Source organism: Astyanax mexicanus, chromosome 3 (genome assembly GCF_023375975.1).
Source record: "Astyanax mexicanus isolate ESR-SI-001 chromosome 3, AstMex3_surface, whole genome shotgun sequence".
NCBI lineage: Eukaryota > Metazoa > Chordata > Actinopteri > Characiformes > Acestrorhamphidae > Astyanax > Astyanax mexicanus.
The window spans coordinates 33278780-33331938 of NC_064410.1; the positions used below are offsets into that span (position 1 = coordinate 33278780).

Consider the following 53159-nt stretch of genomic DNA (forward strand, 5'->3'; position numbering starts at 1 on the left):
ATTGTGACTGTGATTGTGAATGTGATTGAGAATTTGACTGAAATTGTGACTGTGATTGTGAATGTGAATGTGATTGAGATTGTGACTGTGATTGTAATGGGAATGTACTTGAGAATTTGACTGAAATTGTGACTGTGATTGTGATGTGAATGTGATTGAGAATTTGACTTTAATTGGGACCATGATTGTAATGTAAATGTGATTGAGAATTTTATTGAAATTGTGACCATGATTGTGATGGGAATGTGATTGAGATTGTAACTTGTGTAACTTGTGATTGAGATTGTAAGTTGTGATTATGACTGTTATGTGAATGTGATTGAGAATTTGACTGAAATTGTGACCATGATTTTGATGTGAATGTGATTGAGAATTCAACTGAAATTGTGACTGTGATTGTGACTGTAATGTGAATGTGATTGAGATTCTGACTGTACTTCTGACTTTGTGATGTGAATGTGATGCGAATGTGATACATATTTTGACTGAATTCTGACAGTGATTTGAATGTGATTGTGATTGCATCTAAGTGATTGTGGCTGTTCAGTGATGTGATTGTGAGGGTCATTGTGAATGTGATTGTGTGACTGTTGATTGACTGTATTTGTTAACTGAAATTTGCGTATCTATGCATTTCTACATATATTTAATTTAAAGAGTTATCAAAACACCAACTCTACAGGCTTCATATCGATCTGACTCTAGTTTTAAACTGCTTTTTCCTCTTTGATGCTTTCCCCCTGTAATCTAGGCTTCCTGGGTCAACACATCCAGACACACACCCACACACCCACACACACACATACACACACATTAAGGAATGTTACTCATTACCTGCATCTGGCATAAACTGAGAGGGAGAAGGTAAAGAAGATTGTGTTGTAGCTTCTATAGAGAGACCCTGATCGTGCTGTTTGTTCAGACAGGGACAGAGTGAGTGGGGGAATGGGTGCAGTCAGCTGAGATCAGGTCACAGTGTGTTCTGCTGTGTCTGAGGAGCGTCTCTGGGTGTGTACTTCTGTCTGCCTGAAACATCTGCGCAACATACTCACTGTAAAAGGATTGTCATTGTTAATTAGTTTGATCTAAGCCTGTCAATGTATCAAATATTCTTAAGTGATTTTAATCCAGTATGAATATTCTATATTTGTAATGTTTCTTTTTTGACCGTAGTAATTCAAAGAATAAAAGATGAATCCTCAATTAATCTTCAGCATATGCAGTGGCAGTAATAATTATAAATTATTTTAATACAGTATGAATCTGCACTGTGTAGTTCGTACAGTCTGGTAGTAATATTTGTTCAGGGTTTTTAATCCAGTATGAACCTGCAATGTGTGTAGCTTTATAGTCTGTCAGTAATAATTGGTGTTTGGGTTTAATCCAGTATGAATCTGCAGTGTTAGTGTAGGTTTTCAGTGTTTACCTTTTGACAGTATAGTAAATGTGGAGGGATTTTAATCCAGTTTGAATATGCATCATATACAGTTTATGCAGCGACACTGAATTATTTTAATCCATTATGAATCATCAGTGTGTGAAGTTCTTACAGACTGACAGTAATCAATGTTTAATTAAATCAATTTGAATCCAGTATGAATATGCAGTTTATATAGCTTTATAAGCTGTTAGTAATAATTTAGGAGTGTATTTTTTAAAGCATTCATCTGCTTTGTGTGTGTCTAGGATTTGCAGCCTGACAATAATTCTTGTAAATTATTTTTTTCCAGTATGAATCTGCCGTGTGTGCAGTTTCTATAGTCTTAGAGTATAGAGTATTTTTAAAGATTGACAGCAATATAGTTGTTGAATATTGTTATTCAGTATGAATCTGTTCTCTGTATGTATTTTTTACAGTCTGATAGTCAAAGCTATGGAGTGAGTTTAATCCAGTAAGAATCTGCTTTTTTATAGGTTTGTGTAGGATTTGCAGCCTGACAGTTATACTATAGGAATTTATTTTTCCCAGTATGAATCTGCCATGTGTGGAGTTTGTATAGTCTGACAGTAATAACTGAAGAGTGGGTTTTATTCAGTATGAATCTGCCATGTTTGTAGTTTGTATAATCTGTCAGTAATAATTGAGTATTGGGTTTTATCCAGTATGAATCTGCCATGTGTGTAGTTTGTATAGATTGGTAGTAATAACTGAAGAGTGGGTTTAATCCAGTATGAATCTACCTTATGCTTTAGTTTGTGTATTCTGACAGTAATTGTAACTGAGAAGCGGGTTTAATCCAGTATGTGTGAAGCTTTTACAGTCTTGATATTAACAATTGAAAAGTAATTTAAATGGAAGTTATAATGAATATACATTGTATGTAGTTCTTGGAGTCTGAAAGGAATAATAACTCTGGAGTGAATATACTCCAGTATGAATCTGCAGTGTGTGTAGTAGTTATAGTATGACTGAAGTAATTGTGGAATGTTTTTTTGAATCCAGTATGAATGTTGTGTATATGTAGTTTCTTTACAATTAGACATTAATAATTATGGAGTTTTCCCTTTTAAAAAACATCTATGGAAACTTATCCGATGCTGTAATTGCCATATCACTATAAACAACATGCCCATTATGCCAATTATGATCTATTTTTTACAAATGATTGTCTGTTAACAAGCACTGCATTATGCAGCCCTGCAGTCATGTCTAGAGATGTTTCTGGAGCTCATGTTTACACATTCAGTCTGTTCCTGAAGTGTTTCACACCATAAATTGCTTCCCTCTGTCTCTCTTCCGTCTGTGTGCTTGTGTGTGTGTGTGTGTGTGTGTGGTGAAGACCCCCCCATCGTCTCTCTCCTCTAAGCAGCAGTGTGTGTTGAGAGAGATGAACTGAGACACTGCAGCAGACTCCCTCCATTCTGCCTGACTGCACCATCTGAACAATAATGATAATAATATATTTTGTGTTTTAATGCCTCCTTAAAAGTTACTATAAATAAAATGTACATTTATTAAACTATATTTAAACTCTAAAAGTCTAAATAATATATATATATATATACGTATATATATATATATACGTATATATATATATATATATATATATATATATATATATATATATATATATATACGTATATATATATACGTATATATATATATATATATATATATATATATATATATATATATATATATATATATATATACGTATATATATATACGTATATATATATATATATATATATATAAATAAAACGAAGTTACAATGATTTTGTGGCTTACTTCTGTATATTATCACAAAACATCTCTATCTATCGTGGAGTAATGGGAAAAACTTACCTCAGCACAGTATGGTGGTTTCTGAGTAATAGCAAAAGAAAACGGGGCGTTTTGTGGATAATTGTGTAGATTTAGGTTTAGATTAAATGTTTAAATTAGCTGTATCCATTCTATTTTACTAATAAAACCATTTTTAAAAAATAGTGATGCTGTAAATTGTAGATACATTTGCACTATAAGGCGCACTTAAAATCCTTTAATTTTCCCCAAAATTGTCAGTGTGCCTTATAATTCAGTGCGCCTTGTCTATGAATTCTACCAGTTAGGTATTAAAGAGCAGTAAAACCGCTCTGCTGAAGTACAGCTTAAAACTGGAGTTTCAGTTTAGTTCTGCAGCACCGAGAATAGAGCAGTATTAGCATTAGCTGCTAACCACACTAAGCACTAGCTCTTTCACTGTTTAGAGGTGAGTATTAGTGGACTGTGTCCTGCTGCTTACCCTGGCTGGCACTGCTTTATTAGTATTAGCATTAGCCACTAACCTCACTAAGCACTAGCTCTTTCACCGTTCAAACGTGGGCATATCGGCCTGCAGTCTGCGTGTTTGCTGTGTTAAAACAAGCTATGGGGGAGGAAATGCTAGCTAATATCACCATGCCTTACCAAACCTCTCAGGGTTGCTCAGTTTAACTCTGTCAGTTAGCCGTTAATGCTAATGCTTCTGCACCCAGCCTTAGTGAAAAAAACTGGAAATCTAAGCTTGCTGTAAATAAACAGGATTGCTTTACTCACCCACATAAATGCTTTTCAGAAGAGAAATTTGAAATATATATTTTTTTTGTTTTGTTTACTGAGACGCTTCACCCAGCGGTGAAACCTGCTGAATTAGCAGAGAAACATGGCGACACCCCTGTTTTTTGTGTTGACACGTGGCTTTGTCTTTGCATGATATAGCTTGTAACTTGTATTTGTGGATTGTATGGGTGAACTGTGTTCACAGACAGTTGTTACTGGAACTGTTTCTATGCCCATACAGTGGGGATTTTCAGTACAGAATTATGCCTGTTTATATTGCAGTGCCTCCTGAGGACCTGAAGATCACCAGCATCTATTTTAGGCAGTTGACCTTGTCCCTAGCAAACAGGGATATTCCATATTCTCCATATTCTCTGAATCATAATGCTAATATTATGTGCTATATACTAAGATGGCCAAAGTCATCACAACTTTATGTTAAGAAACATTTTTCTTAAAGTTTTTACAGATTGGTAAACTTCTTCCCATCTTTGATTCTGAGAGACTTTCTAAAGTGTTTTTTTTATATCCAGTCATGTGATTTAGTTGCAAATTTCTGTTTTGTATTGCTAAGTTCTAGTAGTTCTAAATGAGTGAATGTTTTTTTTAATGGAATGTTAAAATATATCACATTTTATTCTAAATAAAACATAGTTCTGTGAGATTTGCACCTTTTACATAGTATAGGGTTGTACATCAGTTAATTGAACTTGTTTACATAGCTTTGGTTAATTTCTGAAGCCACAGTAATTGAGATTTTGTTTAGCCTTGCTACTGTGGTTTGTCAACCACAGCCGATAATGTATGATGATGCAGTTTTTTTACACTGATTCTATTAATAAAATAAATTCATTGTGTCATATAAATTGAATCAAAGGAAATTTCATTCAGTAAAAAACAAGACAAAGAGCTGAAAGCAGACGTTTTGTTTTTGTGGTGTTTACAATGATGCAGCTTCCGAGAATCTGACGGGCGTTCGAGGCTGTGGAAGGCTGAGCGAGACAGTCAGTAAGGACAGACCTGAGTGTGTTCCCCTGTGGACTGTGTGTGTGGTTGTTTATGAGCAGTTTTGCTTACCACATGCGTCCTGGCAGGAAATGGCTCAGGCCCGACCTAGACTCTGTCTGTGTCTCTGAGTGTATGTGTGTGTGTGTGTGTGTTGCATTTCTACAGACCTCAGTCATGCCAGTAACCAAATGAATTGTCTGTAAATATATGTGTCTGTGTGTGTGTGCTTGCCTTAGGTGCTTTGTGAGGAGCAAATGGACTTCAAAATTATAGGAATTTTGCCAAAATAAGGATTATTTGTCTGTTCCTCACGCTTTTTTTTTTTACTACAGAAGCAATGGGATGCTAATTTAACAAGTTAATTTAGCTAACATAGTTCATGTGTGGTATTTCTCAGTTACAGTAATATAGTAAAACTGAAATCAGCTTTTGTGTGTGTGCAGATTGAAATTTTGAAAATTATAATTTATAATGATAAGGACACATTTTACAACATGCTTTTGTCTCTAATAGGTTTGAGTAAACAAAGAAGGTGTTAAAAAAACAGAATGGGTTTTATATTTTCGATTCTTCAAAGTAGCACCGATTGCTTAGATGTCAGCTTTGAACATCTTGGTTGGATTTTCTCAGTCAGTTTTACGAGTCCCCTGGAATGGCTTTCAGTTAACAGCTGTGCTGAACTTGTCAAGAGTTAATTAATTGAATTCCTTATCTCTTAATGTGTTTGAGAGCATCAGTTGTAAAGAGGTAAAGTTGTTCTAAAATGAATAGCCCTATTTGAGTAATGTTCTAATCCATATTATGGCAAGAACTACCTAACTAAGGAAGGAAAAAGTTACTTTAAGAAATAAAGGTCAGTCAATACAAAACAGTCTCCAAGAAAAAAGGAATATTAAGAGTTACCTTTGTTGCACAGGATAAGTTCATCAGAGTTACCTGCCTCAAGTTTATTGCATGATTTTTTATGTGTTTCTTCATAGTCTGGATGACTTCAGTATTCATTTACAGTGTAGGAAGAAAACTACTGCACACTACTTGACCTGCATTAAGTGTGCCACACCTTTCGTTTTTGTCAGTGTTTGTTTGTTGGTCTACTTTTCTTGGCTGTGCTGTTTCAGGATGCTACATTAGCATTGTAGCTCCATTATTACAACTAAAGATACAAGATACAGACAAAGACATGATGCGGCTGACCGACTGTGTATTAGGGTTTACTCAAGCTTAAATGTAGGCACTGAATTTAGTGTATTAGTGAGAAAAGACCGATAGACCTGTGGTATTGTAGCCCTCCAGGCCCTGAGACTGTCCCTGGCACTAGACTCACAGCTTGCATTTGGGCAGCTAGAGGTGGTGATAGGAGGACCGTGTCTGAAATGAGCCATTGCAGTGGTGTAGTTATCCCAGGCTCCACAAGGTGGCACCTGAAGGGCGGCACCGGCTTAAAGGCCAGTCAAAACAAGGCGTGTTGACCAGTTAGTTTTTCCTGTGTAGCAGAGCCTGCTTTTAGTATACACTACAATAAATCAGATTTATGTTCACATACATATAAATAAATAAATAATAAATTAATAATAATTAAAATGTGGTGCAACGTAAATGTACATTTACCAACATAGAGTTCATAAATACACATTTGTGTACTCAGAGATCAGTGCATTATTATTTATCATTTTATTTCCCGTTTTTAATCGTTATCTAATGATGTAAAATGGCTTGAATACTGACTCCACGGTTGTGTATCAGTGCTTGTCTGAAAACTGCACTTGGCAGAGTGGGGGGAGTGTGTTGTAGTGTGTTTGGTATTCAGTGGATGATGTTTTCTCTCTGCTGTCTGCTGTCTCGCGCATGTCTGCGTGTGCGTGAGAGTGTGTGTGTGTGTGTGGAGGGGGGTGGATGGGAATGCTCTCTACGTGTCTAAAAATTGCAGCTTGTCTCGCACCAAGTGGGCAGACTGCACTGATTTAAGCGCATTGTAATCTCTATATGTGCATAGACTTAATACATATACAAATGTACAAACTATTAAAATATATTTGAATGTATAAACTCTATGAATTTGTGCATTTTATTAATATTTAGGTGTGTAGATTCCATAAATGTAGATGTTTGAATTCTTAAATATGTACATTTTTATCATTCCTAAATATGAACATGTTTAAATTATTAAATATGTACATGTTAAAACAATTAATAAATAAAATGTATTTATTCTATAAATATTAAGGTTGTACAAATGAATTGCACACATTATATATGTAATATTATTATTTTTAATTAATTAAACTTTGTAAATGTTTATGTATAGATTATATAAAAGTACAAATTATAAAAATAGTTAAATGTGCAAATGCTATATCTGGAAACTATATGCTATAATGGTACAAACAAACTATAAATGTGTAAATGTAAAAACAATACATTATTTAAATGTAAAGATATACAAACTCTGTATGAACTGTAAAAATCAGTGTCAGAAGGTATACACAGACAAATACATACATATGCAAAAATGTGTTTGGAGAAAAAAAACAGAATGCATTAAAACCAACTGTTGTCTGTTGCCAGTGAAGTTGGAGAACGTTTTACTGGTAGTAGGAAGCATAGCTTCACTTAAATACCAGTAAAATCTAGAAGATAGCATTACACTCAGTAAAATAAAGCTGAAATAAACAGAGGATGGCACACCTAAACACACCAAAAAATCCCTGTATAAATACAATGTAGGAAGTTTTAGAAATGTAATTTGCTTCAACTTTTTTTACTTTTGTCACATGTTATTCTGTCTTTATGTACTTCTTTAATTTACTTCTGTCACATACTTTCAGCTGCTTCTTCTAATTTTAAGCATTCAGACGGATACACCACCTCCAATTCAAATGCACACACACACACACACACAAGTACATAAACACACACATTCACACGCACCCCCAAAGTGCTGTGGTTATTTATAGACAGCAGACAGTTTGGGACAGGGCTGTCAGTGTGTGTGTGTTTGTGTGTGTGTGTGTGTGTGTGTGTGTGTGTGTGTTGGGAGAGAGGGAGGGGGTGTCTGACACATCTGCTGAATTTCTGCTAGACTGTGGGGTCAGCCCAAGGTCAGCCTCCTCAATGGCTGCCTCCATTGGTACTGGCTGGTGCTAATGAGAGTGTGTGTGTGTGTGTGTGTGTGTGTGTGTGTGTGTGTGTGTGTGTGTGTGTGTGTGTGTGTGTGTGTGTGTGTGTGTGTGTGTGTTTGTGGGTAACTCTAACTGCCTGCACTCCCACCGGCTAGACCAACCCCTCCCTCTCCTCTAACCCCCCTCTTTTCTCCCCCAAACATACACTTCTTCTTTCCCTTTTCTTCCTAATCTTTATGTATGTCTCTTTATATTTCTCTGCCTTTTTTATTTTATTTTTTTCATCTTTTTTATTTTTCTACTTTCAGACTCTTTCTCTTTTTCTGTCTCTCTCTCTCTGTCGTTCTTATTCATTGACTTTCTTTCCCTTCATAAGTTTTCTTCTTTCCTCTTTCTCCCCCTGTTTCCAATAGCACCTCCCTGTACTCTCTCTCTCTCTCTCTCTCTCTCTCTCTCTCTCTCTCTCTCTCTCTCTCTCTCTCCTCTGCTCTCTCTCTCTCTATTTTGTCACTATACTAGTCTGTCTCCCCCTCCTCCCCCCTCCCGTCCTGTCTGGCTGGCTGTGCTCCCCTTTTCGGAATAGAGAGAGAGAGAGACAGAGAGAGAGAGAGAGAGAGAGAGAGAGAGAGAGAGAGATTGGGTTAGCGCTGTAACGCTCGCCCCTTCCCTCCCTTCTCCTCCTCCTCCCTCCCTCCACCGTGCATGAGCTCCTTCCACTAGTGAGCCATTCTTTTGAATGAAAGCGAGAGGGGCGCTGGTGGGAAGCGAGAAAAAGAGCAAGAGCAAGAAGAAGAAGAAGAGGAAAAAGAGAAGGAGGACGGGGAAGGAGCGGAGGAGAAGAGTAAAAGCCGAAAGCGAGGATGCGGAGCGGGTTCTGGCCGTGAGGGACTGGTGATGGAGCCGAGAGGCGGAGCTCCGCTGCTTTAGCGGCGCTGGCGGCGCCTCTTCCACGGCGAACCCTCACCCAAAGCCGGATGCAAAACAGGACGGTCCCGGGCGCCTCCGGCTACTCCAACTCCAATGTCACTTGCTCCTGCAACTGCACCGCATCCCAGCCACAGGGAATGGATAGATGTAAGTCCGCGCCTGTCGCTCTTTTTAGCGCCTGTTAAAGAGGAATGTCTATATATATATATATATATATATATATATATATATATATATATATATATATATATATATATATAACTAAATAAGCTAGAGCTAAAGCTGTGCTTCACCGGGGCTCTCGCGCTCGCTGTTCTCGATCTCACGCGTGCTGTAGTTAACATTATATTCCCGTTAATATTTCCTCCGTCCTCCGCGAGCCCGCATCCACTGCGCTAGACCGAGTGGTATTTTTTTGGGTCCATTTTTGGACCTGTTTTTGTCCACATCTTTTTTTTTCAGAGCGGGATGTGGCGTATTTAGCCAAACCTCCATTAAATTCACTCTTTTCTGTGATAATATGAGGAGAGGCAGCAGAGAGAGGCCTGGGTTTGGATTTTGCTCGCTTGTGCTTCTCGTTTTAACATCAGATGATAATGCTGAGCTACTGTAGCTTAGAGAGAGAGTGTGTGTATGTCTGTGTGTATGTGTGTATATATATGTGTGAGTTTGTGTCTGCGTGTGTAGGCTAGCTAGCTATGCCTTTATTTACACTTGCTTGCATTTATATAGAGATATTAAATGTTGTGGCTGTATCTGTTTTTTTTGGGAAGTGTTAGAAGCTGTGCAGGCCAGGATGAGTGGGGAATAAGCTTGCTAGTGCTGTGTGGGTTGCACACACCATACACACTAACTATATACTCTCACACACACACACTTACACTTACATTTATAAGTGTGTGTATATGTATATATTTATATATTTGTACATATGTTGACATATATCCAACTTCCCATTACACCAATTTACTCCATAGCATTGCTCACCTCTCCAGTCAAACCTGACACATACTGCCCTGCCCTGGCTGGCTGTGTGTCCAATTTTGGGTGTCTGCTTTGCAGATTTGGCTGAGATGAACACACACTGCGGGCGAAAGAAAAAAAAGAGAGAGAAAGAAACAGCCTCACTCCCACCCTCTTCACCCAGACTGAAAAGGAAGAAAAGGACGTAATAGCAGACTAAGCTTTTTTAGGACTAGTCTCACCGGCCCTGTCCAGCCTAGAGGCTCCTAAAGTCCTTACCTTGAAGTTCTGGGCTGTGTCCTTTAAATACGAAATACGTAAAGAGGGACTTCTTTTCTCCCTCCTCGCTCGACTTAAACATGCTGTATGAACTGCATTTAATTATGCCACATATTTCCATTCAATCCGCCGCATTAAAAATCCTAGCAAAAAGCTAAATACTGACACAGTATAAACTGTAGACTCATTCGAAGTTTGTACTTCAAACATAGTTGCCTTTACTTTTTTTTTTTTTTACCTTTTTTTTTGGAGTATGTATGTGTATGTGCGTACAGTATGGGTACATCACTCTAATTCTTATGAAGTTGCTGATTGCTGTTGGGATAAATGCATAGTCTGTGAAAGAGTCTGTAGTATGTATTTCCTAGATATTGGCCTGTTTTATGTGTTACTTGTTTGAGCTGTAAAGTTGTCTTATTTAGTTGGTTAGAGTTCAATTTTTTCCAGTTTTTTGTTTTAGTTAGAAGTGATTTAAAAAAGATATATAGAAAAACAAGGTCAGTGTTTCTTGTGTGTCATGAGGGCTTTTGATACGATGCATTGCAGTTCAGTTGTCCTTTGCAGTTTTGCTTAGTACATACAGTGCAGTGAATGATGCATTACAATAGTACAGGACCTTTATCATTCATTATATTCTTGATTATTCTGTGTATTGTTTAAAAGATATACATATATACACGAACATGTACTGGAGATTTTCAAAGGGATGCACAATTCTGGAAATAATACTTGATATTGCAGTATTTATGTTCTGTGACATGTAATGTATAGTTAATAAAATACAGAAATTTCTACTAGAACTCACTTGAACATTGTGTCCAACCTGACACAATTTTAATAATGCATTCTATATATCCAAGATTTGCATAAAATAAATACAATTCAGCGGAAATAATTTGCCAGACAAATAAGAACATTTATTTTAAAATACAAAAAAATTCCTTAATCAAACTGCCAAAGAGTTAGTAGTATTAATTTGACATCCCACATTTTGTATATGTATTTATCTATATGTATATGTACAAACACATGCACAAAGTGTAGAGCTGAGTTTTAAAGCCTCATACGGTGTGGTGTTTCTTGTCCTTGCACAAATGCTGGATAATTTTTTCCTTTCCTGTGTGAGAACCAAATGAATGCGCCTGTCTGCGTCCTCAAGCACGTCTGAGAGTAAGTGTATGTGTGTGAGTGACTTTGTGGTCACTGTCTGTCTGGTGTGTGTGTGAGAACAGTGTGTGTGTGCGTGCGTGCGTGCGTGTGTGTGTGTAATGTAAGTCTGGCTGGTGTGTTTGGTACTGTGTGTGCAGACTTGTGAACTTGGCAAAGAGATTGGACTGCAGTGCTGCTCCTTAGCAGTGGGTGCCAATGACAGCGCGTACACACACACATACACACACTTTTTGGAGGCCTACTGTGTATAACTGAACCTAAGCACTGAGTGAGTGTTGTTCCATATGAAGGGTGTGTATGCATGTGGTCAGTAGTGTGTAGAGCCATATTTTTCAGCTTTCCAGTCAGTACGTGTGTGTGTGTGGATGTGTGTTAGCCCCATTAGCTCACCCCGACACTCCCTCAGTCTTCAGCAGGCCAAAGTGCTAAAGTGCTAATCTTTATCTGATAAAGGCTGTGTAGTGGTCGGCTTTTTGGAGTGAAAACAGGACTGTGCTATTAACGGATCTGTACTCTGGGCGAAGAAGCATCGGCAATGTTCTATAGAGGTGTAAAAATGCTTAAAAGTGTGTCTGTGTTCTTGTTCAATACCACACACACACATAGTACTCGCACACTGAGAGAGACACACACACTCTTGTGCACAAGGGCTGGCTGGCGTAATCCATTTCCAACGGGGCAGCAGCCAAAGTCAGGCAGCAGAATGTAGAAACAGGATATTGGGCTGCGTTTTGGCTCGGCTGCGGCTATGCAGCCTGTGCTTGTAACAAATACGCGGGGGACAAAAACACCAGCCCCGTCAATATCTGATCTCAGCATCAATTTGGCACCTTTTTGATTTTCCACTGGCTGTGCAGACACTGGAGCTTCACCTTTTACAGAAGCCCGGCCTGGCTTATTAACATTTTATTACTGTGGGCAAAGCGTATTAGTAGTACACAATACGGATAACACGCTAATATTGCAATTGTATTGTTTCATACTGCAGTTACGATGAAAAAGCATTGGTAGATCCGCAGTGTGACTTTTGTTCTGCATGAGAACCTTGATTCATCTGTAAATGCAAGAATCAGTAAGAATCACTGTGATTGGCTGCATATTGCATCCATCTTTAATACAGAGCCCAATATATCAGTTAATAAGGCAGTTTATTAACTGGTCTGTACAATACATATAGTGGAACAGGGGTTATGGTGTGATATTGTGAGATACTGTAAACAGGAGATTATCAAATTTTAGGATAACTGTCATGAACTAAAAACACTCGTTTTTATATATCTTATATATCTTATATTATCTTATTTAGTTAGATATATGCTTCCTAGTTAACTATTGTAAATTACTGAAGACATTTATATTACATGTCTAAACAAATTTCACAATTGAAATCTGCGGTATCTGTGAACTCTTGAATCAAAGCAGAGAGGAAGAAAAGTGTAGATGTGGGGGAAATTACATGTTTATTTGATGCAACATAATTACATCACACTCTTATAAAAACAGCACAGGAGCTTTTCTTATAAAACTGCCTTCTGCAGCAGGGAATTTGCTGACATTAATTCTTGCTGTTGGCGATGAACGCTGTCAGATTGCAGACAAACTTATGACAGAGGGGATAATATTGTTATGAATAGTGCACCCATACCAGAAATGCAATAACATTGTTTAGCATTTTGCAAAATCTGTCTGTCTGTGTACTCCTTTACCCACCTATCATCCATAATACTTGACTGACTACCTATCTACCTACCTACCTTCCTATCCTGTCTGTCTGTCTGTCTGTCTAACTTTTCATCCATCCATCCATTCATCCATTCTAGGGATTGCTATTTTATGAGTCATAACTTGTATTATTATTATAGCTTCCTGAATGATGCATAAAGCTTGGGCTACTGTCTGTCTGGATAACTTGTGAACTTGTGTGAGTGGTCAGTCGGTAACTAAGTCAGGTGATTCACACTGTTCTGAGTGTGTGTGTGTGTGTGTGTGTGTGTGTTATTCATTCCCATTCATGACACTGTTACAGAAACGCCATCTACACACACAGCACTGATACGGAAGTGTACTCAATACAGTGTGCTCTGAGATATATGAGTTATATGGCAAGTTCAAATGAAATCTGCAGTTACTTTTTGTTTACTGCATTTCTGTCCTGCTAAATATATTTTTTTAAATGCTAAATTTCTTTGAAACACTGTTTCGGAATTATTTAGGCAATTCATTACAATAACAACAACAACAACATATTGTCATAATTGCCCACTTATACAACACACGTTGAAAATATAAGGATGCTTAAATAGTACAGTGATAAATTTTTTTTTTTTTCATTATAATCAGTTTTTCGGAGTACCTTGTGGATGTTAGTGTTATATAGTGTTATAGTGAGTGGACTAAATTACTAAAATCATTTATGCTTATTAGTTAGGCTCTTCTGGGACATTTGTGTCTGTTCCAACTTCCTAAACCTCAAAAAAAACATAGTAAAGTGTATACAGCAAAAAAGCCTTTCAGTATTTCATCTGTTAAAATGCCATTAGGTACCTTGAACGTCTTTAATATATTAATTTGACCTAACTCTAAATTTGTGCATCTGTTCTCCATGCTACGGGCACCAAAATTTTTATTTGCTTTTGATTTTTTACAATGTATCAAAATTTTCAGCTTGAATTTACCAATAGAAAGGTTTTAAAATTGTTTAAATTTGATAAGTTATTTCCCTTCTCATATTAATTTTCTATTTTTGAGGTTTTACTCTAAAATAAAATATATGTATTGGATAGATTCTATTTGCATCAAAAAATCTAGGTAGATTCAGTGCTGTTCTCTTTTTTTTTTGCTGCAGTGGAGAATCATCTTCCTTGTCCTCTTCTTCATCTCGAGGTCATCCTTCAGTTCCTGGCCATCAAAGCAGAGTTTACAGGCCCAGCCTGGCCATAACATTCATCTGTCCAATAACCTAATGCACCTAATGGATGAGCCATGGGGGTCTCTGTGTGTGTCAGTGTGTCTGTCAGTGTGTGTGTGTGTGTGATGAGGTCACAGCAAAGGTCAGCAGTCAGCCCTCCTCCTAATTCTGGGTTGAGTTCACCCCCAGTGTGTGTATTGTGTCGTTTTTGTGGTTCGGAGGGGGGTGTATCCACAGGCTAACTAGATTCATATTTTACAGCCTAACACCATTACTGAATGGAAATGAACCTGCAGCACACACACCCACACACACCCTAGGAAAAGCTCTAGAATTCATTGTAATGGAACATTTTATTTTAGGACATATTTCACGTGTTGAAATATATAGAAAGTAGCGCATGCTGTAAAGTTGCTTTGTGACAGTTCCTGTTGTGAAAATACATTTGAATTGGATTGAATTGAATTGGATTAAGATGAAGCGCACAGAGACAGAACAACGTGGTATCACAGCACAGCAGAGTAGCCAAAGAAATTACAGAAAGCTGACAAACAACTGTGTTTACAGAGCATCAATAATGTTTAGAAGTAGTAGTAGTTTTATTTTATTAGTATTATTTGGTAGCTTTTTAATGTAGCATATTTGGTGGAGTCCCACAGGGTTCTATTGTAGGGTCTATTGAACTAATGGTAATAACGAGACAACTGCACAGATATGAAGGTGAAAAACTGCAGTGTAGGCCTATGTGCATGGATTAAGAAGTTAAACACAGTCAGAACACTAGAAACGCATGTGGAAATGCAAAAAGTACAATTGTTGATGTTCTACTGTAGAACAGTTATTCCCTGCAGACTCTAAAGTGCTCTTTTGCCTTATGAGAATGCTCCTCACTGCTTTGTAGGCTGGGAATAGTGTGTGTTTATGAGGCTATAACACAGTAGTATAGCAGCAAAAACAAAGGAATGAACGCTACCCGTTAAAATATGCCTAGAAAGACCTCCTGATCAGTTTTATTGCATGGCATTATCTTGTGATGCACTGAAATAAACATTTTAGGTAGAAGGCTGAATACCGGACATTTTTTATGTGCAAGTTTTACATCATTTTTACACTTTTTTTTACACAATGTTTTTTTTTACATCCTAGCACAATATGGCTTAATATAAAATATATATACAAAAACAAACCTATATGTGATTTGTTATAAAATTACATTATTGTTCGTTATAAAATAAAACATTTGGTTAAAATAAACACCATTAATGCTTTTTTTTATCATATTAGATCAGATTATTCAGTGCGCTTCTAGTATGAACCCTGGTTGACGCACTTATTTGGGGCAAAATTGTGTCCTTAAAACTTTACTGACCCTAAAATAAGTCTATAATCACAGCCTTGGATCTGTTATCTCCTCGCCTTTTTTTTTTTGCTCCCCAATGTCTCTGTGTGCTTTGTAAGAGAGTACCAGGCCCCGTGTTTTTGTGTATATGTAGGTTTATGTGTTTGGGGGGGATCATGCAGACCCCCTCCCCCCAGGCCAGGGTGAGAGTATGACCTTTGGCCTTTTGACAGCAGCAGCTGAGTGTGTGCTGCTGCAGAGTCAGCCAGCCTTGACATTGGCCCTAGTTCAGCTCTTTGTGTCTGAACTCGACATCATCACACATACACACCGTCCCCCACTCCAGGCTCCTCCAGAGGCCCCCAGGGACCCACTGGGGCAGATTTGTGGCCCACTCTAGGCTTCTAGTTGGGGGTTTTGGTGGCCCTGGTGCACTTTTCCTCATTTGTGTGGGAGAAATGTGGTCTTTCTATTTGTCTGTGGTTTTGCATAATAACATAATTAAGTATAAACTGAATTATATTTCCATTCTGTATGTCTATCCATATGTCCAGATGACTAAAACATGAAAGATCTGGCTTTTCTTTATATAAATAAAATAAATGTTTCACAGAATGACACAACATAATGTCATTTGTAAATTTAGTGTTAATGTTAATATGAAAATCTACATATTTTTGGTCTGTATGTCTAAGTTGGTTTTTAAACTGATTGCATTATATGATGTCACATGGGATTTATAACTTTTATCAATTTATTTTAAAAAGGTGTGTTGAAATTATTTATTATTTCATTATTTTATTTAGGATTTGAGCTTTAGATGGCTTTAAAATCATATAGTTATCAGACATTTTCAAAATATATGATATTTGTTTCAATATGACTCACAGACCAAATGACTCAATAGTAGTATATTCTTAATACCTTATATGTAAATAACATCCCATTCTTTATACATTGACTTCTATTCATAATATGCTTCATTTAATCCAATTAAACAGAACTTCTGATGTTCTTCGTAATATAAAATACAGTTGATCAGTGCTCTTTAAGCATTCTTTAAAGGTATCCACAATGTGCTCAAAAAATATTAATATTAATATTATATTTTATGGCAGAACCAAACATCGCTTTAGTGTTATCATTCCAGTGTGAACATGATCAGTAGTCTTATATCTTATAAGGCCAGTTAAAATCAACTTTTTTGCAACTTGAGACATAGATACTAACATGTATATTGAATGTATATTGAACTAACATTCAATATACATTCAGTATACATTGAACTGTCTGTTAATACAACATATAAATCTAAGAAAAAAAAATCCAGTGTTTTTTTTTTATTGTGCAGCTCTATTGTGCATCACAATGTGATTAAAATGTTGTCATATTGCGCACCTCTAATTCCGAAGGGAAATTATTTTTTGAGGCAATTCTGTTGCTCCATTCGTCATGAAAATTTCCAGCTTCATTTATGCCAAAAAGTTTAAAATTGAGATTACAAAGATTTTTTGTGTGCTAGCAATGAAATGATTAATTTCTTAGTATTACTGATATAGGTGGATTTACTTTAAACTTTTACATAGACAGTTTTGTGTAGAAAGCACACACTCAAAATCTGGTATCCGCATAAACCCACAGTTAGTACAGCAAATATTAGTGCGTCCCTTCCTATAGAACAGTTCGAAATTTCTTTTGAAATCAAAATCAATCTATGCAATTCTTTTCTATCTTTCTACTTTGTTGGCCGTAGTTAGTGAATTTCTCTTCACAAGCAGGGCAAACATTGCTGCTTCTTTTTGAACTTGTATTGTAGCTACTAAATCTACATCCACAGTGTTTTTTCTAATTAGCCACTTTAAACTCAGCACTGTTAAACTCATGCATTGCAGCAGTTTCACAGTCCAGGTTACTAGCTCTGGTCTAGACCTCGAGACAGTGTTCCCCTCTAATGTATCGTCTTCTGTTCACACATGAGCCTCTCGCTAATTTCCCGGGAATTGTACTGTCTCACCTGCAGGGAAACTGCTGGCTCCACTTTACCAGGATTTCCACTCCAGCTTGTTTTCACACTGAAGGCCTTCCTGTTTAATTACCGGTGAATGCCCGGCTCGAAGTGCATGTGTGAAAGGGGCAACACAGCATCAGAAACCGTATAAGCGAGCCTGTCTGAGAATTACAAATCAACATTCGGTGCCTCCTCCTCCTCCCTGGGAGTCTGTCAGAGAGCAGATTTGTAGTCCTCTGGGGAGTGTTGGTGGGTCTGCTTTTTTCCACGGCTGAAGGAGGGATGTGTGTGTGTGCTGGGGGGGAGTGGGGGCTCCGTCTCGTCCAGGTCTCGTCTAGCCATGTCTCGGCAGATGCATGTGTGTATTCATGGTGTCTCGAGTGGCGCTGGGTGATGATGAATGGGGTTGGAAGCTCAAGGTCTGTGTGTGTTTGTGTGCGTATGTGTCTGTGTGTGTTCAGCTTTTGTATCAGGAGGATGTGGCTCGTGCTTCATCCATCATAGTATTTGAACTCTACAGCTAACGGGTTTTGATGCTTTATGAAGAGTTTGAGGAATAATTGTGGGTTCAGTGCTCACACTGATGAGGTTTGGATTCACAGTTAGGTTTATAGGGTATCTGAAGATAATTAAAAAGTCTTAAAAAGTCGTAAAATTTCTTAAATTCGTCTCTTAGGTCTTAAAAAAAATCCCAGGAAGTGGCTTTATTTTCACGCATTGCATTTAGCTATTTCAAAATTCCATATTTTAGGTACATATGATTTCTTGCTTTTTGCTAGTAAGAAATTACTGGCTTTACTGTTAACTTTTTTAATTGTGAAAGTGTTCTTAATTTGGTTAAAAAAAATGTAATTTAATTTCCTCATTAATTTCCTGCAGATACCCTGTTTTTTTTGTTCATCTTTTAAAACTAAGTGCCTTAAGCTCAAAAATTACCAGAACACAGTGTGTGCCTTGTACCCTGGTATAAAGTAAAAAAAATCACCCACCCAGGTTCCTACTGGCTGGATGGCTCTCTGTATAGCTAAGCTGCAGCAGAGCCATCCACATATTTGGATTTGAAATCCAGAGATTAATTGTTACTTTTCTGGACCTCGATTACCCACCTCTACATATGAAGATGATGTTTTACTTTCTATTGAATGTGACATTTCAGAAGAAGTCATTACTTTTAAAACTGCAAATATATAACTCAGGTATTTCTTTCTGCTTTTAAACATGGTGGTGGGTGTTTGTTTTTTTACAGTAGAATGATTAAAACGTGTGATCAGCTAAAGCACCAGAAATATCATAGCTACAGAACCGCCTCTGCTGCTGCTTCTACTTTCTGCATTTGCTGACAATGAGGCTTCATATTAATGCGATAGTTCAGGAAAATCTCACCTTCATACATTAGCCAAACTCCAAGTTTTAGATCACTAGCAGATTACTTCTGCTTTAAACTTCACTCCCACCCATCCATCCATCCAGATATGTATACTTGCTCATGTGTGTCCATGTATTTGCCTGAATACTTTACTGAACTGTCCTTTCCTGTTTACTTTTCTTGATTGTAAGCACGATCTGTATCTTAGGGCATCAGTAAATACTGGCAGAGCTAACTAGTTTATAGAACCACATGGCTACCAAATCTTGTAGAATATTGGAGAATATGAGATGAGATGCTGCTTTAAAGAAGTCCACAACACCATCTTCATATATAATAACACTGAGTTGCAATGCAACAAATGTTAGTGTCTCACATTTGATTCTGCTGCATTCTGTTTACCTCAGATGTCAGATGTTGGTAGTGGAAATGGTGTTAAACTCTATATAGTTAGCCTAGGACTTTAGAGATAATCACAACTAGTTTGACTGCTGTTTAACAGTGTATTTGGCAAATTTAACTAAAATATGCAAGACTGTCTGTGTGCAACAGGGGCTTCACAGTGCACATGCACCTCCAAGCCCCAGAAATGCACTCTCAAGCCCCAAACCTTCAGTGGCCAATGAAACTGGGTGTGTTCAGTCATAGAAGAGATCAGTATGAACATGTGGGTAAATTGAATGCTGATATCACTTTAGCCAAGTAGCTAACTACTTATTAAATGTAAATGTATCAACGATATAGGTAGATTGTTTTAGCTTCTATGAGTAGCTAGCTAGCTAGCATTAAGCACATTTTATTGCTAAATTGCGACATGTCAGTTATAACAGTAGCAAGAAGCTAACTGGTTAGGTTGGCTAACTAGATTACCTAACTGCTAATCAAGCTAACTAGCTATCTACAGCGTAACAGTAAGACAATACATAGACACTAAAGCTTAAAACATTTAATATTCATGGGTTTACCTAACAATCAGTCCACCCACAAAACTTGGGGCTTGAGAGCGCATTTCTGGGGCTCCGTAGTGCATGTGCACTGTGAAGCCCCTGTTGCACACAGACCCCTCTCAAAATATGTCCCACTATTTATGTCTAAAGTTATTATTGTTGGACTTTTTCCTGCTTAGCATTTGTAGCTATACCAGATAATAGCATTGCTTTATGCTGTATTTGGACCATCCTAACATATATCCTAAAATACATATAGAAGTTGGACAGTACAACTTCTGTGTGTACAACTATGAATGTGTAAGGCAGAGACAGATAGAAGTGATGATAATCTGACTAATATTACTGCTTTTACTACTTGGGGTTTGTGAGGTTCTTCTGACTTTCCAATTTGGAAATCCGCATTAGACCCCCACTAATTTGAATGGTGCTAACTGCATGGATAAATCATTGCACACTAGCTGTTAGGTATTAAGAATTGGTTATGCATTATAAAGTAATTGTCTGTGGTAATCGAACAGAAGATACAAGTGCAGCATATAGATATTAATTAAAGTACTCGTTTAATGAAGACTAACTCTGTGGATGCACAATGACAACGGAATTATATCATATCGGCCAATGATTTCTTTTTTAGAATCATCGGTATTGGCGGATAATTGCTGATAATTCAAACCGATACTTGCTGACGTATTTACTGTATGCTGGAAGAGAACAAGCGCTGGCACACTGCTATAAGTGGCCATCACTGGCTATGCTACTTAAAAATTCATTTATTTAAGCTCTTTTTATTTATTATTGTTAGTTTTAAATTTATGTTTTAAATGCGTATATCGGCATCGGCAGAAATGTACGTGTAATATCGGATGTGGGCATCAGCCCAGAATTTCCACATCAGTACATCCCTAACTAACACACTCGATTAGTGGTTTCTGACACTGCATGACTCACTATTATGAGGAAGAGCTCATGCTTTTTCATTTTAATAGATAACAGTGACTCATACAGAGTCAGAAACCACATAAGGAATTCTGTCTGAGAGGCCAGTACAGTATATTGTTATCAACACAGCTCGCAAATGAAACTTTCTCATTCACTTTCTTTCACTTCCTCTCTCTTTCTCTCTCTATAGTACATTTTTGGCCTATTCTGTAAACATTTTTTAACGATAACATTTTGAGAAAAAAAAAATAATATATCAAAATCTGTAATGTAATATAAAAATAATGTAACAAATAAATCTACCACAGTACTAAAGTGCAGATTTCCTAAATTTCCTTCAGGATAAATAAAGTATTTATCTGTCTGTCTGTCTGTCTGTCTGTCTATCTATCTAATTTTTAGTGCGTACATTTTAACTGCAAATAAAAACAATTATACCAAAAATTATCCCAAAAATACCCTTAAATCACAGAAAATATCAAACCTAATACAAAATAAAACTGATTCCAAGACAAAATAACACTTATCACAATATAGAGTTGTTAAAAAATGCTAATATTATTGTGTTCACACTTCAGGGTTTATAAAGCTTTGGTTTTGTGACATCACAGTTTAGTTTGAAATTTAGCCGTGATTCCATAGAATGCTAACCTCACGTATAAAACATACACACAAACTTTATAAATGGAGCTCAAGGTGAATAAATAAAGTAGAATAAAAAAAGCAAACTTCAGACACCAAATATGCCTTTATTTGATGTAAAAGGAAATGTGAATAAGTGAGATTTTCAGGTGCTTTAAAGCTGATAATAGAAGGCCGCTCTCTGCTTAAAGCACAAGGCGAATGTAGGAGAATGTTCCAGCAGCATGTGCTGGGGTGTGTGTTCAGTCTGTAGCAGTTGTGTGTGGTGTTTGAGTTGTTTCTCAGGAATGCAGTCTGTTTCTCTGAAGCCCACATCTCCACTGGCTCGCCGGGTTTTTGTACTGTAAAGCGGTGCGGCGGTGCTGTGGGTGCAGCCAGACCGCAGACACAACACACCACACCAGCCGTGATCTTATCACACTGTCTCACTCTCATACACACACACACACGTGCACACACACTCACTCATCAGGAATGCATAGGCTGGGTCTTGCTCCCAGACATCACCCCCCAGCTTTTCATTACCCAATGACCTCCCCTAGGTCACGGGGTCACCCCCTGCACCCTCTCACACGGCCTTTGTTCCACTCCTCGTTGTGTCCCAGCTGCTGCTGCTTGAAGGCAAATTGCGTATATTTGTGCATTAATGCACTGTGTATATTTGTGTGTATATCAACACTTATATGTGTATACACATTATGTTTTTATGCTGGATATACAGTTAAGTTATAGAACATTAATTTGCAAATTAAATTGTATTTTGCCCATTGCAGTTTTGCACATAGAAATAAATGTCAAATAATATTTATTCTTGCTACATTTGATTTATTTCCTCTTTATTTTCTAATATGTGAAATTTAGCCAATAAACAGTATTTTGATATTAAAATAGGCAAGGAGTGTCATGTAACAGATTATGACTTATTTATACTTACAGAATGCCATTTAACCAAAAGGCCAATTTTGCACATGGCTTTTTATTTGTTTTTATTTGTAAAGAACTACTTTAGAAAAGTCAGGCAAGTTGTTGTTATTTTGAATAAAATAACCTACTTTTTAGTTATGTATGTAAATATTATACATCAAATTCAGATCATAAGATAAGAGCATCTTATCTTCACCACACACATTCAGAAAGCACTGTGTCTGCACTGCACTGTCCCAATTATTGAATGTCTGCTGTATTTATCACATTTATTGTAGTTTTATGTTTGCACATTTATATTTTCACATGCCACTTATTTTATATTACAAATTTTCTACAACAAAAACTGCAACTTTATTTTGCTAAGTGTCATCTCTCCAGAAACCAAATCATTTCTACACGAATGACCCATGCACATTCTAGTTCCTCCTTTTAACACAAATGTGTTAACCTCTGTAACAGGCACAATATTTTGGTATGGTATTTTTGGGGTAATAAAATAGTTATTAATAGTTATTTTTTAGTTGTATAAAATAGTAATATGTTTATATTTGAGATATATTATGCAACTCTAATGTATTGTATTATTTGTACTAGGGGTGAACAGTATGGACCTAAAATGATATCACAATATTTCAGGGTAAATTTGTGATAATGATATACTTAGCGATATGAAAAAAAAAAACATTTTTCTTTTTAAATTAATTTTAAGAATATACAATTGCTACAAATAAACATTAAAGTCTTATTTAGTATAAATATAACAGTTTCATACATTCAGTAGAAACTATATAAAACTATATAAAAACTACATAAATGTTTGTCTATTTTGTAAGTTATAATGTATCATGATTTAGATTTTGTATAAAATAATAATAGTGTAGCAAAATAAAAAATGTAGCAACAGAAATCTTCCACAAAACTACTAAAGTGTAGCATATTTAGTGAATGCATACAAATTGCAAACAAACAAAAGGAAATACAGTAAATAAGAAGAAAATGCAAAAAAACCTTTTTTATGATTTTTTTTTTTTTGGCAGATTTTATTGTGCGATGCAACATTAAAACATCCCTGGTTTGTTTTATGTTGCTGCATGGTCCTGGCGGAACATGATTTGCTCCACTGTGTATTTATACAAGCCTCTTGACTTGATTTAAAGACATATGTATGTATTAATCACACAGATCCTAAAATCTATCCTGTTCTGCTTACAGACACTGATATGGAATGAATTGGAAGTTTGTAAAGGTGTAAACACCATGGGAGAGGAAGCAGGATTATGTCTGTGGAGTGTGTCTGTGTTTGTGTGTGTGGATGATGCTCAATGTTTGGAGTGTTTGGAGTGTTTTGTGGGGGAGGGAGTAAAAAAGGTGAAAGGTCACGGCTGACTCTGACCTTCATTTGGAAAATGGTGAGGGAGCTCATTGTGTCTCGTTCCAGTCGCACGCCCGTCTCACTGCCAGCAGCTGCGTCCAATCAGACAGCAAGCAGACAGACATGCTAATGTCATATACACAAAGAGGTTCTTCAAGGGTTCTTCTGTGAAGACAGTGCTTAACAACTGTGTATCAGCTGATCTAATCCGATCTTTGTGATGTCATAAAGCCACTTAATTTAGGTAGGATATGCTGATATGCTGTAAAATCACTCCTCCTCTTTCTCAGTTTGAAGCTGCTGCCTGTAAAACTGTATCTGGCGTAGTTTGGTTTTAGAAAAGCTGTAATTTAAGAGTGAGACACATAGCAGGAGTGTGTTACACACCCATGTCTAGAGGGAAAAATAGCTTTCTCAAACTAAAGTAATGTGTGTTTCAATACAACTGATCAGTTTGGGACTCGGTAGGAGGCCAAAAGCAAAGTTTATTTTCCATAGAAATCCTGCTCAGTACCCAATATGCAGGAAAGGTTTATGGGAACTGTGTGAAATGCACTTAAGTAGCTGTAATATAGATTTTTATAATGGTAAGTGAAGTGCAGGACTGTAATTGTGCTGCTCCTAGCCATCAGTAGCTCATCCTGCGTCTCTGGAGTTGGAAAGTTCAAAGCTGAAGGTTTCAGACAACCTTTAGCTTTCATTAAGCTGTAGGCCTAAACACACTGTATGAATAGCCTGAAGGCTGTCAGTTTTTACTTCACTCCGATTTCATATATTCACATATGTTTGCTTATTTTATAGAATTATTTTGCAGGTCTGTTGTTCTTACCTCATTTTGTGCATTAGCACTAAAAGTGTGCCATTAAATATGTAAAATGTTCTGTAATTTTATATATATATATATATATATATATATATATATATATATATATATTATTGTACAGTAGTGTCTGTAAGTAGAATAGACAAACATTTTTTATGATATAAATTTAAAGAGTAAGAAGTGCACTGTCAAGCCTGTCTATGTAAAGTTTATTAATTAATATTATTAATAATGTATCTGATTGTGTAATTGATTATGTAAGTATATATTTTTTTTTTGCCATTTGACTAACTAAAACAAAACGCAAAATTAATTTTTTGCTTAGCATCACAGTAAAAAATGGTCGTAAACACACTAGTGATCATTGGTTACGTTTTATTATATATATGTATGTAGACATTGTAGCAAAACTACAATGTGCTTTCTTTTGACATAGACATTCATGAAAGCATTTAAAATAACTTCTTACAATAGAAAAATACTTGAAATGGTTGATATATGGTTGAGTTTAAAGAAATCCCAACATGAAAAAACGATTAACGTGGGCAAACATACATTATTTTTATATAGTAGGACAAAATAAATGTAAAAAAAACATAAAGAAACATTGAGAGTACCTTCGTGGTAACATACATACTATGTACTTATTTTTATGTGTATGATTTGTTTTTATTTTCGTTTTTAAAAGCCTCATATGGAATAAGGACTGTAAAGTAGCTTGAGGTAGAATCCCTATATATATTATACAGTATGTGCCCTGTTTTATATAACATACTTATTTTTACAGTTTAGTATATTACAATACGTAATTACCTTTCAGTAGAATTCAGTACTGTAGCATATAGTGAGAGATTTCTTAATGTTCAGACACTGCTGCTTTTGGAGCTGTGCTCATTCATGAACATGCTAACTAGCAGCAGAAAAGGAGCATTAAAATCATTCCGCTCTCTTGGAGAAAATGTCTGCGGATCGTGTTACATTTTTACCAGCCACCCACCCCTGCTGAGCATCTAGGCCAAAAGTTAGAGTGAACGTGCTAGTGTGGGTTTACTCATCCTCCAAAACAGAGCGCTCAGGTTTAGTCCAGACTCCAGGCTCTTTAAAAAGAGTGAGTAGCAAAAGCACCAAATATAGCATAGCTGCAGAACTGAGCCTGCTGCTGCTGCTGCTGCTTTCTCCATCTGCTGAGACCGAGGCTCCATTTTAAAGCCACAGTTCAACAGAAATTAAGTTTAGAGTTTCTTACCCTAAATGTGGTCAGTCTGAGACATGTTTGGCATAGTTTGCAGTATAAAGTTTCCTGTATTAAATTTACACTGAAGGTACTAAGCTAATGTGGCTAATAAAGAGTGGGAGCTTATGTACAGTATTTAGCATGGTGCTAACTACATTCCTCAAGCAGAACTTGCCTTTATCTGTGTGGAGATGTTGTTTGTAACATTTTACCACAGGGCAGCATTAAGTGTTCTACACCTAAGAAAGTCTCTCATGAGACAATAAGACATAGACATAAGCTTAAATAAATGTTTATAAACGTTTACAACAAGCAGCATTTTTCAAACACTATCTGAGGGGAAATGGCTTCATAGCTAAAAGCTAACCTAACCAGAACTACAGCTACATAAACACTATAGAGGCTATAGTGCTCCTAATTTTATTATGTTGGTATAAAGTGTTTATGTAGCTTTATGTTATGAATAACTCGCATAAATGTTATTTTAATTAATTGTTACATTTTTTATTCAAAATAGAGTAGTTGAGATTGTACGTCTTTACATATAGAACCAGCCAGAAGGACTCTTAATTTATTATATAAGAACTAAAAATCTACACTGTAATCAAGAATCGTTCATATATTTAAAGAAAATTTACTTTTTTTTTACAAGTTTGGCCAGCCCCATGTAGCCTTTATTAGAGTATTAATAATATTGTAAAATATGTGGTAATAAACACTCACTGAAGGAAAAGGATCTTGTTGGGGCATAATGGATTAATGAACATGTCCTTATAAGTGTTTACGTAACTTTCCGTCATGAACAGCTTATATTATATTTATTGTATAACTTTTTTGTGTATGCTGCTCTTTAGTAAAGTGTTCTCAAATAGACTCACTTTTGTGGTTTCTGTTCCTGTGCGTTCTAGGCAAAAAGGCTTCTAAATAGCGCAAAAAAGAGCCCCTGAAACAGTGAAACCAGTGATAAACTTTTTAAGATTTTTTAAAATAGTTTTTGGTCTGTATAGATTTTTTAAAACTTACTAAAGAACATTGAAGTCTAAAACTGTTAGTTGGCAGAACCTTGGTTTGTTTACATTGTATTGATGAGTAGATTTCATGTTTCCAGTGGAGGATAAGAGGGTAAATGTTTGCTATAAAGCAGTACTGATATGCTGAGTCAGCGTGCAGGTGTGATGATGTTCCCGTATGAAGGAGCTCATGTTTCAGGAGTGAGTGTCTGTGTGTATCTGGCTGACTGGTTTGTCTGTTTCCTGCTCTAGTAAATTCTCTAGAAACAGTTGAGCGGTGTGTTGGAGTTGGTTGTGGTGAGTCTAGACTGATAACGCGACGGAGGTGCAGCTGTTCTGGGTAACGGATGCTGCTCCATTAAAGAAAAGGTAGGGTTTGTTTTGGCTCTGGGTGACAAACAGAGCTGTTTTCCATATCTGTTATCAGAGCCTGCGAGCCATTAGCAGTGTAATCGTTCATGTTTATCAGTGTGTGTTCAGCAGATAGCCTAAACACGACCTTCCCTAAAACAGAGGTAAAATAAACCTCCACAACGGAAGATGATCCGGATCTTTCAGCCCAAACACACCGCGTGCACACTGCCTTCACTGAGGCAGTCATGACTCCATTATACTCTTATTCAGTGTGTCATAGTGTATGTATATTATGTAATACTTCTACTACTACTACTACTACTACTGATAATAATAATAATATCTTTTTCTGCATCACATACATTTAAAAATGTACTACTTAGTTCATATTATCTTCAAAGACATAAATGTATATAGTGTTTAAGCAAAATAGGTAAAAAAACTACACTAACAACATTTTCTAAAAATTAATATTAAAATAAATACTAAAAACTAATTAATAACAAATATGGTACTTAGTGTATAAGTATTAAAAACAGTGAATCTATTTTTTCATTTAATCAGTAAGTTAAACATGTTTTAAGGTTTTCTTATCAGTGTAAAGCGTAAAGTACTGAAAATAATATTCAATAGATAATACATAATAATAGCAATATTATTATAAAACATGCCAAATTTAGGCTAATAATTAAAAAATAGTAAAATACAAAAATACATGCTTTTAAACAGTAATGTAAAAGTCTAATTGTTAAAACAGTTCTAGAAATAATATTAAAATTTAAAAATCCAAACTTTAAAATGAATTGTTGATTAACTGTTTTGTTGTTGCCAAAAATACATAACATTTATGTATTGTAAAATTGTGTTTTATGTCTAGTTATAAGGTTATACTGTATGTGGTTTGTAACTCATCCATTTATTACTCACTTTTGCATATTGAGATTCCACAGTGATGCGTTGTCAGTATTTAAAAAGCTTTTGGTGCTTCTTATCAGTGACACTGTGTGTGTGTGTCCTTGTTTAAGCCATAAGTAATACTATCATATAGTTACAGTCCTGAACAGTGACACATGGAGCTGTGAGACTGGCGAGCTGGGTTGGGTTAAATCGGGTGTGACCAATGAACAGCACCTGACTTAGGTTTAATTTCTAGTATTCCCACTGTTACTGATCAGACCACAGGTGATCAATAGCAACTGATATGATCAGTGGATATAACTAATAATGATATCTGATATTATCAGTCTGTCTTTAGTATTGTTACGCCCCTACTGTGTGAAATGTTTCCTTTCCCCATTTTGCATTTTCATCTCCTCAGGACGCAGACCAGGGTCAGCATGGGCCATCACAACCGAGACACACCAGGGGGTCTTTACACAAACACGTCACTAAGAAACATCACTGTAACTTCTAGATGAAAGTCTTCTTTTTTCATTCTTTCATTTGAAACCTGTTTGAACTTCAGTGTGTGTGTCTGAGTGTGTGTTTATATGAATATGTCACTAGAAGCGTCACACACATGCGTGCGTTTGCCTGAGGATTGTATTGTTCACAGCGTGAGGCCGTCTCTCAGAGATTTCTGCTGAGACGAGAGCAGAGAGAACATCGTGTCCCAGAGTGCGTGTTTTTGGATGTGATCATTTTAAAATTCAGAATTCAAATATGCACATTTCCTCCTCTTGCCCCAAATGCAACCCATCAGCCATGATAGGTTTGGTGTCTGAAAGGTGCTGCTTAAATTTGACACTGAAGTTACGAAGCTAATGTAGCTGGGCCTGTCAATATAATTATTGACGTATTGTACAATATGAGGACATAACCTTGATATTATTGCCTATTCTTGGTGCTGATAAATTAGCTACTGTGTCAACTTTGTTGAAAAACAGTGTTTTTTTATGTTTTATATTCTGAATTTAGTGCCAAAATATTTTAGATATTTCGAAGCTCATTCATTTTGAAATAAAGTGTTTAATTAAATTAAAGTTACTAGGCTGTTATCATCATTATATCAGTGTCATAAAATGCTATTGAAATAACAGTACATTTTTTATTACAATAAATGCCTGGGACAATATATTGTTCAAAAAGTAGTTATCATAACAGACCTAAAGGTTGCTGACATATAATTGAAGTGTTTGTGTCCAAGTTAAATGTGTTTATTCATTGGTTTTGTGAGTTTTCTTTGAGTCATGTATAGGCCTATCACGATAGTTACATTATTGACTTATGCAAAACCAGACCAGTGCTTCAGTAACTGTGACTCAATTCACACAGTGTGCACTGCAGTAGGTAAAAAAAAGTGTAATTTTCCAAACTATGACTAGTTAAAATGTTGTTGTCTTTAAAAGGATATACTTGCTTTATTATGCTATTCTATGATCATTATGTCATTAGCATATAATGGTCTTTACAATACTTAATAATATTGTTTATCGCAGTAATGGCCTAATCATCAGGAGCTCAGTTATGTGGAAACACCTGAAATCAAATCTGCCTTTTCCCGCTGACAAAGCAAATATTTAGATAACTGCACCGCTTAGGAGCATCATTATTCAAATTATTAATACAAATTTTCCTTGCCACTACTTTTTTACTTTTTTGTCTCAGTGTTTTGGATGTACCACCAACTTGCATGATGCCAACTGCATGTTTAAATCATCAAACGCTTTACCTCAAACCATGTTGATTGTTGTCTGTAACACTTAACTGAAGGACAGTGTTAATAAGGCAACACTTTCATAAAAGTATCACTCAAAACCAAATAACCAAATAATGGTTTATAATGGCTAATGGCTTAATACAGCAAGTATCAGTTGTCATAACACTTCCTTGGACGAACTGCTATTAAAAGCCACCTATTACGAAAAAGGGGGCAGGCTAAATTAAGCCCTTATAAGTGCTTATGTAGGTGTTATGAGTGCTTATGTAGGAGTTATGTACCTTTAAAAATGCAACCCTTCAGCAAAGCGCTTCGAGCAAATGGACTTAAATTAAAAAAAAAAAAAAAGTTTCGCCAAAGTAATGATGTCAGTCTGCTGCTGAGTGTCTCAGGCAGTTTGATCTGTGCTATTGTTAATGATGTGCTTATTGTGAATACGTAAAAAAAGCCCTATTTCTGACACTAGGAAATGCAATTATCAGTAAAATTGAAATGAAGTACAAAATTCCACATGGCCACTGCTTTTTTTAGCCACTCGATGTCTATGTTTACAGACAGTTTGTCATACAGTGTCAGAAAGCACATAAGCAGGAGAACATCTTGTTCTGGAGTTTGTGTTTTGTGATTTTTTTTTTTTTTTTTTTAGCAGGAAGTGAACCCAGTCTCCCGTATCAGTGAGGGGGGAGATGAGTCAGGGCTACTTTCGTAGAACCGGACGAGTGGGAGGACGAGAGAGAGGAGGAGGAGGAGGAGGAGGTGTGGAGGAAGGGGATAGAGTGATTCAGGAGTGGGGAGTGAACAAGAGTAAAGCTTACAAAAAAAAAAATGTGGGCCTGGAAAAGAAGAGGAGTGGCGAACACAAGACAATTTCGTTAGCATAAACGGAGGATGGTGGGGGTTAAAGGATGGTGGGGGGTGGAGGGGAGTGGGTTCGGAGCAGGTGGCGTCTGGAGCTCAAGCTTATCCTCCTCAGCCTTACCGGGAGGTTAAATAATTAAAGAAATGCGGGGGTGCCGTGGCACAGGGGAAGTCTAGACGCATCGTCTGGCGCCCGTATGCAGAGGCTGTTTAATACGAGCGCTATATCTGAGATTAGAGAAGCAGGGTCAGTGGCCGCTAGCCCTGCTTAAGTGACACCACCAGAGAGACGGAGATGCAGAAGTGTCGATAAAGTTCGGATTTACACTGTTTTTCTCAAACGCTGTCCATCGGCAGAGACCTGGTTGGTGCCTGTTTTGTGCTAATGTTACTTACAAATAATAGAAGTTTGTGTGCACAAATTTGTAGAGATGCAAATGATGATGATGTGCTGTAATAATTCTGATACCTGTCCATACCCATTATCAATACCCATACCCATTCATTCCCACTCCTGTACGTATACCTATACCTGTACCTGTTTCTGTTCCTGTTCCATGCCCATTCAAACTCTTAATTCATAACCAAACCAATATTTATTAATACCCATCTATACATATAGTTATAGATATTGATACCTATCCATACTTATATTTATACTTGGGTACGTCCATTCATACCTATTTCATACCTCTACTTATTATCTATACTTATCTATACCCATCCAAACATATTCATGCCCATTCATACTTATTTATTCATACCCACCCATATCATCCATGTCCAAAACTATACTTACTCATACCCATTCATATTCATAACCATACCTAATCCATTTATTGTCCGTCCATACCCAGCTCTTTCAATATAACATATCCACCAGAAAGGAATAGAAGATTATGTACAGTATTAAGCATGGTGCTAACTGCATGCCAAAATTATCTGCCACTTCCTAAAAGATTTCTTATATCTATTCTGACATTGTATGACTCACTGTTACCTATATGATTAAACTTTGCTGTCTAAAAACAGACTAAACTTACTACTTACTAATATTTCTTCTAGGGCTGGGGGATATGGCTCAAAACTAGTATCTCTATTTTTTTGTTATTTTGGTTATATACAATATATATCTTGATATTGTTTTTTCATCCCATGAGGAAATAACAAAAAGACACTTCTGAGACAAAACTACACGTTCCAAATTTTATACAGACACTTCAGCTGTAGATAAACATGAGATACATTCTAAATATGGAACTATCAATCGGCTATGCATTGGTATCGGAAGAGAAAGGTGAACTGTCTGAGCTAACTGGAATGCAACAGTTTATATTGATATAAATTATATTTTTCTCATCTTATAACTTGTATGAAAATACCGTACTGTTCAAAAGGTTTAGGCACCAAGCAAATTACACTTATCCATTTATCTCAGCAATATGAGTGTTTTTACCTGAAAAAAGCACCACATATGATTTAAACAGATGCAAATAAACATACATACAGTGAAACGTAAGAAGGAATTCTTATTCTTAACTAAGTATGTTGTATTCTGTGAGCCAAGCTGAAGAACAAAGTGTAGTTCCAGATTTCTCCTGCATGATTTCCATTATCCAACATGTTTATATGTTCAGTTCTGTCAGCAGCTCACCTGATTTACCAAATTTACCAATTTGCCAAACCAGGTGTTGATATATGATGAGAACTAGAAAAAACTCTATTAAACTCAGATGAGGAGAGATTAGGAGATGTTTTAAGGAAAACAGGGCTGTAAAAGTACTGCTTTTTGTAAATTTGCTGTTTGTATTTATTGTAATGCTAGTTTTTCACTATAGAGTTAATAAACACTTACTTCACAGATAAGACACTTATTCTTTACTGAAATTCCCACAGGTGCCTAAAACATTTGCACAATACTGTATATCGATCATTTTTAAAACTTGATATATTGCCTTGTATTTTCTTTTAACTCAACATGCAGAAACCGCATTAGCGAGTCTACTTTTCCTGTGGAGGGGCTTAGCTTCGTTGCTTGTTAGGGAAATTAGCTTCCTATCTGAGAGCAGGACTAAAGTAGCACCAAGTATTCCTTAGCTGGTTGACTACATGCGAGTGTTATTTTTTAGCCAAACGATCACTTTAAAGTGTCCTGTTTCCCTAAAGCTCTTCCTCCTGGCAGTCCCAGGGCACACAGCATTCTGCTTTTAGTCTGATTGGAGTTGATGTGGCTGTGGACTTGCTTGGTAGACTCTGTTTGGGTTATCTTCTGATCTCATTTGTTCCGTTCACTCAGTTTATTGGACTCTGCCTCTCTCTCTCTTTCTCTTTCTCTCTCGCTCTCTTTCTCCCTCGCTCTCTTTCTGTCTCTCAGTCCCCTCCCTTCTTTCTCACACTCTTTGTCACTTTCTCATGCACCTTGAGTGTGAATGGAAAATGTCTGTCACACCAGAAAAGGGTTGCTCTGCTGAGCGGCTCCACAAGCTGTTTTCTTTTCCATTTTCTTAAAAAAAAAAAAAAAAAAAAAAGCGAGTAGGGGAGGGAAAAAAGGCTCCAGGGTGCTTTGCTTGGTTGTTACTTGCTTGTCGTTTTTATGATTTTGGGCCCACTGTCATGTCCCAGCCCACCTCCTCTCCTTTCCTGAAGGGACGGATTGTATTGCTGGGGAATGTTCCAGAAGTGCTGCATTACTGTTACAATGAGAGGGGCTTTATTTAAACCAACCACTGATTCATTTATTGTTAATCTTTAGTCTGTTATTTAATTAATGGATTAATCTAACCACTATGCCTTCTTTACTTACAGCTTTTTGCACCACCATCATTAAGAGGTGCAATTAAATTAAAACTGTTTCCACTTCATGGTTACTGTAATGCATCACATTCTGTCAGGATAACTTTAGTGCAGTCTATCGGAATAACTTATAAACATTATATAGAGCATTATAGAGCATCCCCTACTTTTCCTCTAGTGTTTTTTAGTTTGGTTGAATGTGAGGATCATATAAACATTATAATGCATTACAGAGCACCCCCTACTTTTCCTTTAGTGTTTTTCAGTTTGGTAGAATGACTGTGAGGATCATATAAACATTATAATGCTTTACAGAGCAACCCCTACTTTTCCTTTAGTGTTTTTCAGTTTGGTAGAATGACTGTGAGGATCATATAAACATTATAATGCTTTACAGAGCATCCCCTACTTTTTCTTTAGCGTTTTTTAGTTTGTAAGAATGACTGTTTGGATCATATGAACATTGTAAAGCATTATAGAGCATCCCCTACACTTCCTCTAGTGTTTTTCAGTTTGTCCGAACGACAGTGTGGATCATATTAACATTATGATGCATTATAGAGCATTCCCTGCTTTTCCTCTAGTGTTTTTTTTCAGTATGGTAGAATGACTGGGAGGATTATATGAACATTATAGTGCATCATAGACCATCCCCTATTGTTCCTCTAGCGTTTTTCAGTTTGTCAGAACAACAGTGAGTATTATATGAACATTATAATGCTTTACAGAGCATCCCCTACTTTTCCTTTAATGTTTTTCAGTTTGGTAGAATGACTGTAAGGATCATATAAACATTATAATGCATTACAGAGCACCCCCAATTTTTCCTTTAGTCTTTTTCAGTTTGGTAGAATGACTGTGAGGATCATATAAACATTATAATGCATTACAGAGCATCCCCTACTTTTTCTTTAGTGTTTTTCAGTTTGGTAGAATGACTGTGAGGATCATATAAACATTATAATGCATTACAGAGCATCCCCTACTCTTCCTCTAGTGTTTTTCAGTTTGTCAGAACAACAGTGTGGATCATAGGAACATTATAATGCATTATAGAGCATCCCCTGCTTTTCCTCTAGTGTTTTTTTCAGTTTGGTAGAATGACTGTGAGGATTATATGAACATTATAGTGCATCATAGAGCATCCCCTACTTTTCCTCGATTTTTTAAAAATTTGTTAGAGCAACTGCGTGGATCATATGAACATTATAGAGCATCATAGCGCACCTGAATGTGTCCTCCAGTGTATTGCACACAGTCTGAATGACAGTGTGAATTATATAAACATTATGTAGAGCATTATAGAGTACCTGTATGTCTTCCAGTGTATTACATCCTGCCTTAGTGACAGTGCGGATCTTATCTTGTTATCTGGATCTTATCTAGTGTATAACAGTTTGTTTGAAATACTGTGTCTATCATATGAGCATTAAATAGTGCTATAGAGTGCTACTTTACTTTTTGCATGATGATGGAGAACACTGACATTGCTATGTTTTTTTATCCCTGTAATATATATTGCAATATTAAAAATACAAGAATTTTCACAAGATCTCATGAGAAGTCAGTAATTTTATTGAATATTGAAGTAAAAATGATAATATTAGGTAAATATAATCCGCGTCTTTTGCATCAAGCAGTGAAAAAAAATAACTTTGCATGTCCTGTGATGTGTCTTCTTTGCTTGTGTTCAGTGGAGTATCGATGATAAAACAATACATTGTCAATAAAAAGTTTCTCAGGCAGCAGCAGCCTGTCACTTACACAGACACAGAGACAGCTGCTGTGTATCTACTTCTTGACTATTGTATCTACTTTGTGATTATTGCGCGTGCACACATCGTGATGGCGATGCTTAAACGATATATCGTGCAGCCCTAATTGTAATACAGTCTGTTGTGTTTTTTTGTGCTTGTGAGTATGTTAGCCTAACCATTTTTAATGTTTTTGCGGGAAGACAAGTATTTCCAGTTCCCATCCAGTACTCATGTATTTTTGAAAAGGACTCTATAAGAACAGTGTTTTCATATATAGTAAAATCACATCTAAAAGCATATTAAAATTGGCCCCAGCTCCCGTCTGGATTGTGTTTATCTTGTCGTCTGGAAGCAGAAGCTTCTAAAGATGTGCTTTCTGCCAGGTATCCCATAATGCCTTCTCTGTGCAGGTGGATTAGGATGTTTCGTGGCGTTTGGTGAAATCAGTTTAGCTCTGTCTCCTCTGTCTTCATCCTACTGGATACCAGTCCAGCCCACACGCACCAAAAGCCAGTGTGGGTGGCTTGTGTGTAAGTGTGGGCATGGTGTGTGTTTTGGTGCGTGTGTGTAGCTTGTCGTGACAGTCGGTTTTCACCGCGCTTAATGCAGTATTGTCTGGGTTGCCGTGCTAAGCTAATTCACTTCACCTCCTCCTCCTTCTGTTTCTTCATTAGAGCGAAAGGGTGGATAAATCTGGGAAGATCAGCCACGTATTCATCCTTTTTCCTCCCATCTCAGTCCATTTGCATTTTCTAAATTACTGTTTTAACATGCTGTTTAGTAATTTACAGCTATTTATTCTTTATTTTTACTGAAACTAAAACATCTAAGGGCTGGTTTTAAAGAATATTGAGTAAAGTTAGTCTTAAACTAAACTACAGTGCCAAATGTCTGTGTTTCACCATTAAAAATCCCATTTTACCTGGATTTAATGTTAAAAATTACATTCAGCCTAATGATAATGGCTTAAAAATATGTGAACATGTCGTTCACATCCACAGTTCACATACACTTTTTTAGATTAGATTCAGAAATTGTTATTAATTCCAGATTATATTTATTGATTCACTACAAAAATTTAGTTTCTTGCTTATGGAACTTCTATGTCTTTCTATAGAGTCTTTATGCACTCTTTATAACTTCAGCGTGAATAGGCAGTTATTAAGGTAATGGTGTTCTTGTGACACAAGTGATCACAAAAACTGTAATATCAAAACAGTATGTAAGCTGCATAAATGGGAAGTGAATATTAAGTTTTTTTCTCAAAACTGTAAACTTTTTATTACAAAGAGACTTTAAATATGTTTATGTGATATCTTTTGTTTCACAGACCTTTTAAAATCTGTGCAAAGTTCTTTACAGCACTCTGTCCTTTACTTTAACTCATAAAGTTCCTAAGTGACACACACTGAACATACTGAGAGCATCATCAGGACAGTGTCTGAATTTGGGCTCATGTGATCTTAATTACAGTGCTGGTTTAGTGCTGGAGAAAAATCTTGCTTCATTTAATTTTTACCTTTTGCATGTCTTTTACAACCATTTCAACAACTCAAATACTTTAATTAAATGTTGAATATTTTATATTATTAGTTCTGACATGATTTTGAGATCAAAATGTTACATTAGAAGTTATGAAATTGTGTCATTTACAGTATTTTACATTGGAATTTTAACTTTTACATATTTGCAGTCATGTGCCCTCTTCATCAAAAAAAAAAAACACAAATGAGCTGTTCAATTTAATTAAATTTAGTTAATTTAATTAAATATTAGATTTTTGTATGAATCTTTTAGAACAGGGACTGTTCTGGGTTAAGTAGGTTTATTTAGCAATAATGCTGTATTTGAAGATTTTATGTTGACTTTATATAACATTACTGAGCCTTTATAAAACATTAATGTGGTCTTTATGGAGTTTACAAAGCCAATATAAAACCTTAATGTGGTCTTTATGCAGACTGTATAGCCTTTATCTGGTGTTTATGATTTTTTTTGCTTACACAGATGTGTCAAATAAGGAAGTACACATACTTCATTACTTTACTTAAGTAAACATTTTAGATATCTAACCTTAAATGGAGTAAACATAAACAAAGTAACAATTTTTACATTTTATTTCTCTACTATTTCAATAATCTACTGCTATTTTATAAAAAGTATCTAGATAAATTGCTCTATCGAGATAAAGTACATTTGATTGTGTTTGGATGAGAACGCGATTTTCAATGGGCACATAAGTGTCTGAAACAGGAACCCCAGTGCATCCCAAACTTTTTACATATATATTTTAATATAACATTATATTCATTGTTGCTTTTAAGAAAATGTGTTTTGGGGAGGGGGAGTGTAGTGCACTATAGGCTCCTGTGATGCGGCCTGGGCTTTTGTCCTTAATGACATTTTTCTCATTACTTTTACTTTTATACTTGAAGTTGTTTAAAACCTGTACTTTTACATTTTACTTGAGTAAAAGTTGACTTTACTTGAGTTTGATGCTTTTTTCAAACTGAGGTTGAAGTATTTTTAAACCTTAGTATCCATACTTCTACCTGAGTAATGAATGTGAATACTTTTTGTAAAACTGTACATTTAGAGTATTCGCCATTTTGAGTTATATGACAGCGCTGTATTCAGCGAGAGAGAAAATCTGCTGTTTTTTTCCTGCTCCTCCTCACTGTCCTGCCATACTGATGAAGTCACTCGGAAACTAGCTGTTCACAACACACACACTGAACGGAGAGGTTTCCTTTAGTGTGTTAAATATGACTGGGTGGGATTACAGACATTTAGAAACTCAGCACAGATGGCCAGGAAACCTCTCTCTCTCTCTTTCTCTCTCTCTCTTTCTCTCTCCTCCGCTCAGATCGTGAGAGCACAGCTGTTTTCCTTCTGTTATGAAACTGCGGAGAGCAGGAAACAGGAAATGGCTTCATGAAATATAGATCTGCAGGCCAGGCCGCTCCTCTCTGAGTGCAGCCAGCACCAGGAGAGCTTTGGAGGGCCTTTATGTAGGATAGAACCTTGGGTTGCCATTTTTGGATCTTGCTTAGTTTTCCAGTATAAAGCCTTAGTAGAGTATTTATATAGTCCTGTAATGGAGTTGTTATATAGCTTTTATTTGGCGTTTATGTAGTTCTTATGAGCCATTATGTAACCTTTTGGATGTAGTATGAGTAAGGGTTGCCTTTAGTCTGTGATTATTTACTTAACACGTTAACGTTGAAGAATTAGTAATTATTATTAAATTATAATTACTATTATTTTACTAACGTTATGTACCCTTTATTTTACAGTGCTTTTGCATTGTTTATGTATTCTTCACATAGGCTAGAGTAATACAATTACAGTAGTGGTCTTAGGAACAGATGGTCACCATTTTGATCCCCTGAACTGGCAGGAAGCACTTTTTTTTTTACTTTATGTAGCATTTATTTATTTATTTATTTATTTTTATGAAACGATTTTTATCTCCTCCTTTGATCTTCTCTTTCTCTCTTTGATCTCTTTTATCTTTCTTGCTCACTCTCTCTATCACTCTTTTTCTATACTGGTTATAGGGAAATCTGGGAAATCGCTAAATCGTTGCATTACAGTCAGACTCTGCTACTGTATTAGATGATGGCATGTGTGTGTGTGTGTGTGTCAGCATGCATAATGCTAAGAGGATTGACCTGTCTGATCTTGCGGAGTCCACGTAAGGCCAACCCGAATTAGCCAATCTCTCTCGCTCTTTACCTCTTTCTCTCTCTCTTTCTTTTCTCTTTCTTTTTCTCTCTCTCTCCCTCTATCTCTCTCTGGGTGTGTCATTCTGCAGTTTTTAGTGCATTACTGCAGATTGTTTACGTGATGTGTGTGTGTGTCTGTGTGTGTGTGTGTTTGTTGTGTCTGCTGTCTCTGCGGGTAGCCATAACACATTACCGCCTCTTCCTGGATGCCTCGCACGTCCGCGCCTTTGACTCTCTCGACTTTAAAACGTGTTTTTCCATCTCTCCCTCTCTCTCTTTCTTTCCCTCTCACTCTCTCCCTCCCTTCCTCTTTCTCTCACTCACTCTCTCTTCCCTGTAACCCTGATTTAGTCTCTCAGGAGACTAAAGACACTGCGGTTAAAGACACTGCCTTCCTCTGAACTGCAAAGTTTAAAACCGTTTCCGGTTCTTCATGCTTGTGGTTGATCCAGCATTTTCTCTGTTGGTCAGTGAGTCTAAACCTCAGTCTGTGAATATGGCTTACATGTAAACCTATAATTTAGATAAATAAAAAAAAATCAGATCATTACACGGATGCACAGATGCAGCAAACCATTTGTAGCTCTTCAGTAACTTTAAATAAACTTGTTAGCTACATTAGTGTTGTGTCTCCTGTGCTAAACAGTCAATGTAGGTCTTTTCTCAAGCTCTGTCTCTCTCTATATCTCTTTATTTCTCTCTCTGTCTTTCTCTCTCTCTCTTCCTCTTGCTCTCTCTTTTTCCTTTGGCCTCTCTCCAGGCTGTAATGTGGTTGAATGCTGGTAGCCCCTGTGTGTGTGTGTGTGTTAATTCTGGTCTGGTCTCATGTCCTTTGCTCCGGCCTCAAACAGATGGTTACCAGTCTCTCGCCAGAATAGCGCTGGCACATGGCTAAGCTAACGCCTGCAGCAGTGCATGCTGGGATTGCCATCTTTGAGGCCATGTTGGGGCGGTCTAAAGGCTCAACCCTCTACATTCATTTTTTTTTTCCTTTAAAGACCTACAGTAATAGTGTAGATAACTGGGATAACATCCTATTCAAAACTGTCCTGTAAAAAATCAAATTGACCTTTAGCCCCGCCCACTTACTCACATTGCATCTATGATTTTGCTTTAAAATGAGTTGAACACTGACATTCTAATGTCCCGTGACTTTTGCCATGCCCCATTGAAGCTAAAGAATGCTGCACTTACCTGCAGAATATGTGTGTCTGGCCTTCTGTAGTAAATGTGGATGTAATTTCTGCCAGAGATGTTGGTATCTGATGTTACGGACAATTGTAGCCAGACGCTGCAGTTGACATATGCCCAGCACATACACAACACTATGGAATGAGGAATGTTAAATGGCTTTGTTTCGGAAATGGAATGTCCCTCCAACTAGCTCCAGTTATCAGGCCTTACTCTATAAAACGTTGATAATTCACATTGCCTTGCCATGAGCATGCTGGCCAGTATTCAGCTTCATAATGTATTAATATACTGTTATCTATGACTATTGGCATGTCAAAAAATGAAATAAAATAATTTATTCATGTATTAAATGCATGCTAAATTCTCTAATGTTTAAGTTTAGTTTTGTTGAACACAGGCAGAGCTAAGTGTGATCAGAGTGTGCACGTAATTCACATTACACATGCAAATGAAAACCTGTTTCTTATATGCGCCATGAGAGGCTTATTACAAATGCTTAAATCAGTTAACAGAGGAGACAAAAACAGATGGCCTCAGGTTTGTGAAGAATTGTACAGAATTTGTATGTGTGTGTGTGCACGTGTGTGTGTGATTGCTCGGCTTGGAGCACTTTTAAATGAATCGTGATTACAACAGTGGATTGTGATTAATTGGTGTAATTATTGTTGTACTTTGGGGGTTGTAGTCTTCAGTCCACATCCATTTTTTTTTTTTGGTTTAGTATTTCATATTATACCATATCTAACCTGTTTATTAATCAGAGCCTTTAAAGGGAAACCAAATGGAGCCAAGTTGTGTTCAGTGTCTAAAGTTTGCTTTTTTTAGTTTTACACATAGCTGATGTAGATAACAAGTAATATAGGCTTATTCTCACCAACTAGCATAGTGCTAAGTGTGTGTATAAATATCACAAACTTTTTTAGACTTTATTCAGAAGTTATTCAGTGATCTCTAATTGACTGCATACATGGACTAAAGATAAAATATGACAGCCTTTTTAATTTCACAACACATTTTATCCTCTTTATTCCAGGAAAACTAGAGGAGCCTCTTAAAAAAAGAAGTTACTTTTGCAAAAGTAATACTGGCTAAAAATTATATACATGGTTATAAATAATATTTCTTTAATAGTGGGTGTTGTAAATATAAAAGTAAATGTTACATTTAAGTGCTTAAAAAGTAACAATTAATCAAACATTTAACATTTAATTTGTTGGTGTTAGACAATAAAAGCTTTATTCTAGAGAGTGGATCTGTGTCTCTTACAGCTCTACTGTCCTCCACTGCTCAAATCTCAGATTTGATTGGCCTTTTTTTTTTATTAGTTTTTAAATAACAGTTTATGTCCTAAATATTAATTGTTATTAATTATATTAAATGCCATGAAATAAACCATTTATTACATTACATTACATTACATTACAAGGTACCTCTTCAGTTTCTGAATCAGTTTCTCTGATTTTTCTTTTTATAGTTATATTTTTGAGTCAAATGACCATTGTTTGTCAGAAAACAAATTCATATTCATGAAGTTTTAAGAGTTCAGAAATCAATATTTGGTGGAAAAAAACTGTTTTATTGCAGTTTTCATGCATCTTGGAATGTTCTCCTCCACCAGTCTTACACACTGCTTTTGGATAACTTTATGCCACTCCTGGTGCAAACATTCAAGCAGTTCAGCTTGGTTTGATGACTTGTAATCATCCATCTTCCTCTTGATTATATTCCAGAGGTTTTCAATTTGGTAAAATCAAAGAATCTCATCCTTTTAAGTGGTCTCTTATTTTTGTCCAGAACTGTATATCCAATGACCGCTCTAACATATTTACACAGTATATTCATCTTGGCAGAAAGCCTGGCATATTGAGTTGCATTGTAAAATACCCTCTGCTTTAATTCATGATAAAAGTGAGTATGGTTGTGTTACCCAGCCCCCTGTATGTGGGTGGGCTCTAGGTTTGGTATAAACTGTTGAGTGGTCATGTGTTTTAACAAATGACTGCAGAGTGTTTTTATAAGTGCCCATTCAGGTTTTATTAGCATCTCTTATGACTGGCTAGGTGTGTGTGTCTGTGTGCGTGTGACTATTACCTCAGTTTATTCAGGTGTTCCTGTGGTAGCCTCACACTTCTCATTCACTGCCAGTCTGTCAGTCCATTCTGAGTGTGTGTGTGCGTGCATGTGCGTGTGTGTGTGTGTTTCTCAGACATGCTGCCCTCTCCTTGCACTCTAACACATACAAAAGGCCCTCTCTTCAGCAGAAGTCTTTCAGTTTCTGCGAGTTTGCGTGCCACCCGGACAGAGAACAGAGAACAAAACCTCATTGACTTTATCCATCTGTGTGTAGGTGTGTGTGTATGCCAGGCCTGCCATGATCTGTGGATGAAATTTGATGTTAAAACATTAAAGAAGTTCATTTAATGTGTGTAATATTCCTTTTTTAAAAACAGGGCTTCTATACAGAACTGAAAAAGGTTATTTTGACTCAAAGTTAGTTAGCTATAATTCTATATATTTTTTTATCTTCCTCCTTTTTCTTCTTCCTCTCTCTCTCTCTTTCTCTCCACATTTCTCTCTCTCTCTTTCTATCTGAATTAAGTAAGAGGGAGCAGCTGAATATTTTTGGAATTGCCAATTTTGTTCGTTTTTGAGTCAGATTTTGGCCAGGCCTCAGACTGAGCTCTTTATCACCCACTAGTGGAAGGAATGAGAAGTTCTGACACACACACACAAATGCACGTACACACACACACACACTCAGGCAGACAGGCTGACCGCATCATTACCCCGGCATGTTTTCATGTGTCTGGTTTTTACAGCAGTAGGAAAAGTATTTTACATTAACAGTGCTATACAGTGTATATATTTTTTTTGTGATTTTTTTGTGATATATATGTCATCATAGTAACTGTTCTTAAACTAAATGATGTTTATTGGATAAGATATATATATATATATATATATATATATATATATATTTTTTTTTTCAAAGTTAAGATATTGGTTATATTGATAATTGTTGTGTAATTGCGTGATTTTAACCTCTTTTCTCTCTCTCTATTTCCTCTCTTGCAGCTGAACTGGAGTTTGTTCAGATAATAATCATAATTGTGGTGATGACGGTGATGGTAGTAGTGATCATCTGCTTGCTAAACCACTACAGGCTCTCGGCCTGGGCCTTCTTTAACCGCCACAGCCACGCCCACCGCAGAGATGCAGCCATGCAGCCGGTATGTGAGCATTGCACATACATACAGTATAAAATACAGTGCATATATGATACAATACAGGTACTTACAAAAATATCACATTAATCAGTATATTATTATTACTGCATATTGATACACATTCACATACAGTATTTATACAGATATTCAAATAATGCTTGTATAATTTATTGATAAAAAAAATGTGTATGGTACATTTACATTACATTACATTCACATACTGAAATGTGTGTATATGTGAGTGTGTGTTCATGTCTATAGTAGTCCTACTTCATGTGGTACAGAGTGCAGAGTAGAGGAAAGCACGTCTAGACTATGGTATAGAGAGAGAGATAGAGAGAGAGATGGGCGGAGAATAGATAGAAAGAAGATAGGAGAAGGAACGAAAGCCTGTGAGTAGAACTAGAAAAGAAGGAAAACAGAAAGGAACAGGAGAAAGAAAGAAAACAGACAGAAATAGGGTGGAAAGAAGTGAGTGTGCATAATACAGAAAAGGAGCAGAGAGAAGAAGAAGGAGAGAAAACAGACACAGAGAGAGACTGAGAGAAAGAGAGAGAGCAAGTGAGGAAGGTTTAAGGCAGAAGAATTTCATGTTTGTTGATGAGATGGGCTGCAGTGCTGCAGAAGACTGGAGTGGGGACACACACTCACACAAAAACACACACACACCTCTCAGCATTCCTTTTCCCCTGCAACTGCATCCACACACTCTTCCTCACTCTCTGACTCCTCTTCACCGGTTTTAGACAAGTTTTACACAAGCTGCAGCTTGGTGTTGAAATGTCTTGCTTTTAATTCAGGCACCCATCTTAGCAGGTTATCGTGCTCACACAGCCTGCCTGCGCGAGCAGAAGCCATGCAGAATTTAGAGAACAGACACTGTGCCTATTTTTGTTATTTCCTGTTCATGATCATATTAAGCGCAGTCCTCTGGGTGTCATTTAAAAAGATACTTTGGTCAAAATAACTTTTTTGTTTGTTTGTTTTTTTTGGTTATTTAAGTGACCATACAATTCTTTCCCAGATGTCCTCGTTACAATCTGTAAAAAATCTGTAAACAATCTGTAAAAATATCTGGAATTTATATATACATACATTGTCTTTATGTCTCTGCATCTACATGCAACAAATCCTTCCTAGAGAGAACCTAAAAATTTCTGTCATTGAATATAAAAAAACGACTTTAATTATTTATGTATTATTATCATTTTTATTTGGATGAAAGTAAAAAATATATATTAAAAAACTGTGCCGTATATAAATATTTTTGCGTATCATACTGAATTATTTTTATAATGATACACAATGTACTTTTGTGTGTAAAATATATATTTTGAGTGTTATCAGTGCTGCAAAATTCTGACCAAAATTTTATCACATTTTAATATGAAGAGTGTAAATTGGTCTGTTCATTTGGATAAAGTGCAGAATATATATTTTAAATATATATTGTTCTTAAATAGCAGTATTTTTAAATCTGCGTATACTGATGCATTTCAAAATATCATAAATATGTATTGTGAAAATGTCTTTAAATGTAGTGATAAAATATTTGTTTACCCGATCACCCACTCACAAGTAAATGTAGTAAAAATAACTTACCGGTACTTTTTGTTTATTTCATTTATCAAATTTTATTTATTAATGAAATTGCACCAGGTGATTTGCCATATAAGCTGATGATTATCCATTAGTTTTTGTAAATGAGGAAATGTTTATTAACATTTTAACTCCTCCCACGCTACTGTCCTACAGGGCAAGCCACCTAAACCTACCTAAATCTGATAAGTGCTATCGGTTAAAATACAAGGAAAACCCATCCTTCTGTGGTCTGGACTTATAAAAAATGTAAAAAAGTCATAATATATCCACATAGGTCTAATGTATTCAGATGAATAGCCAGAGTTCATATAAACAACTAGTTTGAGGCAGGTTGCAAAAACTGGACAGTGGGCAGCTGATCTGTGACCTGACAATGTTCATACCACTCTATATGCTTATGTTCCCCCGGTGTCCTCTTAAAAAAAATATATATATATTGTCCCCTAGTTGAGTTTAGAGTTAAATCTGCATTAAAAGCTGTTTATTTATAAAAACTCAGCTTGGTTCAGATGTGTGTTGGGTTTTCTCTGGAAAGCAGCTCACAGTGTGTGCATGTGTCTCTGTATTCTCAGGATGGTTGCGCGTGGCCCACGGACAGTCTGGTGACACAACAAGGAACCACTGAGGTATGTGTAGAGTTGTATGTGTGTGTATTTGTGTGTGTGAGAGTGTGTGTAACTCAGCTAGAATGGGACTTGAGTCAAATCTTTGACTTTGTTTGAGTACAGACCCAATGTTCTCTTACTAACTCTTACAAAAAAGTGTTGGTGTTTGTGTATTTTGTGTGTAATAACATTTTAGATGTAAGAATGTGATGTGGTGTGTAGTGCTGTTGCATGTACAGTAAGTACATGTGCCCATCTGTTTAGCTTACAGCATTTGCTCTAAGCTAACAAGCTAGCCACAAGCTAAAATTTTAGCTCCTTGCTAACACACTGACTGTGTGCTTATAGTATCTTGGTTTAAGGCTAGCACACTGGCCTCAAGCTAATCTGTTACCTTTTACCCAACATACTGATGAAGTGCTAATATTTAAGCTTTAAAATAACAAGCTGATCACAGTCTAACATATGTTAGCTCTGAGCTAACACACTGGCCACAGCTAAAAGTTAGCTCCTAGCTAACTTAGTTCAGGGCTAGCACACTGGCCTCAAGCTAATCTGTTATCTCCTAGCCTACACACTAAGAGCTAATATTTAAGTAAAATAACAAGCTGTCAAAGTCTAAAATATGTTAGCTCCTAGCTAACACACTGACCGTGGGCTACGAATATCTTAGTTTAGGGCTAGCACACTGGCCTTAAGCTACTCTGTTAGGTCCGAGCCAGCACACTGGTGAAGGGCTAATATTTAAGCTCTAAAATCACCAGCTGGTCACAGTCTAACATATGTTAGCTCCAAGCCACAATCTAAAATGTTAGCTCTTAGCTAACACACTGACCACAAGCTAAATGTTAGCTCATAGCTAACACACTGACCATGTGCTATTAGTATCTTAGTTAAGCCTAGCACACTGGCTTCAAGCTAATATATTACCTTTTAGCCAAAACACTGGTGAAGTGCTAATATTTAAACTCTAAAATAACCAGCTAGTCACAGTCTAACATATGTTAGCTTCAAGCTAACACACTAACCACAAGCTAAGATAAAAATGTTAGCTCCTAGAGAGAATATGTTTTAGATGTTAATGTTGTCTTTGGCTTATTGTGATTCCTCTTTATGCTCTCCAGGTGATGTACGGGCCGCGGAGCGGTGAGCGCTTCAACCCGCCTGCCTTTATGCAAAGGGACAGATTCTGCCGCTTCCAGCCCACTTACCCGTACCTGCAGCAGGACATCGATTTACCCCCCACCATCTGCCTGTCGGACGGGGAGGAGCTGCCTCCCTACAAGGGCCCGTGCACCCTACAGCTGCGGGACCCCGAGCAGCAGTTGGAGCTGAGCCGTGCCTCCGTGCGGGCGCCGCCCAACCGGACCATCTTCGATAGCGATCTGATAGACGTTTACGTGCACGGGGGCGGACCCCGGCCTCCGAGCAGCAACTCTGGCAAGAGTGCTTCGAACTCGCGCATGGAAGGGCCGCCACCCACCTACAGTGAGGTGATTGGCCAGTCCTACCCAGGCTCCGCCTCTTTCCTGCACCAGCACAGCAATAACGCACCGCCGTCCAACCAGCGGACGGCAAACCGCACCACCCAGCCCGGCGCAAGCACAACCACGACCGTGTCCGTTAAGGTGGCAAAGGACAACCGACGAGACAAACCAGTGTGACTTATCAGAAGGCACAGAGGGGGGCGAGGGAGGGGGCGGGGTTGTGTGACTCCGCCTCCACGTTGCGAGCGGGCGTGGCTTCCCTCTGAGCGCTCCCTTGCACAATTTAAAAATTGAGAAACAAATCGAGGAACCAAGCTTAAGAAAATATCTCTTTTGTATACTTTTTTTTGCTACAACTCGTGGGCCTTGTGCGGATGTGGATGTTTGGGCTTGTTGGCTACTTTTTCTCTGTCTGTCTGTTTGTTTGTTTGTTTTTGTAATGCTTATTTTTCCTTTATTTAAATTAACCGAATGCCGCTGCAGATCAATCGAGTGTGGTTTGCTTGAGAGAGTCTGCACAGGTTTATAGGATTGACGTATTTTTTTTTACATTTTCAAGATCTGTGCACAAAAATACTGTTTTCACAACAAATCGAGATCCAAAATTTGAGTGCCATTATTCATGCAATTACTTAAATCTTGGTGATATGACTTCATATCAAGCAGAAAGAAAAAAAAAGTTGCACTAACTTGTTTATATAGCTGACAATAGCTTACCTTTGTTTCTGTCCATAATATTCAAGTCTTTTCTCTGTTGCAGACCTTTTTTTGTTTTATGTTTTTTCTTGTATTCTATCAAAAAGGGGGGAGATGTAGACTCTGATCCAGCCTAAAAAACTCCACTACTAAACTACAAGATGGCACTTAAAAACAAGGGTTAAAAGCAAACTGTTCAAATTTTGTTTTTGCTTCTCAGCATGGATGAAAGTCGTTTCAGTGTGCACCTATTTCATCCTGTCAAAAATAGCACTTTAAACTTCTCTAATTTCAGCATTTTTACGGGGTCCAAATGCAAGGGGGTCATCCACCGCATCATTAAGCAGTGTGTGATGTCTAAGACTGTAGCGTATTCTGTTTTTTTTTTTCCTGTTTAGTTCCCTCGTTACTCTTCGGTTCACATTTAGACGACCTCATATATGGTCTTCAAAGTCACAGCCAAAGGTTCAGTGTAGGTATTCAGTATTTATTTGCAGTTTAGCTTCGAGTGCATGGTGTGAGTCAGGAACAGCTCTTACTGGATGCCCCTCTTATGCCCTTAGTAAGGTGTATCTTACCGTAACACACTCATCCCCACTCGGCGCACATCGGGAATGCTTTGGGACACACTGATTGTTGTTACTGAGACGTGCTTTCATAACCACTGCTCTGTGGCCGACCTTTAAGAAAGGCCAGCATAAAATGTATCTGATTTGTTTGTTGTCAAGTATTTATTGGATGTGTGAAGTCTGATGGAGAGTTTTGATTTGTGTGGATGGCAAAACCCATCAAAAGTTTGGGAACACCTGGCTTTTGAAGCTTTTCAGCACAGTTTAGCACATTTTCTTTGCCAGCTTATTAAAAGAATATTCCAGAGTATATATATGTTCACTATCTGCTGCATCTATAACATATTTGATTACCATGGACAGTCATTTCACCAGTGTCCCTCCATTCTGAAAACAACAGACATCCTGTTGACTTAAAACTGAAAAAAAGTCAATGCGCAGCCGATTTCTTATTTTGTAGAGAAAATTATTGTCTGTGCTAACTGACCATGTAACTGTAGCAGCAGATAGAAATAAGGGCAAAAATGTTTCAGTATTTTAACAACAGATCATCGTCTACATATATTCCTATCAAATAAGTATAATATTAGTATAATGCTGTGTAATTCTAACAAATATATATTTTAAGGTATTTTTCTTCTATTTTTCTTAATCTATTTAAACTGACTTCATCTATTTAATTGACCTTTTCAGGCTCCGCCTCCTGAATATTACTTCTTGTAGCTACTGTTGCAGTACAAAAAGCTTTCTATTTTCTATATTCCTGTTGAATTGAAAAGTTTGTCGAACACAAAGCTTCGTCAACTGAGCAACTACAGCTGCAGATGTACATGTGTGTGAGCAGAGCCTGGATAGGGAAATTATACAATAACTATTATACTCGTTTATTAAATATTATCTAAAATATATGCTGATATGAAAATAGAAAAAGCAGCCAGGTGTCACCAAACTTTTGGCACAGTGTGTTCCCCTTTATTTTCTTCTGTTTTTCTGTGTCTGGATTGAGACTCCTCTCTCCTCGCTCTCCGCTCTATCCCTCGTTCTGAGCGTGCGGTGTGTGTTTGTGCGTGTTTTACTGCTGCTGCTATGCTGCTGCTGCTGCTGTCCATTGTCCAATGCGTCCACTTCCTTTTCATTTTGGGTTTGGTTTTAAAAAGAAATCTTTATTTTCATTTTAGACCCAGACATATGTGCTCTTCTTTATGTTCGTTTTCTTTCGCTTATGATTTTGGGCTGTCATAGTTACAATTATATATATATATATATATATATATATATATATATATATATATATATATATATAATACAAAGAAAACAAGTGTTTATTTTTCCGTTTTCAGCCGAGAGGTTTGCATGTTACTTCTAGCAAATTTGGTGCCTAAAGCAGGTTGTGCTAAAGCAGGCATAGGAACCCACTTGCACTCTAAAAATACCCCCCCTCCCCCAAAAGAGAAAAACCCCACCTTCGTTGTGCCTCACTTCTTACGGTGCTTTTTCAGTAGTCCGACTTTGTTTATTTGTACTGTGCTGTATATAACTTGAAAATATTATGCACATATCCTACCCAATGGGTAGAAAAACCACAAGAGAACAATGTTAATACTGTAATATAATGTATAAATAATATTAAAAAAGAAAAATTTAACACGGTGGCATCGAGTTTTGTGAATGCCTACAAAATTGTGCTTTGTCTTTTTTTGTAAAACCGAGTAAAGTTTGCAAAAATAATGCTACAGTATGGTCACATAAATACAAACAAAAAATACTTCTTATATTTTTTCCTATAACGTAAAGTAAATGCAAAATCTGTTATGTGATGATGAAACAAATATTCTGATATAAAGGCAGTTGTACACAGGATGATAAACTAGCTGCTGCTTTTGTTACTTCCAGAGAAATAATTATCAATGCCAGCGCTTGCCATTTATTTATTTGACTTTTTGTTATTATTTTATTATCTGCTTAATGTTTGGACTCAACTAACGGCAGAGAACAATATGAGAACTTGACCACAGTTAAAGATACGGGACACGGATGGATCATGACAGAGACTTTATATGGATTACAAAGCTGGTGGATCATATCAATTCAACTAAAGGGACTTTTATTTTGTCAATTCTTCCACAATTTGTCCTTTCTTGTTCTTGATTAAAAGACATAATCTTGTTGAGTTTTAGGGCTGGGTATCATTCGGATTTTTAAATTTTCATACAAATAGTGATACCTTGAGTTTACTAAGCGCTACTTTTTTTTGGGAACCATCTTGAAAAACAGTCACATTTTGCTTTAAATACATATATTTAAAAATAAACATTATATATAAAATATATACACATATCTCTGTGCTCTTTTTGAACAAACACTGTTAAGAAGTGCTGATGATGTTGACATGCATGCCGAATGGTATTTGGACAGCCAATCAGCAGTCTTGGTTATGGAACAAGCATGTTTTTGCCTCACAAATATTGGATAAGGCTGTTGTCAGAATGAAATGTTGTCAAAGCTTTATAAGATTGAAGTATTTACTTTTATACCATAAAAGTATTGAATTTTTGATACCCAGCCCTGAGTGTAAAATGAAAAATATCCACTCAACCAGCGTCAGAAAACAGCGAGAAAGCTCTACCGTGGTTAAAGAAACGGAACACAGATGGATCGGGACAAAGACTTGATCATAATGGATTATAAAACTGGTGGATCATACCAAGTGACGTCAACCCATCTAAAGGGACTTTTATTTTATATTTTACCATAATTTGTCCTTATTTCTTGGTAAAACCCAGCAGAGTGTGCTCTGGCCTACTGGCACACTTTCTGTAAAGTGAAAACTGATCCACAGACTGTACTGATTGGTTCTGCATGTTCGTTCTGTCATCTTTTTGGTCCAATCAGCAGCCTCCTCTCTGAAGACCCCACCAGGCCGCGCTCCCTCCTGTACTGGCTTGAACGAATGAATGGACGAGTAAAACAGATGAGTGTGAATGAATGAGTGAAGATTTTGGGGGCTCACGTTCAGCACCTCGTTCCACGGATTTGAAACACCCCAGCAGTGTGTGTGAGTGTACGTGTGCGTGTAATTTGACTTGATTTTTATCTCGGATGTTACAGGACTATATTACACAACATGGTCTACAGACCTATCTTTTTCTCTTTTCCTTTTTTTTTTGATTTTCCAGAAGAACCAAGTTCAGTGAGTGAGGAGACACTGCTGTGTACTTATGCCTTTTTTTATATTATTATTTAAGTAATCGTGATGTCATCAGTTTTCAGCCTGACGTCTGTTATTGCAATACTTTTACAGGAAAAGGTGACTTAAAAAATACAATTAAAAATGCTTAAAGGGAAAAAAAAAACAATAAAAATATTGCTCAAAGTACCGCTGTAGTCCTTCATGAAACAATTCCATGCTTGTTCTTTCGCTGTGATCAAATGGCTAGAAAGAGCGATTAAAGTTGAGGAAAACAATCCAAACATGAGTGTCTGTGTTTATTCTCATTCAGTGTAAACAGATGGAAAAGTGCCTTCTTTTTTTTAATTGGCAGTTATTCTCTACATGGACCAAACAAACTGTGTGCATTTGCACATGTCGGCAACGGGTGCAAACTTAAATTGGTGAATGCATTCATTAGAAGGTGTGTCCACAAACATTTGGACATAAGGAATAAGCCTAAGCTTGTACAAAACTGCAAATCCATTATTGTTTAATTTAAACTACAGTTTAGACAAAGCTTTTATCTAATACCGATCCAGCAAACCAGAGTTGAGCATTTTATGGCTCAGGGGCCACATCCAGCTTTTTGCCTTTTTATATCCGGCCCTTCACATATCCACCTAAGAGTAGATAAGACAAAACAGACAAGACCTCTGACATACGGAACAATAAAAAAGTACTAAAAAACAGCAAATGAGGAAATTAAATTAATTGCTATAAAATTGGTGTCTCCTATTTTTATTGTTAACTGTAATGTCTACTCTTACCAGTAATAGCTAATCAAAAATCATATAATTATTGCATTTGTAACGAGATAAATATATTCACCAGTGTTTCCAGTTACATCTGCCGTAAAACTAACACAATACCAGAAAAAGAGCATCATACTAAAACTTTGGTCTGGGGCTGCTTTGCTGCTTCAGGACCTGGACCGCTTGCTACCAAAAAATCCTAAAGGACAATGTCCACCCATGTCCAGTTTGTGACCTTAAGCTGAGGTGTATTTGGGTTCTGCAGGAGGACAATGATCTGAAGCACAAAATGAAGGTTTTGGAGTGGCCAGTCACAGTCCTATTGAGGTCCTGGTATGATCTTAAATAGGGAGTTCATGCTACCTTCCAGTGTGGCTGAATACGGATTAAGTCTAAGCTCGTATGGAACTGCAAAACCAGTTTTTACAATTAATTCCAAGCTTTCCAGTAAACCAGACCTGGGCATTTTATGGCTCGGGCCACATCTGGCTTTTTGCCTTTCTATACCTGGCCCTTCACATTTCTACCTCAGAATAGATAAACCAAATCAGACTAGATTTCTCACACTAAACAAGAAAAAAGTACTGAAAAAACAGTAAATGATGTAATTTAACTAGAAACTATATAACATTAATTAATTGATATAATCTTGTTGTTTTTTT

At 36.7% G+C, this 53159-nt stretch overlaps 1 protein-coding gene across 1 annotated transcript; it reads left to right on the top strand.

Annotated features, from left to right (window-relative positions):
- Positions 1–8761: 8761 nt before the first annotated feature.
- ldlrad4a (low density lipoprotein receptor class A domain containing 4a) lies at positions 8762–52005 on the top strand. The gene is given in 5 exon segments (XM_007254679.4): positions 8762–9037; positions 9039–9222; positions 43424–43578; positions 45750–45803; positions 46907–52005. Coding segments are annotated over 5 exon segments (1086 nt in total). The 5' UTR covers positions 8762–8884; the 3' UTR covers positions 47447–52005.
- Positions 52006–53159: the final 1154 nt, after the last annotated feature.